At 44.6% G+C, this 52,897-nt stretch overlaps 1 pseudogene; it reads left to right on the top strand.

Annotated features, from left to right (window-relative positions):
- The first annotated feature begins 22,393 nt into the window (after positions 1-22,393).
- LOC8028005 lies at positions 22,394-35,492 on the top strand (annotated as a pseudogene).
- The last annotated feature ends 17,405 nt before the right edge of the window (positions 35,493-52,897 follow it).

Here is a 52,897-nt window from a genome sequence, read left to right as displayed (position 1 = left end):
CCCTGCATTCTCCTTGATGCTTGGGTAATTTAGCAATAGGTCTATTCAGTAAATTGGTTATCAATAGGAACCATTCAAGATCAGTAGACTTTTAGGTGCGAGCGTAGACATGCCCACGTCGGCCATGTCTACGCTCCTACCGCGGTCTATTGTGCGTCGTTCCAAGAGCTTGCGCGCCTCGTTTTCTTTCCATCCGCCCTCCCAGAGTGGCGGTCCCGCCGCGCGTGTCTACTTTCCGCCGGGTGGCGGTCCTGTCGTTCGTGTCTAATTTTCTTCGGCTCCTCGGGGTGAGTCTGTGTCGTGTGCTAAACATCTTCGCTGGTCATTCACCTTCACAGAGTGGAATATGGCTTATGATTGTTTATAAGACGCCTGTCTAGCATCTTCATTAGATAAAAAAGTGTTGTAAGCGAAATTGTCATCGGCATTTTTTGCTCAGTCAACTCACTACAATAATTGAAAGTGCGGTTATGCAATACTGCAGTGCTAAGCATACTTTAACACAAATCTTTAAAAATGCTTAGCACTAGGGGCACTGTATCAACGCATAAAAAGTAACGCAAATTGTAATTGCATACACTAGATTTCACCACTGAGCCTTCTCCATATTCCACTGTCATGAAATTTTTTATATATATTTAATAATTATTTTACTAATACGTATAGGGAATATATTGATTATATTTATGGTTTCAATTATTTCCATTGTCTTTTTTTTAGTTTGATAGAAATTGCTTTGGTTGTATTGCCCTTTAAGGGCAGTTATTAACGCCGAGCTCACGATTGAAGCGCTGCGATTGCTCAACTGTAATGTGTCAAGCATCACGTGACGAGGCAAGGCATTTTTTCTCAGATTTGCTTTGCTTTGATTGTGTGCTTTAGCGCGTAGCGGCAGAAACTTATCGCTAAATATATTTTGTTTTTGCAATCACGCAAAACGAGCGTATGATAAGATCGAAAAACAAATTCGAATATGCGAAGCGAAACGATGAGAAAGTCTGTAAAATTATTACGATGGAATCCTATGATAGCGTCATGGCGGCCAACACCGCCCGAATACTTCGCCGTGAAAACCCAAAGAAAAATAAAAACATACTTCGACATGCTCTTTGCGCGCTTCCCGACTTCAAGCAGCAAACAAAAGAAAATACGTACTCGAAACCACAATTTTCGGTGACGGCCGCTCGATTCACGGACTCCGGAAGCAACGACAACATTCCGAACAATTTCAGCGGCCGCTTACTTCGGAAGGAAAGCCAAGGTTGATCGGAAGGCCTATCAAGACGCTCGTCACTTGTTGCCTACAACCGGACGTCTTGTTAAGTGGATATATTAGCGCGACCCTTTTTTGTTTTTAGGGGACCGATTCCGTAGGAATAGTCTGAACCTTGACCCTTCCTTCCTTCTGACCGGAATCTTCCGGTCAGAAGGTGTCTTATGTCTTCGTCGTCCCCTTGTTATTTTCGCAGTGTTCTTGTTATTTTCGAAGCGACGTACGCTCTTGTCGCAGTGACGAACTCGTCAATACTATTAGCTGGTTTCTTTGACGTAAAGCACAAATAAACACGCTATGGATTACTCTCGCATCACATGGTACACAAACTTTATTCTTCGCGTATATGTCTAAAACCACGCGAGCAGACTGCGAAAATAACTGGCGATCAGATTGCCAAGTTCAACACCTATTCGGGAATCCTCGCGATTGGTTTCCATTCGCTCTGTCTGTTTCCGAAAGGCTGGAAAGAATGAAAGAAAACTCGCTTCGGGACCCATGCCGTCCAGAATACACCTGTTTAGTCACTAGACAAGTTTCGCGTGCCACGACGACGACCGACTTGGTCGTTGTCAGTACGATAACACGAAACTGGGTCAGCTGGGTCACTATGTCATCTCCGTAGGCCGCGACACCACAGCTCTTCTGCTGCTGGAGTTTAATTTTAACGAGAAGTACAACCAGAAAATTATGTCAAATGTAACCCTAAACTCTCGTACAAGTTAATAAATCAAACATGAATTGTGAATTTACACCTTAACCTTATTTTACTAACGAAGTGAATAAGCGGTCACGTGATTCTGGCTACTACGTCAAGACAAGAAGCCGCCAGGTGGCGCCACTCCATTTTTTCGGAACTAATACCGATATGCTAGAAAACTCTGGGGAAAATCAAATGTTGCCTTATTTTTCTGGAACCTTTTCAAAGTAACTTTTTTGGGAAGCTCTGTATGTTTGAAACGTACTGACCTACTAGCGTACACTCAGCACGGATTGAAGAATAATACACTTATAAAAAATATCAGGAAAAACTATGTATTGGGAAATATATTTGTGAACTAAAATAAAATATAAGGATCACCAAATAATCTAAATATTTTTAAAATTTCGCACAAAAATATGTCGAAGTTACGAAGTGTCCCCTAAGTTTCACCATAAATTCTGATATAATAGTTATGAACATATTGCAATGTAATCTTTGTAATTTTTGCTGACAATCTGTCTAAAAACCTTCACGTACACCTAAAAACAAAAAACAAAAAAAATCTTGAATCGCTTACGCAACTATGGCTCAACAGCCTTGCACTACCATTCCGAGGTAGTGGTCATCAGACTTGTACGTAATCCGTTACAAGTAACGAAACACTTATAGGTAATTTAGTAATGTAATAACTACATATTTTTTAAAGTAGTTCCCTCACATATTTACGTAACGGATTCCTTGTAATTCGCTACATTTTTTTCAGGACCCCCTGAAGGGAACCCCCCCCCCCCCCTTTTTTTTTAGAAGGAGGGAGGGGGGTATTCCTTCTAAAAAAAAGGTTGCTTTTATCTTGGTAAAGGCCAGCGCAGTTACACTGTCACGCGCATTCAGCCGCGCAAAGGGAGGCTGGGCACTCTTCAGGTCTTCAAAGCCTTTCTTTACAACCCAAGACCCTGAATATCTTCTTTTAGACCCTATCAACAATGTCAAAAGACCCAAATAAGTATTTCTACAAAAACAAATAAATAAGTAATATGCAAGCTATATCCGCTTTTTTGGTCCCTTTGTTGTTGTTGTTTTTTTTGTTTTTTTGCGATCGAAGACAGGGAGAGGAGGACAGGTGATTGTGTGCCGTTTCAAGAAGCTCGATACGGTAAATTGACACACAATAATTAACAACATCCTTCTCGGTTATAGTAACTACCACCATTTTCATTATGTCAGAATGCGAGACAACGCTCCGTATACCCTTAAATTCACTATAAGAGATGTGATAATATATGAAGGTGTTATTGCCCCAAGCACCCTCGTTCTCTGCTGCACACTTATCATCTTCTCTTAGAAAACAGGATGTATTTGTTTATGCTTCTTTCAGCTTATTTAACCTTTTTTTAAAAGCCACATACAATTTTGTAGCCCAACTTCTAGGGTTGACCCACTTTATGTGTGAATTTCAGCCAGGTTATCTGCATCTCAGTTACCTTTTTTGTTAGACAGCTTTTTGCGAGCACTTCGAAAGTGGTAATAGTCTTCTCTTTTTTTCTTCCACTTCTTACGCCAACAGGACGCATCTTATCTCAAGCAGATATTTTTACAAATAAAGCATAATGGTGGCTGACGTAGACTGGATATTCTGGGCTTGAGGAGAGAGTGACACTCGTGAGTGGGGACATAGTGCGGCTTAGTTATCTGCCCTTCGCTGCCCGTGGCATCAGCGGACGTCTATCTGGAGAAGACGGGAAAAATCTGCACTCGGTCCATGCTCCGTGGGTTTTTGAACTGCATCAAGAAAGCTACACACGGCAAACGTGCGTTTAAATTTCGTTGTTTTAACCGACGTTCCAATTAATTCTTGTCACAAGAGTACTGTTTTTTTTTTTTGCTATTACCTATATTTATATATTGAAACCGTTTTCTTATTCACCAACGTCTCAACCGAGGCTCGACCTGTTCAAAATCAAAGAAAAAAGAATATAGTGCCCAACCTTATTTATTATTTAATTATCACCTTACTTGTACCAACTATGTTTTGCTATTGTCTGGCAATTTTTTATATCATTTTTGGCTAGTTGTATGACGACTTCTATACTTCGTCTCACCCTACGAGGGACTAAAGGCAAAAGCTACGGACCGCCAGATCCAATCACGAGCCACTTATAACTGTGCGGTTTTTCGCTTCGATGACCGTATCGGTGCCCGCGTCTCGGACCACTGATGAGGGGACGGCTGGACAGTGGTTCGAATTGAAAAACACTGACTGACTCAACAATTTTACATCGCAAAAAAAGCCACGACATATAGGCTATTTGCAGCGTCGGAGCTATATAAATGATGCGGCACTTTTAGATTCAAGCATTATTCGTCCACCCGTCATCAATGTTAAGCGTGTCACAGTATAGCGTGGCACGTGATTGGACCTGGCGGCCCGTGTCTTTGGCCTTTAGTCCATCCTAGGATGAGACAGAGTATACAGCTTCGCAATTTCGTCAATAGAGAGTTTGAGTGGACCGTCCCGGTGACTCCGATAACGATACCCGATAATCCACCGCCGCCTTTGCGCACGCATCATATCGTTATCGGGTATTGTTATCGGGAGTATCGGAGGTATCGGAACGATCTACTAAAATTGTCAAATATCAGGCAACGGTTAAAACGCCGAAGCTTTGCTCTACCTTCGAGGTAAATAGTACTTGCATTGCTTCGCTAAAAAGAACAATGTAGAGCATAAAATAATCGTAAGGCACAATATGGCACGCCCATTCAGTGCCTTAGTTCAAAAGGTATTGAGCGTAGCAGTCGACATCTTAAAGGGGCACTCACACCCCAATGGTTGTGTTTTTTTACTGTCTAAAACGATACAAGTTGTAGTCAGAAACAAGAAAAAACAAGCTCGCGCGCGCGGATTTTTTTTTATGTTATTTTTGTGTCTTCCTTTTCCGCTTTTTGCCTCCTCGCTTCTTTTGATTCGTGACGTCAAAAATTATGAAATTTAGAACCTTTGTAGGCGACATTTCTATAACAATCAATAACGGCAATCGTAAAACACTTCTTAACGCAAGTGCGAACGCACTACGGCCCTTTTAGAGCGCAGCTCTTAGGGGCCCGTTTCCGGCTTGAGCGGCGTCGGCGTCGCCGTCGCCGTCGGCGTAACCGCACGGTGCATCATGGGAAATGTCCCATAATGCACCGCGCGAGCCCCCTACCGGGGTCACGTGACCTCGTGGGGGGGGCACGTGACCCCCCAGGGGTCACGTGACCCCGGTGCATCATGGGAAATGTCCCATAATGCACCGCGCGAGCCCCCCCCCCCCCCGGGGTCATGTGACCTCGGGGGGTACGTGACCCCCCGAGGTCACGTGACTCCCCTGAGGTCACGTGACCCCCGCCGATGTCGCGTGACCCCCAATGACGTCATCGTCACTGATGACGTCACCGGTATCCACATCGTCATCGTCATCATCACTGATGACGTCACCGGCATCCACATCGTCATCGTCATCATCACTGGTGACGTCACCGGCATCCACATCGTCATCGTCATCATCACTGATGACGTCACCGGCATCCGCATTGTCATCGTCATCATCACTGATGACGTTACCGACATCCGCATCGTCATCATCACTGATGACGTCATCAGTGACGTCACTGATGTCGTCACCGGCATCCACATCGTCATCGTCATCGTCACTGATGACGTAACCGGCATTCGCATCGTCATCGTCATCATCACTGGTGACGTCACCGGCATCCGCATCGTCATCGTCATCATCACTGATGACGTTACCGACATCCGCATCGTCATCATCATCATCACTGATGACGTCATCAGCGACGTCACTGATGACGTCACCGACATTCGCATCGTCATTGTCATCATCACTGGTGAAGTCATCAGTGACGTCACTAATGACGTCATCGGTACCCGCATCGTCATCGTCACTGATGACGTCATCAGTGACGTCAGTGATGACATCATCGGCATTGGGGGTCACGTGACCCCCAAGGTAACGTGACCTTGGGGGTCACGTGACCTTGGGGGTCACGTGACCTTGGTTAGTTTAACCCCCCCCCCCCAGTGCCCTTCCCTCGTCCTCCTCAAGAGCTGCGCTCTAATTCGGCGTTACAGGGAGTTGTAAGCAGCTTTCACTTTTTTATTGAAATACCAAAAATCAAAGTCCGGTGTGATGTCGCCTTCTGAAATTGTATCCTCCTTCAGAAGGCATGCCACCTGGGCAGGTGGCACCGGTCGCGCGGACTAAAACCGGTTCTTCTCGGTCCGCCGGCACCCCAGTCTCCCGCTCCTTTCCTCTTTGCATCGGGTCGCGGTGGGAACCGCATGGAGTCGTGAAGGAAAGTCGACTCTCAGGACTCCGCAATTATTGACGCCAACGCACCGGCGCGGAGCGCGCGGGAACTTCGATTCGGCATCTGGAAATCGTTTTAGAGCGCAGCTCTTAGGGGCCCGTTACCGGCTTGAGCGGCGTCGCCGTCGGCGTCGGCGTAACAAAGGTCACCCCAAGGTCATCCCTAGGTCACGTGACCCCCAAGGTCACCCCAAGGTCACGTGACCCCTCCCCAGAGGTCACGTGACCCCTCCCCAGGGTCACGTGACCCCCCGCCGAGGTCATGTGACCTCCCAGATGACGTCACCGGCATCCGCATCGTCGTCATCATCACTGATGACGTCATCAGTGACGTCACTGATGACCTCACCGGCATCCGCATCGTCATCATCATCATCACTGATGACGTCACCAGTGACGTCACTGATGACGTCACCAACATCCGCATCGTCATCATCGGTGATGACGTCATCGGAGTCCGCATCGTCATCGTCGCTGATGACGTCACCGACATCCGCATCGTCATCATCGGTGATGACGTCATCGGAGTCCGCATCGTCATCGTCACTGATGGCGTCATCAGTGACGTCACTGATGACATCATCGGCATCCTCACGTGACCCATCAAGGTCACGACCCCCCAAGGTCACGTGACCCCCCCAGGTCACTTCACCCCTCCCAGTACCCTTCCCTCCTCCTCCTCAAGAGCTGCGCTCTAATTCGGCGTTACAGGGAGTTTTTTTACTTCACAAATACTGAATTCCGAAGTTTCGAACTTTAGAGTCCCGGCATCGTTTTTAATTATTTCGGATAATAAAAAAATATAATTTTGGTGTGTCGGTGCCCCTTTAAGTAAGAAATGACGCAAAATGTCTGACGAGACTTTCGAGAGCCAGCTGTTGCTCCAAACACTCAAGGTCCATAAATATAACAAGTGGCAATACTAAGAACTTGGACAACCCTCTTTCATTTGTTTCTTACTGAGGACAATATTGTTAGAAGTAACGCCGCGAAAGTAACGGATTTGTTTTTGGGGTAACGGTCACTTACTTTTATGGGAGGGTTGTTGTAATTGTAATTAATTAAATTTAGCCTTGCGTAATTGTAAATGTAGTTTCTTACTATTCTTCAGTAACGAGCACCAGTTTGGTGGTCATGTGCCCGAAGCGAGTGCGTCAGGCTTTAACACACCGCAGTGGCCAAGTATGGCAGCACCTTTTCGTAGTCTAGCTTCAAAATCTAGTGGCAAAGAAGAAAAAAAAAACTTACTGGTGATTATCTGAATACTTGTTGCTTTTTGAGAAATTTTTAAATTGTTTTACAGTATAATACGCCTTGCGGAAAATGTTTCAATTGCAACTTGATGCATAAATAACTATTTAAAAGGTTAATTCCAGTGTGATAAAGAACGCGCTGATGACGAAGAGGAGTAGCATATAGTACATACTTTTGCACCACTCAGAATAGGCAACTTTACGCTTGGTGTAGCCGAACTGGTCATTGAATATGATATGGTTGAGCTAAATATAATATAAGATGATATGGACCAGCAAAGTTAATAGGGTATCCAGTTCGAAAACGAAGAAATAGTAACCCTCGGGTTAATGCTCGAAAGCTAGAACCGATCATCACTTTTCTATCCCGCCAAGCATAATTAGCTCTTGAAGAGCTGGTACGAAGAGGCACAGTAAAATTCAACACGCTGTACAATATTAACGTTCATTAAAGAAACCTTAGAAAACTCTCTGTCAAGCAACCGCGACCGAGTAATGTGAAATATTACTTCATAGGCAGCTCCTTCGAACGCATCTGCTACAACGTAAACAAACCATACAATTGCTTGGAGCGATACTGCAAATGATCCAAGGAAAACACCTGCCTTTGGAGCTCATAAAACCGGAGACATTTTATAAAGAATCGGCTGATGCCGCTATCTAGGTTAGCACTTACAATTATAAATATGATACAGATTTACAGAAAAGAAACGAAATAAGTAGAAGGCCTACGTTTCTACCTACCAGGAAACGGAAAGAAGTACGATCTTCATATTCATGACTTGTGGATGGCTAAAAGTACTAATGGGAAAGTGCTGAGACCTCCTGAACTCGTAAACCCTGCACTACCGCTCGTGTTCACAGTTTTATTTATTTTTATTTATTTATTTTCAAAATACTGCCAATCCCCATTGAGGGATTATAGCAGGTATGGTACAAATAAAAACAACAGACACAATTTTTGAGGCGCGCGAAAATAAGTAATTCTTAGAAATCGTCACTTCCTTTCATATTGAAACAAACGAAACAGAACGGAACAGAAAGAACTAACTGATGAACTTGCTGAGAAGGTCTTGTTCAAGAGCTTGAATGAACGCATCCACATTTTTGTAGCTAAAAAACAGCGGATCAAGGCTGTTCCAATCTCTTACAGCTGAAGGAAAGAAAGAGTACCTAAAAGTATTATTATTGAAAGAGTATTCAGTTAATGTATTAGAGTGTTTATGTCTTGTTGTTCTTGCCTGGGAAAAATTCACATAATTGTTCTTGTCCATTTTAAAGGAATTAATCATCCAGGAAATAAAAAGGGATAGTGAAGAGAAAGTTTAGGTGAGAGCGCGAAGTACCATAAAGGAACTCTGGAAATCATTGCAACACATCCGCGTGGATTGCGATTCAAACCAAAACGTTTCACTTTCAACCACTCAGCTTATAAGCCTGTCATATACATATTCATTGGCTTGCTGAACACCGAACAGCTGAGGCGGCTCGCAAACTTGGAATAACTCGCAAGACGTTTCCCCAATTATTCAATGCTAACATCCTCTATGCCGACGAATGGAACAAAAACCACCAGTTGCGTAGATTTTTTTTTTGGTGGGGGGGAAGGGGGAGTTGCGGAAGGTGGAATGTTTTTCACAAAGAATGCGGTAAGGAGTTGGGGGTGGTAATAAGTGTATATATTAGTGGGCTCGCTGAATTGCGGGGGGGGGGGCGCTGAGTCTTCATGAGACCCCCCCCCCCCCCCCTTCTTCTGGCAACGCCACTGTGAACGACAGTGGAGGCTAAAATCCAAGAAAACAAATTGTAGACAGAAATGTTGTTTATCGAAGGTTGGAGTTCTTGTTTAGTTTGTTGTGATGAGATAAAATGCGTCTTCGTATAAACACACTTTCAATAAATGAAGTGGCTCGCTTCAAGAAAAAAAAAAAAGACAGACGGACATACACCTGGCAAAACTCCGTAGTCCGAAAATTTTCCGAGTATGGGAGGAATATTTAAGGTTGACCCAGAGGTCATTGTACTGAACAATATTCACGGGAGACCACAGACATCCGTCTTCGTTTCACTTTTTGCGCATGCTCTTTTTACTTTTTGCGCGTCACAGTTGGCCGAACAAAAAAGTTGTGGTTAAGAATAAAATATAATGAACACTGTAGGCTGGAATTGTTTGTCCTTCAGCTGCAAAATTTGTATGATATCTCATCACTATTGTACTGAAGGAGGCTGGAATATTACGACTTTTCTAATACTCTCATTTTATTAATTCCGACTCGAGTTCTTCGTTTCAATGCTATATATTCACGATATCATCAATAAAACTAGATTATGCTCATGGTTTTCAGCGGTCGGTGCAAGGGTTGTCGGCAAGTCTCACTTTAAGAGAAAAGGAACATTCAAGAGCATTCGCAGCTCCTTGGACGTCAATGAAAATATAAAGCCGCTATTTGGATGCAACATTTCTGAGTATAGATGATGAAGATGATAAAGACTATTGCAAACAGAAGCAAACAAAAGACTCTTCAGTCTGTTCCGTAAACAGTTTGTGGATGATGTCGGATCTACTCTCCAGCTAGAGAGCTGCATGCTAATCATATCTACTGAGTTCTAAAAAAAAATGAAGAGAGTAAAACTAAATACTTATACATTGTCAGGTCAATTATTTTATAATTTTTTTATTATATTAGAGAGAGATGTCGAGGAGTAGACAAAAACATCAAAGATGAGTGTGAGCGGTGAACTTCAGAAAACTGTGAAATGACCCAATTTGCACTATCTGAGCGACTTTATCGGACTGCCTGGAAACTACTGGGTTGTCATTAGAAATAGAACTGTATGAGCAAAGGGTTTGATCCCCTTCAAACAAAAAGAACTCACCCGGTTCAATGAACGGCAACAGGTATACTGAGAGTTAATCAAGATCATATCGCCATGTCCAATCTCAGTGCTGCAGGACTATGACCTGCCTCTCGAACTTCGTATAGCTTGTTTAGTGTATGGAACTGGAAAGGTTCTTAACTAAATGCGAATAAAAAGTCTTAAAACCGTAACCTTAATGCAAGTTAAACGTAACCCTACTTGCTTTATAGAACAAAGGAAATGGGTTCAACGAGAAAAAGAAAGCTCTTGCAGTAGTCGTGCATCTCACACACCAAAAAAAGAAAGCAATAAAAACTAACACTACCTGCCATTTGTTTTTCCTCTTTGGCTACCTTTCGTTTTCGCATTCTTGTCACCAACATGCTGAACCTTCGATATAGGTCATTTATACTGAAGACTTGACCTCAAAGGGCGACACTTCAGAATTTTTAAACAGAATAAAAGCTATACGGAGAGGATGTCGTCTGCTTCTTGCGCAGGAGTTGCGGTGACGTTAAAACGACGCCAAAATGGGTTTGACTTTGATTGAAAGTGTAGTGGGTTGACCCCAATGCTAGACGCCGGGTAGACCACAAGGCATCTAGCATTGGGGTCAACCCACTACACTTTCAATCAAAGTCAAACCTATTTTGGCGTCGTTTTAACGTTCCCGCAACTCCTGCGCAAGAAGCAGACGACATCCTCTCCGTATAGGTTTTATTCTGTTTAAAAATTCTGAAGTGCCGCCCTTTGAGGCCTATTGGAAAGACCAGTTTGAAAATCTAACTGGTCAGACTGGTATAACAGGAAATCAAACTGGTGCAACTGGTAGCCAGACTGGTGTGACTGCTAACAATATTGAACTAACTGATCACCAGATTGCCTTCTAACTGGTCACCAGGTTGCCTTCTAACTGGTCACCAGATTGCCTTCTAACTGGTCACCAGATTGGCCTGTGGCCACCATATTAGCCTAACTGGTCACCGGATTGGCCGAACTGGTCAGCGGATTGGCCAAACTGGTCACCAGATGCCGAACTGGTCACCAGACTGGCCGAACTGGTCCAACTGGTAACCAGATTGACCAAATTGCTCACCAGATTGGCCTAACTGGTCCCACTGGTTACCAGTTTGACCCCTCTTTCTCACTTTATTTATTGGCTTTCTCACTTTGATTCATTGGCTCTCAACTAGTTACGGCATGATCGAGTGTTTACTTTTTACTAAGACATTCATTCCTTGAGCCGTTCAAAATGCTCTCAGAGGTATGACATTGCTGAGAAAAAGTCAACATGCTTGGAATATTATTTATTCCTTAGGTGGTCACCGAGAAATTCCGTACGTTCAAAACGACCAGTATAAAAGACGGAAACGCAGAGCTCGGAAGTAGTGATCGGGTTAGTGTGCTGTTTTATTGATGTTTGTATGTGCTGTGTATGTGTATGCGCTCAATGCATGTTCAAGTGATGCTTGTAGTATGCGTATTGTGTCTACATTTGTGTATAATAAAGATATCCGAAGCGGAGTGGTGGCTTGAACAAATAAAAATATTTTTTGACGAACCAGCGAAACAAGTAAACCAGTGTGACCAGTTCAACCACCATGACCAGTTCAACCATCATGACCAGTCAACCAGTATGACCAGTTCAACCGCCATGACCAGTCAACCAGTGTGACCAATCCGAACCACCTTAACCAGTTCAACCATATCGAAACTGGTCAAACTGGAGCAATAACCAAGTTTGAAACTGGTACCAGTTTGAACTGTTTTTCCAATAGTGGAGAGGACACACTGGCGCCATCTATTGGGTATCAGTGTAAAGTTGGTCGCCCGGCATATTTTCTATTTTTCTCGCGAATTTTCCTTTCTTTCTTGGCTCGAAAAACTTTTGTCAAGGTTATTATCAAGCCTTTCTCATAGGTATTACGCCCGTTTGACCTCGGAAATCCCGCAAAATTTTCGCTCTTGTGAAACGAAGTTCCAGGGTCACCGCTTAGATAGCACCAGAGTGCCAGAAATTTTTAGAGGTTTCAACGGGTCTATCACGAAACAAACCATTCTTATTTGAACCCGTCTCGTCTGAACCCATTCTCATTCGAACCCTTCTCGTCTGAACCCATTCGCAAAACGCCCTTCGCGTTTTAATCTTTCGCGTTTCGACCCTTTCTCATTTGAACCCGTTGACATTTGAACACCGTAGTGAGGTATAGAAAGAAGGAAAAACAGTTGAGGACGAAGGTTGAAGATGAAGCGAAGGGGCACCATCTCTTGCATAGCACATGAAACGATTTTCCTTATGCCTGCGTGCCACCCTGAGTCTGTTGACGTAGCTACGTGGTCACACGGTGACGTGGTTTCAATAGTGCTAGCGCAGATTCGGTACTTCATTTTTCTTCTGTCACTCTATGTCGTTAAGATGTCGTCGTGTGCAGCGGATGAATCATTGTGCTAGTCGTGTGTTATTGCTTGTAATGGCTAATGAGGGTTGTCATTTTCCCTGAAAAAAAGTTTTCCCATATCTTCGGCAAGGGCATTCGCGTGGTCAAAGGCTGGCGGGTGCAAGCTTTTCGGGTTGCGCTTCTCAGGCGTGTACCGGCAATTTACCAGCAGAAGTTTTCCCGAGCTCCAAGAGGTCGGGCAGCTTGTCTGCCAGACTGTATCTGGTATCGTCACATCCGAATCGGGATAGGGAACCAAACGAAACAATGCTCGCTGAGGCGGAAAATAGCGGGTTCGAGTGGTAAACGAAGCCATCGAGACAGGCACCCTTTTGTGCTCTCAGGCAAGATAGCAAAAACAACGAAGAGAAAGATAATTTATGGTTAAAAAAAAGTCAACATTTTTGGAAGAATTTATCCAGCCTGAGCAAGGTATGTTTGCTCTGAGACACGGGCTGCATCATACATCACTTTATTTTAGAACTCTGTAATAACAAGTTATTACACCGCTGAAAAAAGGTATGCAGAGTGATGCAGTTTGAAACTTGAACACGCATTACAATTTCAAGGAGAGTAGGTGTAATGAGAAGACTGAGGATTCCTAAAAAGGTACCAGAGAGTTTTAGTAGATCGTTCCGATGCCCCCGATAGCCCCGATAACGATACTATGCATGCGCAAGGGGAGCGATGGCGGAGTATCGGGTATCGTTATCGGAGTCATGGGAGCGATCTACTAAAACTCTCTACTAACAGTAAACAGAATATGGAAAGCGACGCTGGCAAGCCTCCGTGGAAACAGTTAATCGAAAATCCAAACAAAGTTTATTGAAATTTGACGCGCGTGCGGATAGCACCACACTGATTTATACATCCGCCCTTTCATTGATTTTATATTTTAATATTCTATCAGCTGTACGGACTCTGGTAATGCCAATATTTTGAAAAGTTTTGTGAAGCCGCTTCTGTTTACATACATTTCAAAGAGTCGTAATTTATGTTGTTGGCGTATGCAGCGTGCTCATCGTACCATAGAATGATCGAAGAAGACGTTCACAGAGTTCACTCGCGACCCAGTTAAATAAAACCGCCAGTTCATTGTGCTTTGCATTCGGGTGGAGAGGGTCAACTGATGCGCCGCTGGCGCGTTTTTGGTCGCCGGTGCCACAGGCAAGGGCTCGAAGGCAATTAATTACCCGAATTTGCCATAAATACAGCAGAAAGATTGCAAGGTCATGATGTTGGATTAATTTGGGTTCGAAATGAGAGAGGTTAAAATGAGAAAAGTCTTTCTGACAATGGTCAAAACTAGAAAGTATGTTTTGAGAAAATTTGAAATGAGAAAGGTTAAAATGAGAAAAGTCGTTTTGAGAAGGGTCAAAACCCGAAAGTTTGTTTTGAGAACGGTTTAAATGAGAAAGAGAGAAACGCGAAAGTTGTTTTGCGGCGGGTTGAAATGAGAAGGTAAAAACGAGAAGGTAGAAATGCGAACGGGTTCAAATGAGAACCACCCGTTTCAACAGGTTTCGTCTCTTTCGGTCGTACTCGGTCGCAAGAGTGTGAACGGGCCTTTACGAAGCAGCGCGTCATCTTTCGACGCCACGATCACTTTGCGGGTAGAACCGAAGCGGGAACGAAGCGCAAGGCCGCAGAAACTCTTGTTCCACCACAGGGCCCTGCCTCAGCTTCAGTATCAATCCGTGCTCACTTAACAAGCACGTCGCGTAAACTACGAACTTCCGCCCGCAGGCAGGCGATGGAGCCTGCCTGGAGTTTCGCTTGCTTTCTCTGCTCACGTCAAAGACGCGCGTTGTTTTCACTGAGGGAAGCAACCTCCTGGTGCGGAAGGGAGTTCCTTCCAGCGCGTGAGAAGGGTGCGGAAAAACCAAACGTTGGGGACCCCACGGGCGTCGAGGTCGTTAGGAGAGGAGGCGGGTAGCGTCACTGGATGAGTAGGGGAGGTACGTAGAGGAGGCCGATTGCGGAGGAGAAAAGCGGGTGCATAGGTCGCCGGGGTCACCGGAGACCACGCCGCTGACGTCAGGAGTCCCTAATTATATTTCTTGATTTCTAATGTAGCTGGTAGTGTTATAGTTTTAAGTCTGAAGTTTGAAGTTTATTTGGTTTCTCGTGGCCCAGGCCCGGTAGGGAGGTAGAGACAAAAGGCATTTCTGCCTGACTGGGCCTCTACCCCCCACCGTTTATTACAGCACAACTTGCATTAGTTGCCATATACGTAAAGAGAGTAAACAACATATATCTATCTACATAGCTACAAACAAGCACACTTGTTACACAAAATCGTAGAAATTATTTTACGAACATAAACAAGGATTAATCTTCCTCAGATGAATACAATATTACAAAAATAAAAAAAACAATTCACAAAACATTTTGAAATTCTAAACCTAGCTAGATAATGCCACACAAAGGTGACTACCATTCATACGACATTGATTCGTAATCACTGACGTATAATTACGAAATGATCAAAGGTTAAAAAAATCACGAAAGTTATGCACACAAAATGTTACAGCCATGTAACAAACATCCGTCATTGCAACACTGGTAGGCGCAAAAACAAAACAATTTCTACTACGCGTAATACATATCGTTGTGTACAAGGGTGTGTCTGATGTTACTTTTATATTTATCAAATTATACTGTAAAATCAGTATGCCCTTCAAAAATGTTTAGCAATGTAAGAACCTGATAATTTAGTTTTTGTTTTCCATAATTTGTCCTGACCTCAGGAGTCTTGTGATTGGCGTTTCTAAGAAGGTAGGGTTTCGATAGCACTTCATCAATTTGATAGTTATTTTTTTGTATATTGTCTGCATACGTTTAAAGTAATAAATCTGGTTTGCATTAAGCATGTTATGTTTTGCAAAATATAGACTGCTATAAAAATCACGAACATTTCCTTGGTAGTTTTCTAAAATGCTACAAAACCTTTTTCTGGAGAATAATTGATTTGCTATAATTTGTGGAAGTGGTACGTTGTCCCCCATGTAATAATTCTATAACAAAGTTTTGAGTAAAACAAAGAGTAACCTAAGTTTTTGATAAGCCACTTTGGTAATAAATTTGCTATTTTATACATACAGCATAGTGTTCTCGATAGGTCCCCTTTTAATTTGTTCACGTGAGTATTCCAAGTACGTGTTTCATGAAACCGGACGCCTAGAAGCTTCTGTTTTATAACCTGAGATATGGAAGTGCTATAATATATCAGATGTATTACACTATTGTCGTGCTTATTGATAGATCCAAATATAATGTACTTTGTTTTGTCCACATTTAGTTTAAGGGTGTTTGTCTCCTGCCAGGCTGAAAGTTTTTAAAGATAATCATTTCCCTGTTGTTCGACGGACGCTTTTGTATTGCTGCAGAAGAAACCATTGGTATCGTCAGCGTACTTCACCATATGTGGGTAATTTGGGATGTCTGTTATATTATTTATATACATTAGAAAAGGTAGTGGGGCCAGTATGGAGCCCTGGGGCACTCCATGTTTTATTTCTAATTGCTAAGAAGCGGCGTTATCGACATTTACAAACTGTTTACGATTTCGGAGGTAGGACTTGATTAGGTCAGACGCTACACCACCTACACCACGAGTCTGAAGTTTTGAAAGTAAAATATTGTGTTGTATCGGTAATCCGGGGTTTCTTACGTAGTCTCTGATTTCGCTCAAAATTTGCTTGCTCAAAATTTACTTTGGTAGCTCGCTCCAGCACCAGCGCAGCATCACCAAACAAATGCTCTGCAATGTCTCCTTTTAGACTGCCCGCTCGACCTGCAAGGCTGCCTTCCCCTGACCTCACGGCAATGAGAAGCGTGGGTATATTAATGCGGAACCATTAACTGCCCCATGGAGCAAGCCGAGGTCATCAGTTTGAAGCGCGCCAAAGGGCACCTTAAATCCTTTCTTCAAGCGAAGCCAGCTCCCAGCTATGACACCACGCGAAAAGCCTAGAAAACGCCCCCCCCCACCCCCCCACCCACCCACCCTGCTATGGTGCTGCGTGTCCGCGAGGAAGCGGCTCCGCGCCCAAGGTCAGCGCGCGCGCTCGACCGTCGACGCAAACACGAAGCAGAGGACCGAAGAAAGCGGAAGAGCGGCGTGCATGCGTTCTCATTCGCAACTCATAAGAAGTGTTTAGGCGCACCTCGAGATTTTTTAACGTTGGTTCTGACATTACTTTCACTTGCCAATTTTCCAAGAACTATTACGAATTTCGAGATACTAAATAGCGTTCCCGGATGAGTAAATTCCGGTGGTTCCGAAAATATAGTTAGTTGGGGTAATCCAAAGCAAAGGAACTGTGCTAATTGTTGCAGCCCGCGGTTTTCTGCTTCTGATGGCATCCCATCATTCGCAGATCAGCATTGAAAATAGATTTCTAGGCTCGACATCAATTTATGCACTTATAAACTAAACCAAGTGACATGGTCCTGATTCGCAATTGACTATAACGTACCCAGGCTCTACGTTCCACTACTTTTTGATCACAAAGCGAGAGCAAAAAAGTGCATTATCTTCGGAAGACCATTTATCTTCAAAGCTCAAACAAGTTATCAGAGCTCAGCTCAATTGTATCATTATTCCATTATATTCTAGAAAGTAAAAGACACATTTCTGAATTGAGCATGATGGTGAACATCAGACTGAGGTAGGAAAAGAAAAACGCGAAAGAAGACTGAAAAAGAACAGGCAACATCTCGAATTCAGCTGTAAAGTTTATTTCGTTCAGTCCTTATATACCTCGTCTACAAAGTCGTCACTACAATCACTAGAAGCAAGAAAACCCCACGACAAGAAGACACAATAAAACAAAAGGTAAAAAGAAAAGCCGTTTAATTTTTTTTGTAATAATAAAACAAGCCCTCTCCGCCCATTACAGTTACATAACACTCCAGAAAAAAAAATAATAAACCTTACAGGTTATAAATAAACATTTTAAAATAAAGTGAAGTACAATACGAATAGCTGGGCACACTTCTGCTGTCAGAAACAAAATAGCTGACTACAAATTCAATGCATCAGAAAACATAAAAAAGCACGTACATACCAGAGCGATTACATTATAAAAAGTTTAAAAGTTTACATAACAAAAAATAGAAGCACTATTTTGGGTACCAAACAATGAAGGAATTAATCATTTCCATGTATTCATAACAGTACATCCGGGAACATACAGAGTATGCTCAGGTTACATGCCATTACTCGATATAATGCATGATTGCGTACTTAGTAATTTTTAATGCTATGCTTTTAATTATGAGAACACATTTGACGTTGGTTTTATATTTAAAAAAAAGCAGTCTAAATACTTACGTTCCCCTTCGAAGATATCGAGAAGAGCGCTGTTTTGGTGGATAAGTTTTTGCATGCCATAATTCGTTCGAATCTGTGGGGTTCTTTTTGAAGCTAGCTCTACTAATAATCGCCGCCCGGTCGGTGTGCGTTTCGCTCGTCACCCAGGGAGTGATATAACAACGAGAAGACAGCAAATAGGTTTACTATACCTTCCGGTTCCCCGTCGTCGAGAGCCATGAGTCCGTGCCCGCCGACCCTTGTTGTTGCCCGTCGATCAGAGCTCGCAGTCGGCGTTCGCGTCCAGGCCTGCGGATCGTCCTTCCCACGCCAGCGCTGCGTAGGCTAGCTGTCCAGGGCTATCACAGCCCGATTCTCGCTGCGGAACCACCCCGGGATCTTCATAGACTAGGTCGGTATGGCCAGGGGCCGCCGTTTCCACTGGTCTTGCTCCAGACCTCGCTGGTAGACCGCTCCGGCGTTCGCCATGGGCCAGGCCAGGCAGCCCGGCTCCGTCATTCCTGCCCAGCTCCAGCCTCGCTCAGCACGCACTGTCTCGCCCCAGCTAGTGACTTCTCCGCCGACCGCTCGTCACGTGCCCTCGGCCTCGTCTTTCACTCTCGGTTCCCACAAATCCCAGGCATTGGTATTTTCGTATGCCGAAAAAAAAAAAACAGACTTTATCGTCCCGCGTTTTACTGAACTCTACGTAGAGCTTATTTTTATAAATAAAGTTTCTTAATGTAACAAAAAAAACCTGGCCTGCATTCAGCATATGTTCTATTACTTAATGCGGCCCACAGTAAAAGTACGGTATGTTTCCATGATAGTCAGCACACATACGTATAACTTTATTCTCCAACACTGATAGTTGATGATAGTTTCCTTTTGTTGTGGTGCCCCAAAACTAAATGTCATATGAAAGGTGGGAAGAGAACAAACAAGGAATGACAAAAGCATTTTTTTAGCCAGAGCGGAATTACTTTTGCGATTATGTGCATGCACCCAACAGCTCAGAATAGTTGCGTTTTGATGTGACTGGACATGTGCATTCCACGTAAGCTCTTCATGAAATTAAACGCCAAGAAATATTTGTGCTTTTACTTGTTCTAGGGTTGTATTTTTTTAATTTTCTAGTGACAGCGTCATTATTCCGCTGTTTGTAGGCCTGAATGTAACATATTCGTGTTACTTCTGCTGCTCTTGACAGCTGCCCTAGCATATAAGATGATTAGAATCCGCTAATCCTGTAGTGAAGACTCAAGTAAAAGGTCTACCTTTTTAAAGATGTGTTTTAATAGAAAACAAACACCTGCATACGAGAAGAATGTCTTTAGAAGCCGCCACATTTTAGGTACTAAAATAATAAAAGCTACACCTCTGTCCTTGGCCCTTCTTTTTGTTTAGCGTCTATTCTGTTATTAACTCAAGAAGACGCGTCCCGTGAGCACGCGACAGCATGTACTAGAGGCATACACACCGTTGTCTTGGAAACTGGTGGATACGGCCGCCGTCAGTTACCGTCCCCTGACTCCTTAAATTTAAGCAACTTACAACGGAGAATTCATGCAGGTAATGAATTAATGTGTATAGTATAAAATAGTACCAACTAGCAAGTTCGGTTCTTCTCTTGCCCTGTAGCGCCACCTGAAATAACTATGGTTAGTAGAGGTCTGCCACCTACACAAGGTTTGTGTAATTTGGAGACTCTATCTTCTTTCTCTTGTGTTTCGGAAAAAAAAATTTCATAAATAATATTAAAGATTGACCTGTCCGATTTATAGGATGCTATGGGCATGCAGGACCGGTAATTAAATTGGTTCCCATTGTGCATACATGACCTGTACTTATACAAGACCTGTATGCATAAGTATATATAGATCCAATTTATATGTGCGTACAGGCTTACCTATTTGCAAACAGTAGGCAGTGCGCAAACAGGTTCGACTATTCGCATGTCGTTGCTAGGTGAAACCACCTAAATGGTATTCTACAATTGCCCAAAAAAATTGAGCTTATCAACAGTGAAGTAAAATCTGCAAGATACGCTTCAAAAGTAACTGCCAAGACTGCTAAATATAATAAATACCGATGATATAAACAGCAAGCTATAATATTGAAAACACTGGGGGGCTATTACAAAACCCGCACAACTTCTGTTGTATAATAAATTTTATGTAAGATTGAGGAATTTACTACACCGTGTGCCGTCACTATGTTCATTTATAATTATTTCAAGCTTTCTTTGTCTCCTTTGATTAGCGCGTTTGATATACCAATCTGTTTCTTTCTGATTTCATTTCTCGTGCTAAACATTGACCTCAATGTTGCGGGTTTTTCTACTTCTTGCTAATTCTATTCCTAAGTTTTGTTTTTTCGCAATGGACATTTGACTCTATGTAGATTGTTCTTTTGATTGCGCTGCACAAATGTCAAAGCGGGGAGCTTGTGCCTGCGTCAAGCTGTTCTTGTGGCAGTCTCTTCCATTCATACATGTAGTACCCGATCGAAATGAAATTATCAATTTAAATCAAGCTAAATACAATAAATTGCGTTGCTATTTAGATAATGACGTTATCGGACAAGCACACCGCGCAAACTTTTATCCATTGCTTGTCTCGTCGGTTCTGGTCGAGACGTAAGTTCTGTAAATATAATCACACCCCTCTTGCAGTAATCTTTAGTATGCTGCAGAATATCAAAACAATTGAAGAGTTGTCAGGGTATAGAGACGTTCGCTATATACTTTCCACGCACGTGTTTTTCTTTTTGAAAACACCCGTCCGGTCGGGAGCGCCGAGAGGCTAATAGCTAACGTTATATGTCAATTTCAACGACGAGAGTATTTAAGAAATTATCGAAAGCTCTTATAAACAACATTTTAATACTTTACCGATGTATCTATTTTACAAACAAAAAAATATACAATACTATTACAAGCTTACCTTCCGACAGTAACATCCGGCTCCTTGTCGTAACACCATTACGGTGGAGTTCTTTCCGTCGTGCCAGGAAGTGAAAAAACAAAAACAGAAATAGGCAAATCGAAAATTAAATTGCTTAATTGGTCGAACATATTTTTGCGGAAATGTCATACACAGAACCTAGTTTATTCTCAAAATCTGAATAGATATAAATTTTGAAAAATACGAAGATCTGTGCGCCTAAATTAGCACAGTATCTTTACCTCGTCTGAAAAAGCATGCAAATCAAAACTCCCACCAATACTTTGACATTTTGGAGAGGTCTTGATATTTTTGTTGCAGATTACATTTGTGGGTTCCCTGTGTACCATGTATATAGATATCGCTTTCTTTATCTTATGCATATCGAGATTCTTAAGATTATTTCCTTAAGATATCCGCCGAGGAAATGTCGATGAAATTTCGAAATGGTATCCGGTGTACCCGTATTGCATACCGGACCGCCAGGTCAACCCCCAACTGCGTGGTTATCGGCCACTGGTACGGGATGTGAGGAAGTTTTAGGGAACCGTTCTTGCAGATCCGATATGGTTCGATGGGTCCTCCGGTACCAACTGCATATGTGCGAGTGTTCTGCGTTAGCATATGAGCAGTTGTTACCGGACGTCCCATCGTACTGTATCGGATGTGCAAAACAGGTTCCCAAAAGCTCCGTATCGGATTTTGTACGAAGATAACAGTACCGATACGAGGACGCCGGTCGCCTGCCTATATGAATGGTCGCCGATAATATCGTACCGGCGTTGGCTCATCGTTTTAAGTGGCGACAAGTAAGCCCATGTCCGCGGCCGATATCAGATAGCGGGTGACAAGTAGCCTGTACCGGCGACCGGTATAAGTTTGGGAGTGGCCGGTGCGTGTATTCGAGACCGGTATGGACATTTGTAGACTGGTCTAAGGTTGTACTGGAGTTTTATGTCGGGTTATTGCGAAGTTAACTTTTCATCTGACATCCCCCGTCTTTTGACATCTGTTTTCATACGCACTAGATGCTACACTAGACGGGGAGGCCGGGGAAAGCATACACGCCTCTGTGGGCGAGATTTTGAGATAAAAAAAATTAGGATTTTATTCCGAATTATCAAATCATTCAATGTTGCTGTGAATTGGGGAAGTATGTATCTTAACCTCATAATTGTTCGTTTTCAGGAGTTACAGTTTGGACCTTTTGGGTACCATGGATTCCCAAGCTCTAAGGGATGTTTACAAAGAACAATTTCTACCTCGGCCGTATATGGAGATGTATGGCCATTTCACAGGGGAGGCTTCTACTTTCCATAAAGAACTTCATGATATATTTCGATCAGGTAAATTACATTTTGCGTTTGGACTGCGAATTTTTCTACGTTCCAGAGTTGCACCTAGCAAGCCTACCGAGTGGGGAAGATGTAAATGTGTTGGCTGTTTTGTGTGCTAATATATGTACGCGCACGCTGCATCTAGACGTCACGTTGGTAAAGAGTGTTTAGTGTGTCGTCACCGGTGGCTGTTGGCGTGCTGCGACCGCGCCGCAACGTTAAAAGAGATCTTTTTTTTTTTTTTTTCTCGCAGCGGCGGGGCGTTAAGGCGAGAGGTTCACAAGACGGCGGGTTCATGAAGTTAAAAATCGTCAGCGGGTTTGTCGCGGAATATTCGACGCATGTTCTTCGGACAACGCGTGGCGGTGAGCTATAAATACTTGCTGGAGCAGAAGCCGCTTATATCACGGAATGTTAGTGCACAAAGCACGACATTAGTTCTTCGTGTACAACAGTATGGACAACAGAAGCCAACTATGCCTTTTGTATTAAAGTTGTACGGCGTTACGCCTAATAGCACATATGTTTTGAAATAGCGAAGGTACCTACGTAGCGCGCGAACTGGCGTCGAGCTTTCTACCCCAACAAAAATGGTGTTGCGCACCCGCCTATATGTATCTCGCGCGGCCACGTTGATGTGTCCAGGCCGGCTTTGGTTGGACAGCACCGACGCCACTTCAGCAATTCTTTATTTATCCTCCCTACGGTTAATGGCACCGACGGAGTGTAGTGTACGTGGCATACCTGACGTTGACCACTGAGCGACGGCGCTATGAAAACGTAAGACAACATATAAGCCATTTGCGGAGTGAATGGTTGTGGTGCCAAAAGTCCTCTAAGTGTTAACATTTCACTTGTGACGTTGGCGAAACTGAGTTCAAACAACTGAGCCGCCGATTTTTTTTCATATTCTTGTGTGTGTAGCATTACATTTCCATAAAGTGCACCCGCTCTTCCCAAACTGATAAAGTAGCAGTACACACTGACTTGAGCATCATTGGAGGTTCTCATGTGCGACATTAACCAGCTTCATGTAATTTAGTAAAAAAACGATTCGTGAGGACGCTGATCTTTATTATGTCATTACCGGCCTCAAGATTTCAACGACTGTTAACATACTATAGTGGCAAACGCATTCCTTTTGCTTGGCCGCACCTATAGTCGAGAGTTCCTTGAGCTAATTGTTGCTTTATCCTGATATGTGAGACAGACAAATGCGAGTTATTGTTTGCAAAAACCAATAGAAAACATTCAAGCACCATTACGATTGAAAGTTCCGGCAGGAATGCTTGCAAGTTCCCAGATGGACACGGATGTCTCTTGGCGGAAGAATGTGACCAAACCTGCCGGAAAGGAAGACATGTACATGACGCTATAAAGGAGAACACGAAAACTCGCCCTCGTATAATGGGGCGTGTTTGTGCCAGAGGGCTGTCGTCGGTTGTCAGTGTGAAATGCCTCCCCCCCCCCCTCTCCAAACTCCACGGAGCAACCTTGCGCTTCTTTCCTGGTTTAAAATATTTAGGAGGCAATAGACGGCTGAGTGGAGTGAAAAAATGCGCTCCTGTATGTTCCAAGAGAAAACAACATTTTCTGCATATGTGTGCATATATGAAGTTCTGCCCGAAAAGCGTTTATGAGGTCTCTTCTCGCTTCTTTATCTTCAGGCACAGAGAGAAGGCCACTTAACTTCACATCGGAAAGGATTTGTGAATATATAATTACAATTGGGGGAGGGTTTCATGGCGCTAAATACAATTTGGGCCAAAGTGCCCCAAACGAGGTTATATATTCTATTATTTATTATGTCGTGACTTGACAGAAATGTGTTACTTTAGATCCGGTGTAAAATGCCAGTGATAGAAATAAAACCATATACACCACTACAAAAACATTAAACAATGCGTGGAACATTTTTAAGCAATTTTGTACACCGGTCAACCCAACTAATTAAAAAAATGACCGCTCAGGCGAGGTAGATTCGAAGGCACGCGAGGGGCAAAGGGTTAGAGATTCTGCCTACTCTAATTATAGCTGTGCACCTCTGAAAAAAGTTTGGGACCAAGTGCGAAAATTCGATGGTCCTTACTGAGCATTTGGGTCCCACTCTTAAGTCGAAGTGGAATATGTCCAACGATCCTGGAGAAACAGGCAGACATCCAAGATGAACCCTTCGATTTTGTATCGAGTTCTGAATATTATACTCAAAATCTCCAGCGATACAAATATCCGGCAGAATAAAAGATTTTGACTTCATCCGTGGCTGCGAGAGAACCATATAATGTTCCATTCATGCTACACGAACTTCAAATGGCGCTTCGTTCATCCAAGCAGTTTGCCCCTGGACCAGATGCAATTTATTATAAAGTGCTTGAGCATCTTCATCCATTCACCCTGGAACTGATCTTGTACCTTTTTAATTGATTTTGACTCGAGGGTTACTTTCCACCCTCTTGGAAGGTTGCTAGCATCGTACCAGTGCTGAAGCCAGGCAAGAAACCCCCTTGCTCATCTAGTTTCAAACCCATAGCTGTAACTAGCTCTATTTCGAAGACTGTGAATCGGATAATTAATAAGGTTTTTAGGTTTTATTTGGAGAGAAACAACCTACCCGATAAGTACAAATGGGGTCTTCGTTCAGCTCGGTCCACTGTCGATCATATTGTTCATTTTCAGACAACTGTGCGGGAGGCATTTTCAACCGACAAAAATGTTTTGCTGTGTTCTTTAATTTAGAGTCGGCTTATGACACGGTCTGGCGCTTTGGCATACTGCAAGACGTGTTCAGTTTAGGTGTTCAAGGTCGCATTTCAGTTGCCATGCAAAGTTACTTGGAGCACCATACTTTTTGTTTGAAGATACGGACAACACTTTTCAGACTTCAGATAGGAAACTGGAGTCCCCCAGGGAGGAGTGCTCACCGTCACTCTTTTTATCGTTATGTCAATTTCAATTTGCTCGTGTAATACCGCCTTCAGTACAATATTCTATATATGTGGACGACCTGCAGATCTCCGTCTCGTCCTGTAACTTGTCGATTTGTGAACGTCGGGTTCAACTGACGTTAAATAACTTAATCAAATGGGTTGATGCAAATGCTTTAAGATTTTCGCTCAAGAAAACAACCTGTGATTGTTTTTCTCTTCGGCGTGGAATTTTCCAGGATCCATCTATGAGTATGTGCGGTACTCCAATTTCAATAAAATAATAATACAAGTTCCTGGGTCTCACATTTGGTTCAACATTGACATTCATTCAACAGATTAAGATCCTTAAACTGAAATGTTTTAAATCTCTCAACATTCGAGAGGTTTTATCGCATGCGTCATGGGGCTCGGACCGACTGTGTCTATTAGGCATATATCGCTCTGTCGTTCGTGCCCGGCTTGACTATGGTTGCATAGTGTAGGGTTCTGCCCGGGCATCGGATTTGAAAGTGTTGGACGCCATTCATCATCAGGTGTTGCATGTACAGAGTGTTACAAAAGAAACTTTACAGGGTTTTTCTTACCGCAACAATAAACTAGGCATCGCCGAACGCTCATTCTCCGACCGAAGGTAGCTCAAGAGGTCACAACCAGATGCCAAAGTTTCAGCCCGATCCGAGTACTTAATCAAAAGTAAGAAGTGATTTTCTGAAAATTTCAATGGGAAAATGGAGCTCATTTTTGCCCGTTTTCGGTTTTTGGTGCCATAGAGCCCCATGTATTCGAAAACTCCGCCGGCTGCCTTTTTCCCATTGAAATTTTCAGAAAATCACTTATAACTTTTGATTAAGTTATCGGACGGATCGGACTGAAACTTTGCCATCTCGTTGTCACCTCTAGCGCTACCTTTGGGCGGAGAATGAGCGTTCGGCGATGCCTAGTTTATTTTCGCGAAAATAAAAACCTTTGTAATTTTTTTATGTGACACTTTGTAGAAGCTAATGAACCATTCTTGTAGCATAGACCATTCGCACTGGGTTTTACGTACTCCATTAAATTTCGCTCGGTTCCTGAGCACCCTGCTCGAGATAATAAAAAAAAAAAAAACATTAGTTCTAGAGAACATTTCAAAACATCCCCTTTATAGTTCCTCCTTTTTAAATTAGAAATTGTAGATCAGCAGAGTCTGTTGGAATGGATGCAAAAGATCCAGTAGTCCAACGCCCTCCTCATATCGCCCCATGTGACTACTAAAACACTCACTGCGACTTTACACTTACTAAACATAGTAGCAATATTTTCAAAAGAAGTCATGAAGCCTTGAGTTTTGGAACCCCAACAGAAATATCAAGAGTATGCAATTTTCTATATAGACGGGACAAAAAACGAGTCCACTGTAGGCTGCGCTATGATTAGACCATCCGTTAAGCGAGTAAGTAGGATCAACTCAACCACCACCATACTCACGGCAGAGCTCTATGGTCTCGTATTGGCGGTCGACTATAATGACCAAAAAAGGTTTTCTCGCTCAGTAGTATAAACTGACACTATGAGTTCCTTAAATGCAGTCATATTACTGAGACGTGTCACAAAGGCTCTTGTATCTGAATTTCAGACCAATATTTGTTTAGCCGCAAACAGCGAAATTCACATAGTTTTATGCTGGGTGCCTACTCATGTTGGCATCCCGGGAGATGAAGTAGCTGATTCTCCTGCAACTTCTGCTAACGAGAGACAAGTAGACTTGCATAAAATACCTTATAAAGACCATCACAAGTATTTGAAGCAGTGCACTTGACTAAAGTGGTCACTTCAGTGAGGTGCTGAAACGAACAACAAATTACATGCAGTAAAACCCTACATAAGTGAATGGAAAAGTCCAGGGCATCGGGAGTGCTTCTACAAAGTGGTCCTGTGCCGGTTACGAATTGGCCGTACGCGTGTCAAACATGGGCAACTCTTGAGTGGGGACGATGCTCCAGTGTTACAACACTGTAACATAACTTTAAGCATTAAGCACATCCAAAATGAATATCGCACATATGATCAATGCCGCCATAAACAAGTTTCACAGTATATACAGAACATTTACCCCTGCACCTAGCCCTGCTTCTAGGTGATAAACCGCTCTTTTCACACATTTGCATATTTAAGTTTTTCACTGATATCGGTTTTATACACCGACTGTGATTTTAATTCCCACCCCTAACTGATGGACGTATTTTTTACTCTTATACACGTGCATGCTCATATTTTTATGACGTCACCAGCTACTAAAGCACTTTCTTCTCTTTAACACTTCTACTGAAATAGCTTAGACTCTTGGCACATTATAACCTTAGATGCTCATCCGTCATTAACCTCCAATCAACAAATCAGCAAACGAATTTTTAATAGCGGTGTTCTAGGCGAAGTCCTGAGTACCGCCAGCAGTGCATAATTGTCTGAAGCGTCACCGCGTGTTTTGGTTCATTGTCTTCCGCGTATGCGATTTAGTGACCTACAAGTTCAGTTATGTAGTGAACTTTAACGACCTGAATGATTCCTGCCTCTAAGGACTGTATTTGGCATTCATGTTGGGTGTCATGATCATCAAGTTCTCAAGCTTTGCGGAAGCAGGGCGGCATAAATAGATGCCAACCAACAAAAGAGCTGTCTCTTGTCTGTTTTCAAGAAACGGTCAAATCTTGTCAAGTAGCTTTTAGATACCTTGCCTGTAATCCATAATTTCTTGTTGGAATTGTAGGTGCAGTAAATGTTCGAGTCAAATGTCTTCCCAAATCACCGTTGTCACTCCGCCTTAGCAGCAACGATCGGCTTACACTTATGAACCCCGCTGGCGTTACACATAAATCCCACAATATTTTTTTTTGCTACGTTTTGCTACAGACACAGGTATAGATGCAAGTTTTAAGTAGGATTTAACTTGTAGAAAAAAACAGGACTAATGAAATATGTAAATGTCCAATGGAGAATGCTTAGGGAGGGTGTCTGCAAGATGCTTCCGAGCATCGGCAACTGAGGCTGCCCTTTAAGCTCACACCCTCTCCATAAATATAACGGCTTGAAATTCCATGGCTTGATTATTAAGCCTGTCGAGCCATCCTCTCGAGTAGTTGAAGTGCTGAATTCCTTCATGAAGTCCCGCGAATTATGGATATCAAAATTAATTCAAGTGAAAGGTACCGGTGGTTTACTTTTGATACTCAATTGCTTAAGAACGACTGCAACGAAAGTTAAAAAAATAAGTTTTAGAGGCAGAACAGAGATATAAAGAAGCCTTATAATACCGTGTCTAAAAAAACAGGATTATAAGGCACCTAGTGTGGTGCCAAACTGTTTCTCCTTGTGTTTTAGCATCTTGTTGCTCACAGCATCGCACATATAAGGCCTTTTAAAGAGCGAGACATCTACGGCTTCCTCCAGTTGTTCAATATTCGGTGCTCGTTGACGGAAAAGGCTTGAGTAGGATTTTGCCAGGCTCATCCACTTGTCGCAGCCTTTTATAATTCTATGACCGTTCGCGAGATCAATGCCAAGGTTTTTCTTGCTCCACACTCACAAGCTGCCAAATGCAGAAAATGGCACACCTTTGATTTCGCAAATTATTTTTTTTTTAATTGAGCAGAAAGCTCTGTTTGTTTGCGTTTGACACATGCCATGATCTCTGAACGCTTCCGCTTCTCATCTGACATCGTCTATTCCTCTCGCCTTGCCTTGCTCCTATCGCCTTTCCTCTCCTCTCGCCTTGCCTCTCCTCTCACCTTGCCTCTCAGCTTCGCCAAGCGTGTTCGGCTTTGATTCTTCTATGTAATTCGACTGCAGCACCCTGTCTCGCCCTTGCGGATTTAAACGTCATCTGGCTTCACGCGGGCCATTGCAGGTCACCGCCGCTCTTCCCACCACACCTCTGGGGAACACTATAGTCCAAAGTGCGGCTTTCCATTTCAACGAGTACTGAATTGCATACCGAAATTTCGGTCCCCCCTAATTTCTTTCATAATGCTCCGAGTTCCTTTTACGGGGGTCTATATTACCGAGACATGACTCTAGAGAAACCACTCCAATAATATGCAAAGGTTCCTACGAGGTTTGCATATAAGTGCCTAGAGTGGATTCAACTGCTTCATATGGGTCACGTGTATTATGTGCCGGGTTTGCGTTATATGGCGCGAAGAGATACAAAATGCGTCAAGCGTTTGAAACGCTTTAAGCGTCTCCGCCTCTCTACCAGCTATTTTCGCCGCACGGGACAACTAAGACCTGTAAAACCGTAATGCTGAAATTTGGCCGTCACGCAAAGAAATTTCTAGCGGGCCTAAATTTGAACACTAGTGCTATGCAAGCGTTCGGTTGCGACTCTTCTTTTAAGTACTGGAGCTTAAATCTCCGTCGAGTGTTAATGGAGCGCACGTGTTCGAACTGTGCCCCGTGTTTCTCTTGTTTAGGTGACACCGAAAATTTAGCACTTCAGCTTTACTCTCTAGAGCACATTGCGACAACGTACGCATGCCCAGGTACCATGGGCGGATTTAGGGGGGGAGGGGTGGGGCGGACAGCTTTACCCTAAGGCCCCCAAGGTAACCTTTCTCTTAATAAAATATCGGCTTACACCAGCTTTTTCCAGGAAGACATTATTAGCTTTTGGTGACATAAAAAAAAAAAAACAACTTTAGGCCAACAAAACATATCTGGCCAAAGTTTCGCCCGTAATGCCATCTCCCTGTAGATCCTCCCCCACCCCTCCCAGCCACCCCCCCCCCCTCCCCCCAACCCTGACCCTTAAATCCGCACCTCCCAGGTCCAACGAAGCTCAACATTAGATAACGTTAGCAGGAGCCACAAAAGGTGATGGCCAATGAATTACAAAAGAATTCACATGGTTTTACTTGCGCCCTTTTCCAAATCTAGACTTTAGAGTCTCCAGTCAGCAGTAACGTTCTGCCCCTATCAGGCGGACCGCCTACTTATTCCCGATTCATACGGCCTTCATTAAAGTAGCTTTAACTTAAGTTCCTTTGCGACCTTCATTTTGTAGTTGGTGATGTATTTTGTTTCTCACCTGGCTTAAGTGGGCATATTCATTTAGAGACGGAACGACGGCATGTTTGTGAACTATGATGCTTTTTGAAAATTTGGCAGAAAAATCCTATGCCTGAATTTGTTGACAATGAAGCAGTATAAAACGTTGGTCTGCTTTCTATAGATCTGGCTCAGGGGGAGTCTCTGTTGGATGTAGGCAGTGGCCCGATCCTCTTGGGCGCGCTCTTGGCCTCCACTCGATTCAAACACATCGTGCTGAGCGACCTAGTCGAAGGCAACAGGCTTGAACTCAACAAGTGGCTTGACAAGAGTGAAGATGCCATTGACTGGACCCACCGTGCTGAGCAGATTGCTGCCTTAGAGGGCTACAGGTATGTAGGAGTCCACAAATAACTGTCACAGTATATATAGGGTATCTTAATCATTCCCCTGTTTATACAATTCCCTCCCATCTTGCCGTCGCCTTCGATTATCGGTAAATTCCGCTGAATACCCCGAATATGAGTACTTATCCCTCTGGGATAATAATGAAAACCATTACATATTGACGAGATTTTCATCGTCTAGTTAGAGCTGGACTCCTGTATGAAAGTAAGCGGGTTCATACCGGTAACAGTTTAGTCATATTGGTCGCACGTTTGTCAAAAGGGTCACCCCGTTGGACCCATACCGGCCTCCCTTTTGAGCAATACCAATCACCCCTTTGGGCGAACGGGTCACTCGATTAGGCAAATGGGTCACTCGTTGGGTCAATTGGGTCACTTGTTTGGGCAAAAGGCTCACTGGTTTGAGCAAGCGGGTCGCCCATTTGTGAAAACGGGTGAGCATTTCGCACAAGCGGGTGACCGGTAACCGTCAAACTGCACCGGTTCAATCAAACGGCTCCCCCGTTGCGCAGTGAGCCCGTTCCATACTAAAGTACAGAGCGGCGGGACAGTCATGTCTGCTTGACCCACATGCAGTCTTGGAAGAGCTGTTTTGAATGTCAGTGAACACGTCATCGTTGTAGGTTGAGCAACGACGTATCAATCGCGACGCAAGAGCAGATTGAGCCTCGATTTAGAGGACCGCGCTCGCTCTACTGAAATGTAATTATGCGACTCTCGAGCATTGTTAGCTTGCTGAAGATGCAAGACGTTGCGTTGTCTGTTTACGAATAAAACAGCGCGAACAAGGACACAGGACAGAGAAGAAGCACACAGACGGAGCGCTGACTATAAACTGTTTATTTTGAAAGAAACCCCCAACAGAGGGGTCACGCCAAACAAAAATAACATCACGACACATGACCCTCACATGATCGTTACGACTTAAAGCCTTTCAAAAATGCCAACTCACAATTATAAATATCTATCGAAGGCGCGCTGACACAGTTGTTTTTGAACTTGGAAATGTAAAAGGCCTCAGTTATCTCCCTAGTTTGTTGGTGACTCTGTCTTCTCCAGGGCCGTGGTATCTTCCAAAACCGGAGAGCAGCCACATCTTCCAAAACCGGAGATCGACCGCCAGATTCCCTGGCGGAGATGCCCTAATGAAACACGCGCGTTAACGTAATCTATCATTATACAGCGACCGGTCTGGCCAATGTAAACGTTTTTACAGGTCAGGGGAATACTGTAGACCACCCCCCTCTCCCCCCTACACACACAAGGGTCAAACTTGCTTTTATGCTGCTTATCGCATGCGGCTCTGACAACCGATCCCCTTTCCACCCTCGCACATAAACGTCCCAGCTTGGCCGGTGCTGAGAAAACGACAGGAACATCGTGGCGTTGCGCTACATCCTTTAACCTATGCGCCACCTTATGTATATAGGTCACCACCACTCGGTGCCTACGTAGACTTCCTACCCATAACTACCTCCGGATTTCTCACCTTCCTCAAGAGGCACTCGGCCACACATATAGGATATTTCCATGATAGCCGCCCTCAAAAAGTTTGTTAGCTTGTCTACGAAAACTCGTCGTCATTTGGTGAGGACATGACCTGACGAGCGACCCCCAAAGACTTCTGGTTATGATCCCCCTTTTAACTATTTTTTAATGACTCGACTCGAACGGAAGTACACCTTCCTTCGACCTAGGACAGTAGCACCAGCACAAGTGGGAGTACGAGAAAGTTAGCTTATTGTCTAAAAACTGTAGGATATTCCCAACAGGGTCTTTCCTGGTGAAGTTTAACCCACTGGCATGACCCTTGAACACGTCCAACATGTCTGCAGCCACACCCGCTCTTTTCCGGCCAGAACCAGTTCAGAACACCAAAAAGTCATCTACGTACCTAGATACACGGATGACGTCACCCCCTAAACCTCCGGCTATGCCTCTATCACACCTGGACAGGATACGTCACTTAAAACAGGCGCGACACCAGTACCAATGCATCACCTTGCTTCTGTAAAAACTTCGACCCCCTGTACTCCACAAAAGTGGAACTCAAAAAAACAAAACAAAAAAAACATCAATTTTAAAAATTGTTTAACGTTAACACCACAAATATTCAGAAAAAAAAACAACCTACTCGCTTGATTTAATGAACTCCCACACAGCGACCAACAGCTGTCGGTGGGGAATCGAATAAAACAGATCCTCGACATCAAAAGGGACCGCGTCGCACCGCCTGGGGTTCTCCTCCCTCACGAACTTGACCACCGACATTGACCTGCCAACTATAAAAGGGTCTCGCAAAGGGAGTGGGGTTGGATGCCTCTTAAGGAAAGCTGCTATGTGTACTGGCCAAGAACCCTTTTGTGTTACAATTGCCCTGAATGGCAACGACTATTTATGTGACTTCACTGTAAAAAGCACGTTAAGGTGAAGGCCTCTTCCTTGAACAACCGATGACCTAAGCCTCTCCAGACCAAAATACTGACACCACTTGACTGCCCTCTGTTTGATCTTACTTAGGGTCATATTCTTAACCACATCATAGTTCTTACTGATTGCCTCTCAGGCCTTCACAGAAAACACTCCCTCCGGGACCAGGAGAAACCCTCTTTCTTTGTCAGTAAGCCGTAATTTTTGACCTTCCTCTAAACAAAACAAAACATTTATACCCAAAAGTGGATACACTTAGATAATATATAATTGGGAAGGGTTTTTTTAGGCACATTTATTTCGAGCGCGAAACATTTGGCTTGTCTCACTCTTCAGATGCAGCATCTTTACGTCAGGACCTATTTTTTTCTATGTAGTGGATGTGGGCCATGATCGTCTAGAGAGCAGACGCCGAAGCTTGACTGCCAATAGCAAAAACAACAAAATAAGTTAACCTTGTTTAACATTGTATATTAACGAGGATCGGCCTTAAAACCAACAAAAAATAATCTTTTATTTTAACCTTAACCGAGCTCTACTATATACCCGATTTTTATGTATATTTTTTGATAAAGAATAGTCACAAGAGCAAAAATGTAAGGAGGATTCGGCTCACTTACATAAAATTCGCTAAAAAGCTTGTACGGCTTGACCGAATGTACATCACTGACACCTATTAAAATAACGATACAAAATACTAATGGGAACTAAATATTTGTGAATACTCAAATAGTGTTACAATTGCTTAATGATATGCGCTCATACTACCCACAATCCCATTATACCATATGAAAACCCATGCAAAGAAACACCTGAGCACTAAGTATTTCAAGTGTGGACATTAACGTTTCAGTGCTTCAAGAATATCTCCCTTATCTTACACACTTATATACAGAAAACACGGAAATATTTTATGCCGCTGTGCGCTACATTCATTCAATTGAGATATTCCTAACTAAAAAAATTATTACAAAAAAAGTGGAAGGAAACAACGCTATTTATGCAGTCATGGGTAGTACCGCAATACTTGTATCGCTAAACTTTATGGGGTTATTTTTTATACCTTTTACTGTAACTCGATACATTTATTAATCTACTGTAAGAATAAGTTAACTATTTTTTTTAGAAAATAACTGAAAGTATCTGCAATTATACAGATAATTTTCGCCAAAAAATTATCCTACTTTGTAAAGAACCCAGCGGGTTCGAATACGTGCTGAGGTTCGGCCCCAAATATACACGGCAAAATAAAACAATAACTCAAAACGGCTTAACGGATAATCGGTTAAGGCGTTGCCCCGGAAAGGCGCACGTTGCTGGTTCGATTTCCGCTCCTGGCCCAAGTTTTCGCCAGCTCTCTTCCCCTTTTCCTTCCTCTAAAATTAATGCACCAAATTCAACATTCACCTTCTCCCTTCTTCGTTGTCTATACACACACAGACACACACACACATATATATATATATATATATGTTAAGGCGACGCGACTTAGGCAGAACAACAAGCACTTTTTGGATTGTTAGAATCGATCAAAATCAGTGTTTACATCTCTATCAGGACGCTCTGGCCTTATCTTCCATGGGAATCTCGCGCTCGAGTCGTGAAAACTGAAAAGCCTCATGTCGTACTCCCCCTGTCGGAAATTGCGTATCACGAAATTTCCTATATTGCTAACAAAGTGCCGACGCTTTGTGACACTGCATATACTCGCAGCTATCGACTGAACACAGTGTCACACATCATAGCTGCGTAAAAGCTGACCATTACTTTATCGTTCTGCTTTGCAGCGACATCAAGAAGGGGGCGTTGAAAATACTTGAGCGCACACGCTCGGCCATACGTAAAGTGGTCCCCTGTGATGTTCTGGAGCCCGGAGTTCTCCCGGAGGAACACAGGGAGACGTTCGACATCGTTATGTCCAATGGATGCCTGGAGTCTGCCACAACAGATCATGAATCTTTTAGAGAGGCGCTTCTTAACGTGGGAACACTTGTAAAACCTGGAGGGCTGCTTATCCTTGTGGGCGCGGGTGGCTTAAAGAGCTACCCTGTCGGTACCGCTGAATTTGCGCACGCAAACTTAACGGAAGATTCGTTGAAACAAGCCGTGACAGATGCTGGGTTTCAGATCAAAGTATACCGTCTCAAAAAAGGTGTCTGTTTTCTTGAAAGTTCACAGGAATTCATGTTTCTCCTGGCGGCCCGTAAAGCCTGATTCTGCTCATTGGACTAGATTCACTTTGTGCGCGAGACTTCCTTTTCCTCGGCGCCGCAATTCGGCTCACCCCGTGGGTACCTGCGCAAATAGAGGTTTCAAGATACGGCTTTTTAATAAAAACGCAATGAAGTCAAATAAAAGTGTGCCTAGTTAAATAGAAAAAGACTTCTAAAAGATAATTAATATGCAGAAACTAAAAGACTGCGATACCCAAGTACAGCTGTTGTTGCCAAGGTTTCTGTCTCATTTAGACTTCCACTACTAAGTGGACATACATTTTAGAGAGTAATTTTTCATCTTGTATTCTTGTAATAAAAATTTAAAAGCGACGGTCTATTAGTCATACCCATGTCGAAACATGATAAAACGACGAATATTTTTTGGTATTCTGAAACAGCCCCATATTAAATATATAACAATCTTGTTGCAAGAAAGGCCCATGACTTGATGCTTGTGAAATGACGTTTAATGACCCACGAAGCAATGAATCAAAAACTGTACTCACCCACTTGACTGTAAGGTTACTTCGTATATTCAATGGCCCTGTGATCAAATAGAGAACCGTATTTTGAAATAATATTAATACTTCTGAACTGACGCACAATTTTTTTTTTTTTGTAACTTAGTGCTTTTCAAAAGATATTTGCGTTTTTTTTATTTTATAAATACCTCCGTATTAGAAACTCTTCTTACATACCTAAGGAACAAGCGAAAATTTGTACGGAAGGCTGGAGAGATATATCCCAAAAAGTATTAAGTAATACCCCTATTGAAAATCGCTCTGATGGGACTTCAGGATTTTTTAAAGGGTGTGAGGGGGACTTCAGGAATTTCTGAGATGTTTAACGGGGGCACCGATATTTCTTGGTGGGTTCACTGGTCCCGTCAGAGGCTCTCCTGAAATGTCTAAAGTCCCCTTTACGATGCCTTGAAATGCCTGAAAGCCTGTCAAGAACTTTTCTAATAGGGTCGGGAAAACCTTCAGGCCTCTTGATATGTCTGTGTGGGCAACGGCCCAGGTGGAAAAAACACATTTCGCAGAATTAATGAACATAGCTGCTTATTGTACGCTACGGGGAAAAAAATAAGTATTTGGAGAATGCCGATCGTGTGTGAGTACGGTCAGATTTTTATTACTGCTCTTCTATCAAATACGAGTGGGCTCCTGGACCCGTCTGTCACTGCCCGGGTGTTCGGTCGCGAAAGAGGCTACTGAGGGCGACCGCCCATGTGGAGAATTGACGAGCCGCGGGCCGAGTGGTATTGGCCGAGCGGCGTTTTGAGGCGAACGCAAACCTGTCCGCTCGAGGCGAAATACGTGCAACCATGTATAAAAAAACAAAAACAAAAAGAAAACAAGAAAAAAAGAAAAGAAAGAAAAAAAGAACAAGCCGAGAGCAGTGCGCGCTTTCCAGGAACAGGGACGCACGCGGGAGCGACTCGTTCCGGAAACCGGTCCCCCCACGGGGGACTGTCCCCAAAAAGCAATCGCCTCTCTCCGCCCGGCGATGGGGAGAGGGTGCAGGGCTGCCAGGTCAGCGGTCGGGGGGAGGAGGGTGGTGTGTGCAAGCGGGGGAGGCCATAGCCATTTTCTCTCTGCTCGTGTGCGGTTCCGGTTATCCCACGAGCCGGGATGTTTGGAGCGGACCAATTTCCTCCAGGAAGGTGAGCATGCATGGTTTTGAGGGCTCGCCCCTTGGTCTGTTTTGATCCGTGCAGTTTCTGTCTTGGTACCGCAGGGGAACCATAGTTCGGCGCAGGCCGCCTTCAGCACCGCTCGAGCGCCATTGTGTTCAGCGCATTCAAGGAGATCGTGGCCGGTGTCGGCTTACTCGCTGCAAAGCCTGGCAGTCGGGGTCAGCGTCCCACCGCATGTTGTGCCTGCGCACCGGGATTACGGCACTGCGGGTGTTGAGACAGTGGATGACGGCCGCTGTCCGGACTTGTTCCTTGCGCCTCTTCGTCCGTCCGACTTCAGACCAGCGAGCGAAAAATACGCCGAAGACTCCGGCGCGATGTCATCATGGACGAAACCGTGACTGTGCTCGGGATTTCTCAACGGCGGCGGGTGCTGCTTACGAGTTGGTGGTTTTCGCTAAACGTGCTTACTGAGACTGTGTATGTGCCCGTGAGGTGCACCTGCTCGGTTTTATTAGCTCAACTACCGTACATCAGGAATATACCCAGCGGCATTGTGAGTACTTTGAAAGGTATTTTTCTTTGTGATAAGGATGTCAGTTGTCCCTGTTTGATGTGATCCCTTTCGTCTACAGCTCCTTGCGCCGGGTTTGAACAAGCGTTGCTTTTTGAGTTATAATATGCATGTAAAACTAAATATCGGCAATAAAGTTTCAATGTTTTGACCTGCATTTTTGTCTATGGCTCACAGTCATTTGGGCGTCTAAGGGGTTGATGGGCTAGAGGGTCTGACGGGTAGAATGGCTGTGGGGCTAAAGGGTTTTTCTATGGGGTATCCTTGAAGGGTTTTTCTGTAGGGTATTTTTGAAGGGTTTTGAAGGCCTGTGAGGTCCCATAATCCTTCAAGGCTGACGGGCCCTTTAGAAATATTTTCAATAGGGACAATTACTGCGATACATATATTTTAACGCAAAAATACGGGTACTGGGATATCTCTAAAAACGCAGCCAAAAGGTGTTCTGGAATACAAACGCAGAGCCTAATGACAATAACACTTCAGCCCTGATGTATTATGGAGTCCTGTCAGCGCTGCAAATCCCTTCAGCTCATTAAAACCCTCAGCCCTTCAAACCACTTCAACCTTTCAGCCCCTCACACCCTTCAACCTTTCAACCACCGTTAGCCCCTGAACCCTTTAGACATCAAAATAACTTTGAACGATTGACCAAAAATAAAGTTCGAAATGTTAGTGGAAAATATTTCACGGATTGTACATATATGTTGTCTTTACATACATGTGGTAGATCAAAAAGACGATAAGAACCAATGTTTACTTAAGGCAGGGCACAATCAGCTGTAAAAAATGAATCAGACCAAACAGGGACTACCGACTACCTTGACGCAAAAAATATTTTTCAATGTGCTCACAATAAGGGTGGATAAATTCCTAAGATGTACGGTAGTTCAACAAATAAAATCAAGCGGGTGTAACGCACGCACACTTACACACTGTCAGTAGAATATTTAGCGAAAACGAAGAACGCGCTCCCAACATCAGCCGCCACTGAGAAATCGTAAGCACAGTTACGGTGTCGCCCCATAGTTGCGTCGCGGTGGCATCTCCAGCTTCTTTTTTTATCCCGGGATGTTCCTGAAGCCGAACGGACGAAGAGGCACAGACCAAGCTGCTCCAGAAGATATGCCCCAAGCACGGGACGGGAAACCAAATGCCCGCTGGTTTTTGGGAATCTAGTTGGCGTTCGTTGACGGAGAAAAAACAGGGCGACGAGCTTCTCACCACGACTGAAGAAAACAGTTTATCTTTAAACAGACAGCAAACAATCTCCTTCCCTATTTCCCCCCGCACACTCGCCCCTTCGTGAGCGAGGACTGGGTGTTCTTGAACGGCAACAAAAACGCCATCTATTTCTTTCTATCTCTCTCTCGCTTTCTAGTCAAGCCCGTGAAACACATACACAGAACACACAGACACAATATAATTGGATAGGAGAACGTCTCCTCAATTTCCAACGCTCGCTGCGTGCGCCCGATACAATGTGGACAAGCGGCTTCCCCGATGCATATATCCTCAACTGTCACGTGATGCCTCCCGCAGAGCCGTTAAAACGACTTTGATGGGTGTTTTGGTTTCACGGAAAGGATTGGGACAGTCCCCACAGGCCTCTCAAGATACTATAACGGGTCTATTTTACCATTTAGGAATTCTTAAAGAGCACGTCAGGCCCTTTAGAAATTTTCGACGCACATCTCACATCCCTGACATAGTTTTAAAGGGTACATCAAAACATATAAGAAATCCTGGCGGGTACCAAAACGGATTTTTAATAAGGGATATATACAGGTAAACATTTTTATAGGAATTGCGGTAGATGCAAAGGGGGGGGGGGGGTGCAGTTGGCGGAGAATGCAAGTGGTAGCACTTAGGCTTCCCTCTTTGTGTCAGTTCATGCGCCTCCCATTACCTCGAACTCTTCACATGGACCCCTTTTATAAGTCTGACAACAATAAAAAAAATGTACATGGCTAAGTACTCTGAGAAGAAGGCGCCATGTTAAAAGGTGTTCCTGGCTTGTTTGCCTCGAAACAGCACGAGTTTTGTGGTTTGCTGTGCAAGTCGTGTGTAGCTGAAAATTTCCGTTACTTCCTTACGCGCTCGGTGAAAGAACAAGCGATTGAGTGGTATTATAAATTCATTAAAACTAAGAGTGGATTAGTTCCTTTATGTCTATTGAGAATCATTGAGAATACGTATATGGAGCCGCCAGGATTTCTGAAGTACCCATTAAAATTGTTTGAAGTCTCTGAGATGTCCGTCAAAGTTTTCTGAGGGGCCTTCCTGCCCTTGAAGGTTTCCTAACGGTCTAAGATACCCGCCATAGGTACGGGTTGAATTTGAGCAAAATGGTTCATATCATGTGAAATTAGCGGCTGAACATAAAATGACAGCCCCGACATAAAATAACAGCCACAGCGCCGACTCTTGGTTCCGCACCTGAGATCGTCACCTTACAAACGTAACAACTGGTGGCAGCGGTAGCAACGACTCCACGCAGAACATTTATCGCACTTGTGGGTGAGTGGCTGGCTTTTCCCTTTGAGTACACACCAGGCTTTACCTTCCAAGTTAAATAGTGTAAAACGAGTGTTTTGTTTTGTGGCTATCTGTGACGCAGCATTCCTTACGGATTGCAACAGTAGTTTTGGGTATTAGACAGTGATTGAAACGTTCATGGACATCAATTCGCCGCTTAATACGTATCTGCGAGGAGTTAGGCGTGGATATCAGGGGAGGAAAAAAAAAAAGCCGCTCAGTATGAAGGCAATGCTTGACTTTGGGGCAGGTAAGGCCGAGTTATCCGAGTGTTGGGAGGAAGTGCAGTGAATAAACAAATTGAAAAGAGAACGGGAGCGGAGCGACCGTCTCAAGTCGCAAGATGTGGAATTGAAATTTTAAGAGACGGAATTGAAATTCTAAGAGCGGGAGCTTCAGATGAGGAGGCTTTAACTCGAGTTGTGTAAAAAGAAGGGATGATCGGGAGGGCAGTCCGGCGTCCAGCACAGGAGAAGGAAAGTCACTTAAAATGAAGAACCTAATGCAACATTTTAAGATTGGCGAGGACGTTGGTTTGTTCCTGGTGAACATCGAGTGCACTAGCGAAAAGGTCGGGCTCGCTAGGCAAACTTGGTCGCAGCACCTCTTAACGCCCCTTCCTTGCCCGGCGGCGGACGATCTCGCAAGGCTCACGAAAGACGAAGCGGAGGACTATGCAAAGGCCAATTAATCAATCAATCAATCAAATCTTTATTCAACATCGCAGACATGTTGGGGGCGCAGACAAAAAGCCTATAAAAGGCTTGACTAAGGGTCTGCGCCCTCTTAGTCAAGCCTTTTAGAGGTGGTCAAAGCAATCCTCCTTAGAATGTATCGTCTTACCTCTGAGGCCTTTCGGCAGCGTTTTCGCAACGCTGAGAAAAAGCCGAACGAGTCATTCTTGGAGTTTACCTACAGTTTGAGGGCAATTCTGGTGGACCACGATGAAGTAGTGGAGCATATTTGCCTAGACCAGCTTTTGCGTCACCTCCCTGAGGAGACCCGCTTTTGGGTTCAGGATAAGCCGGATGTAAGGACTGTTCACAGGGGCGCGGAGCTGGCGGAAGAGTTTGCGACTCGCCGGCCCTTCGACGGCAAAGGTCACCCGCGAATAGAGAAAGCGTTTCACCCTGGCAAACGGGACTTCGGGAGGTGGCCAGGGGGACGGTTTTGGAGAGACGCGCGGCCTAAAAGGGTCCAGGGCGAAAACCGGAAGGAGCCAGCGTGGACGAAAGGCGAAGCAGGCGAAGGCGCCGATGGCAAAGACAGATCACAAGAAAAAGAAGTCAATCGAGGCTTGCCGGCCCGTAACATGTGCTGTAACTGCGAAAAGCTCGGTCATATCGCGCCCGAATTCAGAGAGCCGAAGGTGGTCTTCGCCTACGTAAATGCTGGCGAAGTGAATCTCCGGTTACTAAAGTCATATCTGCGCAACCTAGCGGTGAACGGCAGGCAGTGCCGATTGATTCGCGATTCGGTCGCCACTATGGATGTGATTCACCCCTCTTACGTAGACCCTACAAAGTTCAGGGGAGAATGGGCGTGGATTAAACAGGTGGTCGAAGAGCATGGCGTTTGCCTCCCTATCGCCAGGGTGCGCGTCGAGCGTCCTTTCGGAGCCCTTGAGATGGAAGCAGCCGTGTCGGCCAATCTCCCGCTCGGTTATCCGTACCTGTTTTCTAACGGTCGGAGGAGCTGCTGCGGGAGAGAGGGCAAACCTTTTGCGAGGGAATCGTCCTGGCCTTAACTAGGGCCAAAGCCCGAGACTTGGCAGCAAAACTAGAGTACGGAAGTAGAGCAGACGTCCCCACCTGGAGAACCCCGCGTTCGAAAGCCTCGCGTTCGGCTGTCGAGGGTGACGCTGGCGCTTCCGATCCAGAGAGGCGAAAAGAAGTAGAAACACTGGTAGGGGAAACCTTCGAAGAGAAGGGTGAAGAATGTCTCGACATGGAGCGTTCCGAAGTCCTATGTGTTACCCCCAAGTAGGGTGAATTGCAGAAACTGTTGGGTGTCGATCGCGATTCCGTGATCGCTCAACAGGAAGGACACCCCACAATTAAGGATCTAAGGTCGAGAACGGAAGAAGGAGTCTCCTGACGGAATGTAGCTTTCCAAAAAAAGGAAAGGGGTGTGGTATCGTAAGTAATAAAGACCGAAAGGGTATTGCGTTTGATCAGATTGTGGTGCCTGCAAAGTACCGGCGCGACCTCATCCTCCTAGCACATGGCACTTCATGGTAAGGACACTTGGGAGTAAGAACGACAAAAATTCGCCTCCTCAAGGAGTATTAGTGGCCTGGGTGCTATAAAAAGGTCGATGAGGTCGCGCGATCCTGCGACACGTGTCAACGAATCGGAAAATCGCATCACAAGAACAAGGCACCGCTAAAGCTCGTGCCAATAATCACGAAACCCTTTCACCGTTTGGTGATCGACACTTTTGTTTTGGCCCCCTCCCTGTTGCACAGTTAGAATACCGCCACATCCAGACGATTCTTTGCCCCGAGACGAAGTTTCCCAAAGCAATCCCGCTAAAGGATCTCAGCTATGTGGAGGTGGTGAACGCGTTGCTTTCAGTGTTCGCTCGCGTTGGATTTCCCGCCGAAACACAAAGCGACCGAGGAAGTGTGTTCTCCAGTGCTCTGACTGCTACGTTTTTGGGGTCTACCACCTACAATCCTACAGCGCAGAAAAGTGGCATTCAGTGATGAAACGTGTACTGCGAGCATTGTGTTATGAGCACAAGACTGACTGAGAGGCAAGCCTCCCAGCCACAATGTTTGCATTGAGATGCGTACCACATGGCGGAACTGGTTTTAGCCCCGCCGAGCTAGTATACGGCCGATTTTTGGGATCTCCGCTCCCAATGCTAAGAGAGTCATGGAAAGGTTGCGTGGAAGACCCTACTGTAGTGGAGTACGTGCTCGAGCTTCTTGATTGCCTGAACCACAGTCGAAGTATTGCCGAAAGTAATATGAAGGAGGATCAGGTGAAGGGGAAGCGGTATTACGACCAAACCGCTAAGCCGCGAACCTTTTCCGTGGGCGACAAGGTGATGTGTTGCATAAACTTTCGGAAGTGAACTCTACGTTGCGAGCACGGCGAGAAACGTAAAATCCAGAGAGTATATCACAGCAATATAATAAAGCCGTACCGGCAACCTGAGACTGTGATGAGCTTGACGGTAAATAACCCTGAGGAAGTCAGCGTAGAGTTTCCCGAGATTAGTGAATACCCGATTGCGTGCTCGGTCGAACAGGTACTCGAGAAGACTGTTGTGGCGGCTGACTTGTAACCGCGACAACGAAGCGATCTGAAGACGCTTCCTTGGGAGTTTATATATCATTTCAATAAGAGTAAGCCAGTAATGACCGATCTGGTACTTTACGACACCGAGCTTACCACCGAGCAGCCGGTGCGGTAAAAGCCCTACCGAGTCTCGCCTGGACAAAGGGAAATCATGGAGCGGGAGGTGAAGTGCATGCTTGCTCTGGGTTGATTGAAGCAGCAGAGAGTGAATTCACTTCTCTTTGATACTTGCGGAGGTACCGGGAAAAGAACCTCGCCCGTGCATTAAGTACCGGCGCCGCAACCTTATCAACAAAGATCAGACGTATCCAAATCCCAATATTGAAGAACGGGTGGAGATGGCTAGCGCTGTTAAAGGGGTGCTCCACCGATTTTTTGAGCTACCTCAACTAACTATATTTTCTGACTCCCCGGCCTTTACTCTCTCCGGTATGCTATTTAAAATCGTGAAATTCATAATAGTTATTGCGAAATCGGCAAATGAAAATGATGCAAAAACCAACATTCAAATATACGCGCGCTTTTCAGGGCCGTGACGTCAGTGGCAGGCAGGCTTGCCAGTCGAGCAAGCAGCCAAAAAATAGAATATGCCAATCATCTGTTCCGTGCTGGAGCGCGGGTACTGCAGCGAGCTTCCCAAGCATTCATTTGACACCATGAAACTGCTTCGAATCAGTTTAAAACAAAATCTACAGCCCAAAGAGTGAACCCCTGCCTTCCACTGACGTCACCTTTTCATTGTTGCCAGTAGAGACTTCAAGCTTGAAAAACACGGTGAGGACCAAAACTGTAAATTCAATAACTTCGCGAAAAAACAATATTTTGACCTAATATTTGTGATACTATTTTCGCGATGTTTGTTGGTTAGTTTAGCAAAATTTCAAGCAAATCGGAGACAATGAAAAAATCGGTGGAGTAGCCCTTTAAGTATATCTCCACGTTGGACCTCGTTCGAAGCTACTGGAAGGTCCCTCTTTCAGAGAGAGCGAGCCGGTATGCCACTTTCATATCCTCCTTTGGAACGTTCCGGCCTCAATAAGGCACTGCTTTGCTTCTCAAGCTTCATGGATCGGGTGCTCCGAGGTCTAAAGGAATTTGTGGTTCCGTACTTGGGCGACATCGCCGTGTTTTCCGAGCCCTGGGACGAACACCTTGCACATCTTCGGGCTGTCTTCGAACGACTCCGGGATGCAGGCCTCAGCTTAAAGACGGAAAGTGTCAGCTGGGAAGGGGAGAAGTAGCATACTTGGGACACGTAAAAGGTCGTGGGTGCCGCCGACCGTCCGAGGTAAAGCTTGCAGCAATCGAGGAGTTTCCTGAACCGCTCCCGGAAAAACCGACGTTAGGTCTTTTCTAGGCATTGCATGATACTACTAACGCTACATCCCAAATTATTAGGATGTTGCTAGCCCACTCACTGACGCCCTCCGAGAGACACAGCCTCAAGAAGTTTGTTGGGATGATCGAAAAGAGCAGGTTTTTCGCGCTTTGCAGCCAAACTGATTTTGGCCTGCCAGCTCTGCGGGAAATGTCAATTCCACTCTTTTAAACCTAGACACCCACGTTAGTGTGAACCTGAAAAAAGCGCCAACAGAGAGGAAACACGAGACTTGGTCTTTTTTGTATGCACCCACTTCGTTTGCTGAGAACATACATACAAGGCACACGTTATTGTACATTCATTGGAACGGCATTATTTATGATGAGCATTTTTTATATAACTTCGAGCATTTAGAGAATATATTCAATATAATGTGTCGGACATAAATGGTTGCTATGAACTGTCCTATACATTTAAACATGACCTGATATCATAAATGCAGTAGAGCAGGGTGGGGCTGTACTGCATCAATTACAAATTTTTAACCAATTAAGAGTTGTCATTTATTGATTTTTTTACTATTGGCTGTTATTCTTTGACAGGAAGAATAACTGGGCGAGTTGTTACGATGGTAGTCTTTCAACTCCATCGAATATTCAGGTTCTTTTCGCATTCTTTAATGCCTTGCTTTTTAGAGCTGCTCTGCTTTTTGTAGCGGTATTCGCAGCCACTAAAAAACGTGGCATCCAAACTCACTTTGTTTACATCACACAATCGTAAACTCGGAAAGTGTGCTGCTTCGGCACACGCGAAGAGACCGCGCGTCTCTACGGCACAAGCATAAGCACAGGCAAGAAATCATGCTGCTCGCTCTTGAAACGTTTTCCTCGCTCCCGCTCTATGAAACAAATCGGTGGCGAGAGTCTGTTGGGGCGACACGTCAGAACTAGGATGACCTGTGATTGCTTGAACTGCCGTCAGACTGCACTTGAACGCTCCCAAAAAGCGTCGTCGGACGATCGAGGTCCTCGGTTTTGCCGCACGCAAGTCGTTCTCACTCTGCGGAGCGAGTCATAGGTTTTGAAGGCACGCTCCTTTCAAATTTCAAATAGCACCGTGCAGCGCATCATTAGAATCAAACATAGCTTAGGAAGCACAGGGCACACAACAAAGTTTGAAACAGCGGCGCACTTCGCAGAAACAAAAGAAACTTGCTCACCGGCGCTTGCACCAGTCGGTCATGGGTTGTCCGCAAGTTACGGGCCTTGGTAAGAGGCAGTGCCCCCCAGCTCTCAGTCATTGCTTTTTTCTAATCTTGAACATGTCATTCGTGAGGAAGATATCTAGAATATCCGCTAAAACGGCGAAACCGTAAAAGGGAGCGACTCTCGAAGCCCCCTGAACTACAACGGCAGCCCAACGGAAGCCGATTGAAATTGCGATAATCTTGCGCCGCCTTCGAAAATATTTTTTTCCTTTTTTTTTAAACGAAATTAGGGAAATTATTATTATATTAAAAGTAATAATTTTACCATAATATTGTTCTATAAAATCAACAAAAAATATTCAATCTTAGGTTTTATCTATACTTTAGGTTTTCTTTTTCAGTGTAAAACCGAAACTATCTCAAGCAACTTTTCCTTCGTAGTAGTCGCTTCCGCGTGTGTGTGTGCGTGCATGCGCCCTTGTTTGTGTACACGTGTGGATGCGTCTCCATGCTTGTGAGCGCGTGCGCCTGTGCTTGTGCCCGCGTGTGCGTCTGCGCGTGTGCATGCGTGCGTACGCGCGTGCGCGCGTGTATTTGTTTGTCTGCGCTCGCGGAAGCATTTGTGTTTGTGCGTTCCATTGAACTCCGCCAGCAAGAACACCAACTGGATGTCCACGGACACTGTAAGAAACACCAAATAATTTGTTATTATTATTATTATCATAATTATTATTATTATTATTGAAACATCGCAGCGCGAAATCCAGTGATTCTTTCTAACTCTGCAGTAAACACTGGTTGACTGAGGGATTGAGTTTTATTTTTGCCGGTCATGATTTGAGATAGATGCCAATCGGAATCTTCCATAAGTAGGGCGAACATTCGTTGCTCTTCTAGATATTGCGCTTCGAACGTACCTCGAGGAGTCCGACGTCTTAATTGCATCGATTTCAGCAGTTTGGTCACTAATCTGATCAGTTCAATTACAGTATCTGCTATGACCAATTAAACTAAGACATATATAGACATATTAATATGTTATGACGACGATTTACGCCGGTATTGCAGGTGACCTGAACACTATGCAATTTTCAATAGAAAATGTTTGCACTTGAAGTGGAAAGCTCGAGATTCTTCTTTTAGACAGAGGAGAGACTCGTACATGAGTCCAAGCCTTTAGCAAAGTGGTAAGTTTTGAAAAACAAACGCTTCCTTCTTTTCTGGAGTGTTTCTCCGCAACACACCACGTAAGTGGAACAAAGTCGCATATTTATTAAAACACAAAGACTGCGAAGAGTTTAAGTGGAACAATATATTTGAAACTAGAACAAATTCATTCGAAACAGGTGATCAGTCTGCTCCAAATTCACGTGTTCCACAAAAAGAATCCATTATGGAAAGAAAAAAAAATTTTCCACTTAAAACCTTTTGATCTGCTAAACATTTGTCAGGACTTAGTCAAAGTTAGTGAAACGCCAGCCTTATGCGGCAATTAACTGGAACCTAAGGGGAACCAGATTAAGGGTGAAAGCGAGCTAGACTTTATTTGGCCGGCTACGGTGTCTAGAAGGGAAGGTGTCAGTAGGGTGAACTAGTACACCCTACTGTCTGCACAGGCGCGCCAAAGAAGGAACAGCCGGTCAAAATGATGTGGTGGCGCCTTCATCGTGACCGCCTGTAAAGCGCTGGATAAATTTGCATTTTATAAACAAGTACCGCCAGGCGGGTGAGTGTTGGGACGCACTTGAGCCAAAAATAGGGGAGCGTCGCCGCAAACCTAGTTTGTCGCGGCGGCACGGCGCTGGCAACTACAAAAGACCAGTGGGAGGGTGCTCACAAAGAGCGGCGTCTCCCCGGCGGTCGCCGCAGACCAATAGGAGGATGCGCGTCTCGATGTGGGATGCGCCGTGAGCTAAAAATGGCGACGCGTCGCCGGCATCCAATAGGAGCGCCCGCTGCACGATCAAACGATGGCAGTATTTGGATAAGTCAGGACATTCAGAGCTTTAACCGCCCGGCTATGATGGCCCGGCGTCCACCCCCACCGGCAGGGACACACGGCCGTCGCGGGGCACCAGCAGTATAATAGTCAAAGAAACAGCACTGATTTCGGACTGCTTCCGAAGTTGAAACCACGTTGGAACCATACAAACGTAGGTATTTTGTCCCTATTTTCTTATATTCTTTTATGTTAATAGTGCACTCGTGTTTTCGACGTTTGCAAGTGCGGCATTTGTGGGGAGATGAAGTCGCTGACACAACTGACGCCTTGACATCATGCTTTGGCTTTGGCGGCGTTGATCACTTGTTTGTCGGTTTCCGAAGAAGACGCGGTGGTGTATTGTAATAAATACCTGCACTGCGAATTTTGTAGTTTATCTTTGCTCCACTAAGTTCAGCCTTTCGAAGCGTGCCTGTAGTGAGTAGCGTCAGATTATGCAAGTGTCACGGCAGCAGGTAGAATGGAGGCTCTGAGCCTGGTGCCATTTTCAGCGCTTGCACGTACGCCGCGTGCTTTGGTCGCTTTAGGAATCTACAAAAAATGTGAGTACTGGGCTGTGAAGATCGCCTGCTAAGCAGTGTGATCTCCACAGCCCAGCATTTTGTAAACAAAGATCTACTGGCCGGTGCGATCTTTGGCATTCGTTCGTATGGAGGGCGCTTCGCTACATTTCGGAAAGAAGAAATTATATATCAGTCTGGGCTGTGATTTCGTAGATATAGAAGCGGAGTGCAAGCAGCTTTTAGCATCCGCTCACCAGCGCTAATAAAGCGTAAAGAACTGAAAAAGAAAACGTAGTGCGCCGATGATAATAGTACCAGCAGAAGGGGAACAAGGGGGACAAAGGACAAACACAAATCGCCAAACACCGCTAGTCACCCAGCTCTATTTGGAGATCTGCGTTTGTCTTATGCCTCCCTTGTTCGCGTTCTTCAAAGATTATTATCGTCTTGTCGAGCTCTCTCCTCTCTGTTTCCGTGTAATTCTTATTTTAATATTACACTTATTTTTTGCCTACAAAATGAGCGAGCTTGCTGAGGCGGGGGGCATTAATGAAGAAGTGAAGATCGCGGGTTTACAGCCTTGAGCAGCGCTTAGAGCTACGCGACTGCATGGGCGCCAGTAGCGTTGGTATCATAGCCAGAGATTTTGCACTATTGGGCAGGAGATCGAACTAGAGCGGGCGTTTTATCGTGCTTCCTTTCCCCACAGCCAGGTGTTTACTAACAGAGCATAACAGAGAAATTGAACCTCGCCTAGCACGGTCTTGGCACGAGCGCTTCGCTCTGACCAGTGCTTTGGTCGCACAAGGAGCGGATTTTGAATCGTGATCTTTGATTTCTCGGATGAAAAACAAGCAAGCAAATACGGTTTGTTGTCCCTACAGCTGAAGCTTACCTCTAGAGACGTGATTGTTGGATCTCACCTCTAATACGTATATGTGCCAAGCAAATGGTGCGCGGCACGCGTCGTAGCTGGAAGTAGATTGCTCTTCCTTCCAAACCAGCCCTAGGACAAAGGCCAATCGTTATTCGTTTAAATTATCAGCATCAATAAAACGTATTATCACTCACTGACACCGGGTGCGGGAGAGATTAGTTTTTTTCGGATTACTGCAAGATTTTCTTGACCGACTACCGAATGGTTTTGAATAAACCCACCTAAAATATTCAAAGCCTGCGCATTAAAAAAAAACTAAAATTGATTTGTGTATGTTTATACAGCCTGAAGCCAGTCTTCTTGAACGGGCGACTTGTTTCTCGGATGTAGATGCGCAATTTAGCGTGTGCGGTACAACCGCCATTCTGGGGTCTTTAACGTGCTCCACGCAGAAGTGATACAGGACCGCACGCAGGTACGATGCTCCTCAGATCGAAACGGTCAGGGGGGGGGGGGGGGGGGGGTTAAAAGTTTGCGCATTAGAACGTTGATGTTCTCATAGTGAGATCGAAAGTAGACACAAATTTGACGCGAGCGCAGCGTCAACGTTCGGCCAGGAGTCGTGTCCAGTCAACGCGTCGAAACACGCTCAAGGTCGGGCTCGCGACCAATTAGTAAGGTGGCGCCATTCAAGTGTGATGACGTACCGTTTAAAAAGACGGAGTTTCTCACATGCTCGATGAAACGCCGCAGTGATGCCATGAGAGCGCGCAAAGCCTCAACGCCGCGCGCCTCTCTTTCACTTTCAAGACAGATGCAGCCAGAAACGGCAGCGAGCTATCCCAGAATACTGACCCAGTGTTCCAATCCAGATTGCTTTTCATGTCATTTCAGAAAAGTAAAGAGTGAACGTGTACAGTTTTGAGCCGCGATCAAGCTGCACGACTGCTCATACGCCAAACGCTTTGGACATAGCCTCATACTATAGAGTCCTAGAGAACTGGGAACCGTTTTTGCGCATTTGATATGGTATGCTGGGCCCTCCGATACGCACTGCGCATGTGAGACTATTTTGTGGGAGCGCATTGGCAGTTTGTACCGGAGGAACCATGGCACCATATCGGGGGATGTGCACAAACGATTCCTGAAAACTCTATATTACACAGGCTTCATGGCCACAGAAAGTGGCGTCGAGCGAACGCCACGTGGCACGTGAAGTTAGTTTGGCACCGGATGCGGCCGATATCGGCTTTGCTGAACGGCTTTGCCGGAGAACTGAGGGATTCCATCGCCCTCTAGTGAATGTTTTTTTAGGCGATACATGTATGACGTAGCGATGCCATGACAACGCGCAATGCCTTGTTAGCGCTGCCGCGCGCCTTTATTTCACTTTCAGGGGTATATGACCACGGCCGATGCCGCGAGATTTTCAGAGTAACTACCACAGCCAATCCACCACCACATGACCTAGTGCTCCGGAAATCGCAAGACAAACACGGACAGTCACATCCCCTCAGTGCTGGATTGACTTGGATGGCTTGTAGCGTAGGCGTGATACATCTCGGCAATTCAGTGGCCCAATTTTTATGCGTCTGATGATTACATTAACTTTTGCATCTTTCGCCCACTTTTCTACGTTGTCGCGTTACCACCGTAGATATGCGTGCCTGCCGCCGTACGCGGAAAATATTAATAATAAATCTGTTATGCTCGTGCTGGGTGGTAGAGGTTTACAAGAAAAATACAAATACCTAAGAACGACTAAGGTGAACGAAATGTGAATCGCATATATATATATATATTTTGTGTTATAACTGTGACTGCTATAACCTAACAAAATATTAACTGTCCTCTATCAATCTTACCAAAACCTTTTTTTTTTTTTTGTCAAAGCCATGGTAAGTCAAAATTCAAGTTAAAGCACTATTTAGGATTGGAGGGTCCAATAGACACCTATAGGTTTCTCCCAGCGTCATAATCTATTTATTTAATATACCTCAAAGCGTCTTTTCGGGCATTGTATGAGGGGGGATTGCACGTTTTTGACAAAAATATTAAAACAATAAATTTCGTACATATTTGCTTAAAGACAAGAAACACTGCAAATACACCCACTCAAGAAAAAGTACACTCATACATAAACAAAAATAACATCACTTATCCACTCAAAAGAAGAACACTCGTACACAAACAGGGATCATGGTGCCAACCAGGCTACAGGAAAAAATATTAAACTATCTTCGCACATGAAAAACAAAAAGGACACCATCCTATGACTCATTCCTGGGAAAAGTGGAACTTTGCCTGCAAACAGCAGCTGGAAAAAATTCCTCCTTTCACCCACGTAAAGCGCAAGTAAAGAGCCGAAACGCACGCTCTTTTGGATTCATCGGCTTTGCCTCTGACTGTAGCACACCTAGTCTTTACCGCAGCTGTGACTTATTCCTACTAGATGTATCCACGCGCACCCGGTGTGACAGCATTTCTGCCGGATGGGAAGTTGAGGGCTCAGCCTCGGTTCAGGCTTGCGGCCTCGCGCATGAGATTTCATATAATTCTTTACCGATACTGCGATTCTCAGCGGAAAGTCAGAGCTGGAGCTGCACAGCATTTAAATACAAGTAACATTAGAAAGTTGGTATGTTTCTTGCACAGGGGTTGCGATGATGTCGAAACGCCGAACTTTTATCAGCTGATTGAAAAGTATAGCGGCTATAACTTAAGGCATCTAGCATTGTGCTATACCCACTATCGTTTCAATCAAAGCCAATCACAGCTCATCGCCGTTCTGACGTCATCACGACTCCTTCGCAAGTACAGCAGACGAATTGCTCTCCCCATATTGTTACTTGCAGCAGTATACTTGCCAATTGAAGAAAGCTATAAGAAGAAAGCATTCCTCGTTTGTAGCCTTCATAGCTGCAGTTTTCTCTCTCGTGCTCGGCTAGGCGGTGTCCCATCGCAGACTGGAGCATAGCCGTTGTCGTGGTATTAAACTGAAGGCGCATCTTCGTGGTCACGGGCACGGAGACGGGACGCGCGGGCCACTCGATGCGCGTTCTCATTGCCGGGGATTCCTGCATGCGCCTGAACCTAGGCTATTTTAGTAGATCTGCCTCTTGCTAGTAGCTGAGAGGCAAGTTTTTTTATGTTGTTTACTCTCACGCTGGGGCTTCTTAATTTCTTGAACTCCTTGACCACTTCCTGAGAATCTGTGAAGTCCGCGAGATGTACAGGTTGTAGTTGTGACAGTGCGAGGGCCGTCTCGAGGGCCAGGCGGACTGCTGCGAGTTTTCCCCCTTCATTAAGGTGCGAGCACGGAGGCTCTTGATTGCGTTTATGCCTATAGATATGAAGATTTCCTCTGAAGTTTTGAAAGTAATCGGTTCAACTGACGAGGCGGTGTCTGCGGAGGCAGCCACAATTCCGCTCGT

Source organism: Ixodes scapularis, unplaced genomic scaffold, assembly GCF_016920785.2.
Source record: "Ixodes scapularis isolate PalLabHiFi unplaced genomic scaffold, ASM1692078v2 PGA_scaffold2__306_contigs__length_199485367, whole genome shotgun sequence".
Lineage (NCBI taxonomy): Eukaryota > Metazoa > Arthropoda > Arachnida > Ixodida > Ixodidae > Ixodes > Ixodes scapularis.
Note: the sequence above shows the minus strand (reverse complement) of the source record. Positions and strands in the feature narration are given on the sequence as shown.